Genomic DNA, 62519 nt, shown 5'->3' with positions numbered 1-62519 from the left:
GTGTTTTATAGATATTTAGGCAGCTTTTCATTGATTAGTTTTCAAACCAAAGGCAATTTTTCGTCACATGTTTTCACTTAGCTGTTATTTCATTTGAGGAGAGTTATTTCTCTTTGAGCTGCTTGTCATCTTTGTTACTAACTTGACGTTTGATTATTTCTTAACTTTTTCCGATTGATTGAACAGTAATTTTGTCTGATCATGCTACACATTAAATCTATTTCAGTGTATCTGCTGATCATTATTTCGTTTAGATATTTGATCTATAGAAATGGTTTTCGCAACAAGTAACTTTATAACAGCATCAAATATTTGTCATTTATATACATGGAGTCCAATTCCGAATGTATTCATATTTATTGCTCGATAGATAAAATCAGAGGAACAAATAGTGATATAAATATCTGAAATTTCACAGGCATTAAAACCGGATGATAAAATGAGTCCTGATGAACACCTCGTCATCTTTTCTACCAGTATTTTGTTCGGTACGACGAACACTTGTAAATTTATTTAATATTTAAAAGTTTCTGTATACTCTTAGCACGTATCCAACATATTAAGAAGTAAGATAGCCGCCTGATACTAAATCGTTAGTGGGTTGTGAATGTTTCAAACTTTTCCTAGCAATAGCTATTACTTTTAATTATTCCACTAACATGCTGACTAATAACAGAGACACTATGTTAGTAGATAGTATAGCTTGTCTCACTATTCCTACCAGAGTTAGTTCAATAAAAATATCTAAATTAAGTTAGCATGCCATAATCTTGGATTGCATAATTATCAGCCATGCGTAAGAGAGCGACCTTGTAAAACTTTAAGTGATTTTATCCAGTCTGTAGCAAAGTGGATTAAGGCGAAACATCTTTATATCTCTTGTACAGACGTTTTTAACCTACTTCTATTGTCTTGTACAATAGACCTAAGAACCTTTTGTGAATTGTAAAGTCAAACTTCAACTAGTAATTTTTATCTACATTTGGTAGGTTAATCGGATGTTTCTTTCGAAATCCAAACACTTGAGACGGTTTATTTTATTCTGGGTTGTAATCGCGGGTCTCATTGTGTTCCCAGTATTAACTGGTAAGTGCCACACTTTTGCCTTTAAGTTTTCTTCACTTGATCTTAATTTAAATGAAACAATCCTCATTCTAGTCCCATTAGTGCAACAGATTTGCGGAGTACTTTTTTCTGGTCTACGTTTTGTGGAAAAATATCGAACTTCTTGTGTTCAGTCTTAAAATTACAGGAGTACATATGGTTTGTGACTTCGGATCGCACGTTACAAAGGATATATCATACTACAGTGGTTACATTCACTTTTGATTTTGCTTTCTGTCTGTTCATGTTTGCAATGTAATTTGTCTCATAAATTATTTTTCCGCTGCAAAGCATGTGTCATATATTTCACCTTGTGACAGCCTGAAGAGATGCACTGCTACAGGATAGGCTATTTGTTATTTCAATCATTCAGTGAATTACATGACACAAAACATAAAAGTTCATAATATTTGTAATACAAACTAAGAGTTGACACGGTATCAAACTCAGAATATTCACATAGTTTTCAGGTATTTTTATTTCATTCTCTTTGTTAATCACATTAGTCTAGTTTTGAAAAGACAGTCGAAACGCCCTAACCAAAGTATGATGGTTGTTCATTTCATGCCTTTCATTTATTCTTAAGTTTATAAAAGTTTGCTTTGTGAAATACTTCCTATATATAAAAACTGATGTATAATTTAAGAGTTCAACGTTACTGACTTTCATTTTTGAAGTATCACTAAATCATGTTTCCTAAAATCATTCTATTATAGTTTCCCTTATTACGATCCAGCAATTCCTATTGCTTAGTATTCTTGGACACCAATTCACTCGACATATCCCCAAATCAGAACACGGTTGAACAGGAAAGAAATTACATTCCAAAATAACAAGGGTAGATGGAAGTAAGAAGCACAATAAGAGATACGTTAGTACGTCTATAGTTTTTACATCAGAAGATTCCAGAGTCTTCTCCAAGTATCGACTAGCGCTGATTGGATAGGAATTAGCCAATCAGCGTGCACCGATGAGATCGTGCATGGAACATGCTTAAAACCAATCTATATCCCGCTAACACCTCCCCTTTGAGCAGGTTCGTAGGATCTGGTGCTAGGGTTCGATTGCAACCGAGTGACTGACCTGTGCTTTCGATTTATCCATCGTCTGGGCAATAAAGAAGCTGCATTACTCTTTGCTTGCACAGAAACTGACCCGTCTGTTCCGGGTGTTTAGATTTCAAAGGTGTCTAGCAGAACGTCAAGAGGTATTCGATGTCGAGTCTCGTTGCTGGCTATCGAAGTTGCCTTCAATTGGTTAGCATGAGGTACCCAAACTTCTGAGCCAACTGACACCTCATAAACCACATTCCCTTTCTTTCGCACGATCCAACCAGCTATCCATGTAGGATGTTTTCCGCGATAGTCCATAGCAAGTACTTTTTGACTCACCGTGAGCAAGCATCTTTGTGCCTTATGATGTCGATTGAACTGCTTCTCCATCGATACGTTTCGTTGAGGCTCAAGAGCTGGCGTCGGACGGATGACGTCGAAATGTGTTCGTATTTTTCTGCCAAGTAGAGCTTCTGTTGGAGAGACCCCATTAATCGTCTGACGGTTCGGTGTAGAGCGATAAATAAGCAGGAACCTCTCCAAGATCTCTTCGGTGGTACCCTCCCCTTTAGATTTTTCCAGAGCACTTTTAAATGTACCAACAAAGCATTCCACTTGACCATTGGATTGTGGATGAAATGGAAGTGTTCGGACATGATGAATTCCGTCCTGCCGACAAAATTCTGGAGAGATAGTGGACATAAAATGTGCTCGCTAACTATCGATTCTGGGCTCCCGAAACGACTGAATAGTTGACGTAGCTTTTTGACTGTGCAACTTGCAGTTGGATGTTCCATGAGAAAAATTTCTGGCCACTTGAGGTACGCATCAACTACCAGAAGGTAAGTTTGTCCATGTGGCGGACCAGCACAGTCCAAGTGTATACGCTGCCACAGTGACTGTAGTATTGGCCATGATTGCAGCTCTGCTTTTCGCGGTGCTTTTGTTGCTAATGTACATTTAGTACACGAACGAGATAGCTGCTCCAGTTGGGTGTCTAAATGCGGTCAGTATACATAACTTCGTGCTAGTGCTTTCATGTGATTTATTCCAGGATGTCCTGTGTGCAACTGTTCGAGCACGGCTGGTTGCAGCTTCTTAGGGATTATGACACGTTCGGAAAACAGCAGGCAGTCGTCGATGATTGAGAGAGTCTACGCTGGTAAAACTGTTGAAACTCTGCGGAGCTGATCTTCGAGGGCCACTCTTCTAGGTGAAACTTTCTAACTTCTTGTAGGACTGGATCTCGAAGAGTTTCTTCCCTGACTTTATCTGATGACACTGGAGTGTTCCGAATGGCCTCTGCTACTACACTCCGTATTTCTGGATCTACTGTTGTGGAGGCAATGATTTTGTCCTCTGGTCCAGGGTGTTGAACTCCAATTAATCGGGAGAGAGCGTCAGCTTGACCGATAGTATTTGTCGACTGATACTTGATATTGAAATCATAGCTCAGGAGCATTGTTGCCCAGTGCTGTAGTCTATTAGCCGTATAGACAGGGATTCCTTTCTTAGAGCCGAAAATCTCAATCAAAGGTTTGTAATCTGTCAGTAGAGTAAACGTACGATCATAGAGCATTTTATGAAATCTTTTGATAGCGAAAATGATTGCAAGAGCTTCGTTTTCAATTTGACTGTGGTTTCGCTCGGTTGGGGTGGGTGATCTAGCAACATGGGCAATTAACTTTTCTGATTTGTCCGGAAACACGTGAGATATTACTGATCCAACTCTATGACTAGAGACATCAGATGCAACAACAATTCCCAATCTGGGATCGAAGTGTGTCAAAAGAAGCTTTGAGCTGAGCATTGATTTGCCTTTGTTAAAAGATGCTTGGCATTCTGCTGATCACTGCCAAGGTTTATCTTTTGATAGTAATTCATTCAGGGGACCTCTCACTCGATGCATTTCCGGCAGGAATGTGCTGTAATAACCGATTAACCCCAAGAAGGATCCTAATGGATGGGACATCAGTTGGTGCAGGCATCTTCTGAATGGCTCCGATGTTGGCAGGGTCCGGTCGGCGACCGTTCTTATCTAAGATGAAACCAAGGTATTTGATTGAATTCATGAAGAAGATACACTTTTCTTCACGTAGTTGGAAACCATGCTCCAATATTCGGTTAAGGACTTGATGCAGTCGATCAGAAAGTTCACTGTCAGTTGAACTCATAACTATTATATCATCTAGATAAGCTGCTGTACTAGGTATACCTGTTAGCATCGTATCCATTATTTGTTGAAAGATGGCAGGTTCGTTCTTGATGCCAAACAGTAGACGGGTGTATTAAAATAACCCTCGATGAGTATTAATGGTTAGAAGCTCTCTACTATTTCCATCTACTTCCACTTGCAGATAGGCATCGGAGAAGTCTATTTTCGCGAAACATATTCCACCATTAAGCTTGGCAAATAGGTCTTCAGGAACTGGTAACGGATACTGATATACATCCAATGCAGCATTTAAATCGGTTGAGAAATCGGCATATATGAGTACAGTTCCATTAGCCTTCTTAATCACTACGATCGGTGTGGCCCATGCAGAGTAGTTAACTAGTTGAATTACACCAGCTTGTTGCAAGCGATTAGGTTCCTGATCGACTAGTTCAAGAGCAGCATATGGTACAGGACGTCTCGGACGAAAAATGGGTTTGGCATCTGGTTTCACTTGTAAGTGAGCTCTCATCTCGGTACAGTCGCCAAGGCTATTCTGAAAAACGGAGTCAAACTTTCTCTTCAGTTTTTCTAGTAACCTTTCACCTGTCTTCTTTGCAGGTACTGGAGTGTCCAATGATAAACAGGACACATTGCAGACACTGTTAATAGGTATATCCATTATTCCGAGTTTTTCTAACATATCTAGACCAAGAAGATCAAGGTTTGGTCGTTCAGTCAGATATCATGTTCCTTTACAGTTAGTTTGATTGAAGGAACTACTAGTTTTAGTACACCTCCTGATGCATTTTTAGCCGTTTTCTTCGATGGCTTCATTGGCAGTTTCCCAAGCAAGTTATACGTTTCTCTGGATACTAGGGTGATATCTGATGCCGTGTCAATTTGAAGACGAGCTAATACGCCGTTTATCTGGATAGTGACATACTTTCTCTGAATGTCATAGCCTGTTTGAAAGGCAGCTACCAGAGAAAAAGATTTAGACTCGGCTGATTTCATCACATGTCGAGGACGTTTATACTTTTTCTTGGGCTGGGTTGTACGATTCGGTGGACAATGGCCTTCTTTATATCCACGTTTGTTGCACACTTGACATTTATGCTTCTTAAATGAATATAATTGTACATAGTACCAATCACCGCATAACCAACAGGCAGTTGTTGGTTTGTTACGAGTTTTAATCGGCTTCTGAACTTTTAACCTAGTAATAGCATCGACACTACTGCAGGTTAAATTAAGATTTACCTGTTCAATTAACTCATTGTCGTGTCTGATGTCTTGTAGTTGTTTATACTCATCTGTCAATGTCCTGAGTGTGACGTTTGGGTCTTGATCCAGGCGAGTTAAAAGTCTAGTCCTAATCTCAGCATCTTGTGGTGACTGAAGAGCTTTGATGAATATTAAGCATTTAAATTGGTCTTCTGTCAATGAGCGTAACTTGAACCGTTCACACTCTCTGTTGACGACGTCTGCAAGAGCATCATATTCATCGGCTTCGCGTTTCACTAAATTTAGATACTGATATCGAATACTAAACAATGAAGATTCACCGAATATCTCTGACATTTGCGTTACTGTCCCATCGAAACTGAGCTCTCGAGGTAACTTTGGCAATATATGGTCAGCATAACATGCATGTTCATTGCTTCCCAATTTACATATCAACAATCAAGTCTTCCATGCGCCATCTTGTTTACAGAATTCTATTCTAAATGTATCTTCAGAGCGCTATAACCACGTGAGAAAGGTATTTCCACTTTCGGGGTCATAGATGAATTCTGGGATGCTGCTAGCAGCTGCATCACAAGTACTTGAAATAGCATGTGAACTTGAGTAGTAGATGTTAAAATGTTGCATCAGAGTCTCTAACACCCGCATTTGTGCATCAAGCTGTGCTTGCTGTTGTTGTAGTATTCGGTTGAGCGGGTTATCTGATATCGGCATTCTGAATGTGTTTTCTTTTTTCCCCGTTGCCATTGTTATAGTTTCTCTTATTACGATCCAGCAATTCCTATTGCTTAGTATTCTTGGATACCAATTCACTCGACATATTCCCAAATCAGAACACGGTTGAACAGGAAAGAAATTACATTCCAAAATAACAAGGGTAGATGGAAGTAAGAAGCACAATAAGAGATACGTTAGTACGTCTATAGTTTTTACATCAGAAGATTCCAGAGTCTTCTCCAAGTATCGACTAGCGCTGATTGGATAGGAATTAGCCAATCAGCGTGCACCGACGAGATCGTGCATGGAACATGCTTAAAACCAATCTATATCCCGCTGACACATTCCCAGAAATCATTCAACGTAAACGAATAATAGTGAAAGTTTCTCAACTTCTACAAAGTGTATAACCAAAGAATGGGTATTAAACTGATAAAATAAGAGACTCATAATAATTGCATGGCCTCGCGTTCTAATTTCAGTGATAAAATATGTGTCCCTAATAACTTAGTATATTTACCAAGACTAAACTGTTGAGTAATGAATACGTTAACAACGATTATATGAGATATTTAGTGGAACTAGTCTTGAGAATATGTATAATTCAAGGATTCGTATGCGCAGACAAACCATACATCGTACCATAAAATAGAAAATAACATTTGTACAACAATTGGCCAAATGTGGCTGTGGATAGGGGGAAAGTAATCAATAGACTGATGATAACTCAAGAATCGTATAATAATAATCATGTAAAACTTGGAATCTGTTTGTAAAAGCTATCTTGGATTCGTTGAGTTCGTCAGTATCTCGAGGGAAGGCTACATTGAAATTTTGTAAAGCTGTCTCGCCGGTTGTCCATTGCTTGTTTAGCTTCAGTCTCATCTTGACAACCACCAGGTGGTGATGTGAAGCTATGTCAGCTCCTCTCCTGGCTCTCACTTCTTCCATTGATCTTCTTAATATTTTGGTGATGGAAATATGATCGATTTGGTTCTCCGTTGTGTGGTCCGGTGAGATCCATGTAGCCTTGTGTATATGTTTGTGTGGGAATATTGTGCCGCCTATAACCAATTTGCTGAACGCACGTAGATTTGCAAATCTGTCTTCATTCTCATCACTTTCTCCCAGTCAGTCCATGTCGTCCCATGCTATCTTCATACTCGGTGTTGTCCATTCCGACTTTGGCGTTTCGGTCTCTCATCAGGATGGTCAGGTCCCTTCTTGAGCACTTCGCTATGATCAATTGCAGCCTCTCGTAAAACTGATCTTTATCGTCGCCGTTGCTCTCATTGGTGGGTGCATAACATTGGATGACATTCATTGTGATTCCCTCGTTCTTTGTTGTGAAAGGTACTTTGATGATCCTGGGTCCATGAGATTATCATCCTATAAATGCTCTACGTGCTTCTTTGGTCAGCATCAGAGCAACTCTGTGTGTGTGATAAGCATTTTCTTTTTTGTGACTAGAGTACAGCAGCATCTCTCCCGTATCTAACCTTTGCTGTCCAGCTTGGGTCCAATGGGTTTACGAATTTCTAGTACCTCCAAGTTATATCTCCTCATTTCTGTATCCATTAGACTGGTCTTCTCGGTCTCCCACATTGTCTGGACGTTCCATGTGCCTATATTAATTATTGCTCCGGTTGTTAGAAGGGACATCAGCCTCGTGACTTCCGAAGAATCTCGGCTTTCATCAAGAGGCGTCATAATTCTTCTAGATGAAGGTCATTCAACTATCAGGACAGAGTTTAAACGGTTTAATATGTTTAATCTGGTTAGCGTTACTTTAGCAAGGTTTTTTTCTATAGTATGGAGTTGCTGACCGCATGCCTAACCCTCCTTTTTTAACCGGGCTTGGGACAAGCAGTAACCCGAGGAGGGCTACAGACTCTATACTTAAGCAGCTATGAGGATAATCTCTCTGTCTGATGGACAGTTCATAAAATAGTTTTTTTAATATATGAAAATCACTGACAGAAAACCATCACAAATAAAAATCAGATGCGAACCTGATTATGTGATTGGAATGTCGACAGTAGGCTTTTCCACCTGTTATGGCTGCTGTGACTACTAAAAGCAATACAATAAGTTTGGTCAGGTCGACGAACGAAGCATTAAAGCACAATACTAATCATATATACCTTAGGGATTGTTATATCCCCTGGTGAATTATGAATGGTAACTTTTAGGACTATTTATAGTCCAATGTGATATGTATATTTCCGATTGTATAGTTGTTAAATAACTGACCTAATTGTATTCATGTTCCCCTTATGATTAGCTTTATTTTGACCTTTGAACTATTATTATACGATTCTTGAGTTATCATCAGTCTGTTGATTACTTTCCCCCTATCCACAGCCACATTTGGCCAATTGTTGTACAAATGTTATTTTCTATTTTATGGTACGATGTATGGTTTGTCTGCGCATACGAATCCTTGAATTATACATATTCTCAAGACTAGTTCCACTAAATATCTCATATAATCGTTGTTAACGTATTCATTACTCAACAGTTTAGTCTTGGTAAATATACTAAGTTATTAGGGACACATATTTTATCACTGAAATTAGAACGCGAGGCCATGCAATTATTATGAGTCTCTTATTTTATCAGTTTAATACCCATTCTTTGGTTATACACTTTGTAGAAGTTGAGAAACTTTCACTATTATTCGTTTACGTTGAATGATTTCTGGGAATGTGTCAGCGGGATATAGATTGGTTTTAAGCATGTTCCATGCACGATCTCATCGGTGCACGCTGATTGGCTAATTCCTATCCAATCAGCGCTAGTCGATACTTGGAGAAGACTCTGGAATCTTTCGATGTAAAAACTATAGACGTACTAACGTATCTCTTATTGTGCTTCTTACTTCCATCTACCCTTGTTATTTTGGAATGTAATTTCTTTCCTGTTCAACCGTGTTCTGATTTGGGGATATGTCGAGTGAATTGGTGTTTGCCAAATAGCAAACTATTGAGCTAATAATATGAGTGGTTTTATTTCCCAGTTGACAATACAGTTATTCCGTTGAAATATTCAGGCTCTGAAAAGGATTCTTTGACCGCTTTAGATAAGCCCAAACTTTAAACTAGCATGAAGTGCGACAAGACATGTTTACCATCGCGATAGAAAAAAACCTTTAGTAGATTTGATGACTGCAGTATCAAGACCGATTGATTACAATACCAAGGTCCAAGTAGTAAAATTTCTATTGTCACCGTTCTACCCAAGACTATACGATGTTTATAGTGCGACTCGGTAGTAGTCTTCCCAATCAGAAATAGTGAACCATTTTATTTCTTCAATGTCCAGTGTTCAGTTCTTGATAGAAAGTATTTATACAGTTTTTTTGTCGATCTCTTTGATTTTTTGTATACGATAGCTAATTGGCCACAATGTGTTTATTATTTTATTTACATTTCAGCCGTAACTTTTGGCCTTTTAATTCCCGTTGTTCTGGGTTATGTGTATTTATACCTTCCAATTAGTTTGTTTCGATCATTGATAAGAGATGAAAGTGAGATTCTTTCAAAACCGACCGAACTAGAGAAACTACAATCAATAAGCCTTAATTTTGAAAACGAGTTTAAAGAAAAGAGTGAAGATAACAGATCAAACGATGGAAGTCTTAGTGAACCTAAAATTATCGTGATAGACGAAACAGTACCGATGGAAAGTGATCAAACGTTATGAGTGTTTTGTGAGGACAGCTTATCTCTCTTAGTCTTTCATTTCTTACCTTTTATTCAAGCAGAATGATTTTCTCGTGTCTACTTAAATAAAAAAAATACAAAATAATGCGACTTTTTATAAGTCAAAGCCAAGGCTATGATTTGTTAATTCCAAATGAGTTCCTTCTTATTTTATCTGATTGTTATATTCAAATCTGCTGTTTGTATGCTCCAATAATTTATTTTTTGGTAAAAAGAATATATACGCTGTTTTGAGTACCTTTATGTTGTGTTTACTCAAATTCATAATATTAAGGTGTTATAAAGCATATAGTCTGAACGTTCAGTAATTGCTAGATACATTTATCAATTAGTTATAGTAACTTTTATGCTTCTTCAGGGAATGAATCCGTGTTATGTTGTAGAATATATTTATGGTTTAATAACGGCTACAACCAACTTTCTCTGATCATCGGATAATCTACATTTCGTAGGTAACAGCACATTTTACAATTTATGTATTGCTAATTCATAGAAAATATGTTCAAATACCTATGAATTACTTAGTTCCGTCTTGAAATTACCAGCTACATATAACTTATCGTACAAACACAAACCAGGAAGTTCACAACAGTTGATGGTTTCATAGATCTCAGGTCTTAATTCGGTCACCAGCATGTTTGCAACATACGTAATACATGTCCCAACGACTTCAATTGATGGTTAGAAATCTTACCAACCAATTTATGATAATTGTCTTATACCTTGTGTTTAACCTCACAACTTTGTTCATTGGATGTTTGCAACGCATACGAACAATGCTTGGAAGACAACTATGATCAAACATACTGATAGCCCATGAATATCCACTACTGTTAAAGCCAGGTTTCACAGCTGTAAAGAAAAACGAAGGACTTCTATGCAGGAAAGTTTTCTTTTCGGTTAGCAGATGGACGTCTCACTTATGTAACTGGTGACAAGTTTACAAGAACCAAGCAAACTTTTGAATCCGTGGGGAGTTTTTTTTTAGATACCAATCGACTAAGGCTGATAAAGCTACAGATGAGTGAAATTGCTGACGTGCCCAACGACTTCACTCCCTACTAACAGTTTAGGCGTTGACACAAACCAGCCATGAACAAGCATCTCAAATTTATTGAAAAGGAGATGCACTCAAAACATATATTGTTAAGGCTTCCAAAAGGATCTGGATCTTGGTCAGTCAGTGGTCTTGGGTGTTGTTAGAGGTATGAGGGTGGTTATCACTTTTCGGTCGCCCACACCGTGAAAGGGCCCTTCTAGAAGTACCTGAAAATGAAATCGAGTTAGAGGTGGTCTTAGTGACCTGAGAGCATGACCGTAGTGTCCAGGCGACAACTGCCTCAGACCAGTCATACACGACGCTTTTGTGTTAGGTCTGTACTTGTTGAGACCTTACCACTGGAGACGGAGATCCGTGGGATAAGGCGAGATGTGTATTCTAGAGTCGACCTTTTCTAACCCCACCATTGGTTTGTGGGAAGGCAGAATCGCTGTAATGCTGGTTGTCTGGAGGAAACAATTTGCTGCTATCATACCTCTGTTCAGTCAGCAGTACGACCTCGGGTTCGCTGCTTTTAGTCTTGCCGTTCTTCAACCGACCTGCCTGGCATGGTAGGACCCTGAGGAACGATTTTTCCAGCCACTATAGCCTGATTGGATCATCACGACAGGCAAGCCCGACCTTCACGTCAGGGTAGCAGCAACGGTCAGGAAATGACCGAAAGTAGGTAATTGGAGAGTAGTCAAAGGCCATTTAAATTGTTTCCTGACATGTTCCGCCCACTATCCTAATTGTCTAGACTAAGAGAGGATCGTGATCCCACTCTCTTTGGGAAGTCTTGTTGAAACCTAGCTTCCTGAAAACTATTCCTTTGATAATTCGGAACAGCTGTCTACTCTTACCCATCTCCGACGCTTTTTCCATCTCTTTTTTGATTAATCACTACCACTTACAATCGCTGGGCAGACTTGTGATTTTACGTTTAAGTTATATTTGTTTTACATAGCGTTCGGAGCCTGATGCGATGAGTTTCCGACGGTTTAAAAATGTCAGCGAACATGAAAATACACTGGTATCTCATATTTTTTTGACTTAAGTCAATGACAGAAATCACTGTTGTTTTCATAGTAAGTGGCTGTAAATAATCCAACTGAATACATAAATACACTAAATATTCCATGTTGACTTCGTTAGTCCCAATGAACAGGAAGAACAGAAGGCTGGTGCTCCGCCGCATATGCACACTCCTCGTATATGCTACTCACTTTTGTGGTATTATTCCTAGTCTTTATGAGATTCGTTAGTGTTTACAAGAAAATTATCTCTGAGCAATTAAAGTGTTTGTAGAAGTTCACAAGTATGAGCACTACTTTTATGAAGTTAGTTAAAGGATATATTAAAGCCAGAAACTAAATCTGAGACGGGCATTAACTAAATCAATAGAGACAGATAGCCTTAATGAACAACCATAATATAAACTGAGTGACCTTACAAAATATAGTATGACCTTAGACATGATAATTAGGATTAATATTCCCAATATCTAGAGGAAAGTGCAAAATGCTAGCAATACAACCAAAATCAAGGTACTAATATCACATCCTCAAACTTTGAAACCATGAAAGTTACTACTCTAGGCCATTACTTTTGGTCCTGGTCTCGAATTTTTGTAGTTTTTTTGTCACTCAGTACCGTTGTTGTCTCTTTAAGTTTAATCTTCATAAATATTTTTATTTCAAAGCAAAATATCTACTCCTTTTGCATGGGAGAGCTTTTAACGAAAAAGATATCTACATAAATCTGCATACCAAATGAAATCAGACATTCACGACGCATATAGTGGCAAACTACTTTTAGCCGAAGCTGTTTCGTTATGACATGTACATAGCCGGCCTTTGGTGACCACAACCTGGTAAACAGGAAATACAAAGAAACATTCTCTCAACCCATAATTACAATGTTTACAATCTAGTTGCTTTACATAAATGTAATTTCATATAGTTGTTGACAGACCACATGCTCATGCTTTTTTAACTTCCATACCTAGAAGCGATGGGTTATGGTGTCATCAGATAAAATTCCACACACGAAAACTACAGCAATACGGGAGAAAATTTGGAAGGTTACAATCAACTTCAGAGGTAATATGCTTTACGTGTAAACGCTCCTGATGAAGCTGCATAAACCAATACAGTAGACAGAGAATTAAAGTCCATATAGAACCAGGTATCTCTGGTATTTTAGAGAGCAAAAGTCAGAGCTCGTTACAAATTGCCACTTAACTTTGAACTTGTACACAGATATGACAGAGCAAGACTATAATTTATGGGCGAACCAATAAGATTCAAGACAATAGGTCTTGGGTTTCGGCACGGAATTCTTCATCCATATGGCTAAATAGCATTTTGACATTAAAGATGATGTCAGTTTGTGTTGAATACCCTAAATCTAATCCCTAACCACCAACTGCAAATCACAATCCTTATCCTTCACACTAGTTAAAAACCCTTGTTTAGCCAGTAGCTGTACATTCTTAAGGCAACTTTAGCGTCGCTCAACGGTCGTCCATAAATTATAATCTCGCCTATAAATTTATATGGGTCTGAACGTACCAATGCCACATTGAAAGAAACTAATTGTCAGCAATTTGCGTCGACAATCAAAGAGGTTGAGGAAATTTTAGTTACTACTAGTGAAAACACGAAGTTATATGGGATGATCATTATATTTATTTGTGCCTATTACGAAAAACTGGTACGTCGATAAGCATGTACTTCATGCCTTCGGAACAGACGCTTGCGATTTGGCTTGCTGTTTTGCTCGCAATGCTTCAGCATCTCTAGAACATACAATCTAACCAAATAGCGTTCCTACCTCAAACGTCTTTCTTCCAAAGTTAATCCCTTATTCCCATCCTTTTGACTACTAGCTTTAGACTTCCTCTGTTCACTCTGTTTTTTCAAATTTTTCTCTCTAGCTAAATCTCTTTGGTTTCCACCTACATAAAACCGAAAAGTTAGTAACAAGAGTCGACCTACGCGTCATATAAACGACGATTACTACCTAGTTGTAGAAAATTCAAACTCGCGACGACCTTGAGCGACTCGGAAAAACTAGATTTTTAGGTGGTGGTAACAATTTGGTTATCCTTTGGAGTATGTACACGGATTTATGAAGAATATTTCTGGCTCACGACCACAGAAATATCACTGAGGCTCAGCATGGCTACCAATAAAGCTGTGCGCATCCTCAGATGAAAGTGAAAAGTCACTGGACCTTGAGCTGTTTACTTTAAAGATGCCACAAGTACTCGGAGTTTGACAACGCCTTAACCAGCAAAATTTTCATAATCAAAATATGCCAACCCAGTCAAATCAGATTTCAGTAAATCCTCGAACCTAAACTATAACTTGCATTTATTCTACTCCCTTCAAAGAAACAGAACTTGCCCAGATCGTTTTGCAGTCATTTCTTTTATGTGCAATTTTATTATTTTTATTAGACGATTCCCACCCATCTCATATTTCTAAAGCAGTTTCATCAACCTTGAGCGGCGAGTAGTAAGGCCGTTAAGCACTAGCATCGGTAGTGATACCAATTTCTTGTGCCAAACACCTCCTTGACTCGTGTCTGTCACCCTGAATTGGTATGTGAAACGCAGAGCATCGTGTGAAGTATAATATCCATCGAAAAATAAGTTTAAATGGGCCTAACATCACAGAAGGAGGAATGGTGGAGTTACTAACCAGCAGGCATTGATGGTGAGAGCAATGACTTCAATCCATCCACGTTTGTGAGACAGAACATTTCGTTTGCATCAAGTTCCTTATGATTGGGAATGAGTCAATCGACCAGTGATATTAAGGTTGTTCTCCTACGCGAACCATACAGACTGATTTTTCCAATTTTATGCAGGATTATATATTCTACGTAGACAACTTATAAAATGCTACCTCGGACTTTTACACTAGGAATGTGTGGCTGGCATCAGATAAAAAATAAACTAAAAAGATCATACGATATAGTTATTAGTTTTCTTAACAATTTACTGTCTTGATGCACCTTCTGTTCAAATGAATAGCCTGCCTTATTCTAACCTTGACTTTCATTTATTCAATTGAACCTAATCCACCTTGTTAAATATCACGACTCAATGTTTTTATTACTGCATTCTATCATCATATCTCATTCTAACAACAAGAACTAGTATGAATACGACCAGAATTCTGACACGATTATGCTGAGTTGGGATCTGGTGTGTAACGTCGATGCAATGGTATTTTGGAAAATGTTTTGAAGACTGTACTGAGTATAATACTAAAGTACAGACCTAATCATTATTGCTCCAATACATCTGCAAGAATGTGCTGTTATTTACATTTGTTGATTTCATCTATTTAACGACCCTTATTAAAAAGCATACTGAAAGCAAAATAATGTGATTTGTAGACCATGCCTTTAAAAATGGCGTGCACCTGACCTGGCAGAAATATATTATTGTATTTTTAGTTTGACGTTTTACTATTTCTACACCAAGTTTACCATCACCACTGAAAACTGCTAGATAACAAAGTACATTGCTACTTGGTTACTCCCCAAAACATTATTTAATGTTAAGTATACGAAAAACGGTTGGTTATGAAGCGAATTTGAAGAGAAGTCGTGATGGCACGAACAACTAGAAATGAACAATAATGCGACTTTGAAATTGAGATATTTGTGATTATTAGGAATATCAAGTAATAGGATCATGACAAATTATTGCATGACCAGATGGTATGCTATAAAACTTACTTGATGCCGTCGTAGCGGTAAATAAATCCCCAAAATCAATAGCCCTGTAAGTCTTCAACACTTGATGCTGACCACACTGGTTTCAATAGACTAACCTAACTAACGGCGCTCGGCTACGCATTCGCACCAGATCACGAGTGGGTACCTCGTGTCATGCATCCTCTTCAACTATCAGTCAGCTTAGACCAAACGTTCCTTTGACATATCGATAGCCTTCCATGTAGAGGCCACGAAAGGATCTATAAACTTTGACAGCAGGTTCTTGGAAACAGTAATGGAGCATGCATTATTAGAGCATGTATCCAAACCTACACGTTTTGGTGTAAACCAAGGTTCTTCTCTGTTGGACCTGGTAATCACTCATAAGACTGAGGATATTGCCAACCTAAATATTCTTCCCCCGTAAGTGAATAGCGATCACGCTGTTTTATCATTCACGTTTAGAGCTAGCGACATGATATACGATCATGAAGTTAAGAAACTTCTTAGGCGTAGGAAAAAACACTGGAACATGTTCATCTCTACTTGCTTAGAGCAGTACAGATCCAGCTATTGTAAGATTAGAGATGCTTGTAAAGCGTCAATTAGTAGGACTAGACGGTCATATGAAAAACAATTGGTTAGGGATTGTAAATATAGTCCAAAACGGTTATTTTCGTATATAAAAAGGCAAACTCAGAGAAGTGATGGATTCCCATCACTTTTGATCCAAGAAAATCCGTTAATTTTGGCAAGAAATGATACCGAAAAAGCCGAGGCTTTATCGGAATATTTCAGTAAAGTTTTTTCTATTCATAATGAGGAACGATCACCCATTCATTTTGATTGTGGCGTCTTGTTGATGGACCCTGTAGTTATTGAAAAAGTTACTGTCTTAAGACTACTTTAGCACCTCAAACCTGATAAGTCCAATGGTCCTGATGATATTCATCCTAGGATTATGTAAGCCCTATCAGATAAAATCGCTCAACCTTTAGCGGTACTGTTTGGTATGTCCCTGCGGCAGTCCAAATTGCCCAGAGACTGGAAAGACGCGATAATCAGTCCGGTGTATAAGGCTGGGAGTAGAGATTTAGTTAGTGACTACCGACCCGTCAGCTTCACTAGTGCAGTTGTAAAACTGACGGAAAAAATTTTAGGATGGCTGTTATAAACTACGTAGAAAGACATGATATTTTGTCCAAAGAACAACATGGTTTTTGGAAAGGCCTATCATGTTTGACAAATCTTCTCATTGCAAGAGAAGATTGGGCTGAGGCAAGAGATCGCAATATTCCTGTAGATGTCATTTTCATGGATCTAAGTAAAGCCTTTGATAAGGTTTCCCATTCTGGTCTTAAATTAAAACTGAAAAGTTTTGGAATTCATTATGCAGTCATAGACTGTATAAGTGACTTTCTTCATGACAGGAGACAAAGTGTAAGAGTAAATGGAGCTCTCTCATCGCGGGAACCAGTAAAAAGTGGATTCCCCCAAAGTACAACGACTGTCTCTCATTACCTAGACCAATAACTGGTGGCGTCATCCAGGGAAGTGTATTAGGCCTACTTTTGTTTCTCATGTATATAAACGATATATGTAACATCATAAAATCTGGGAAACCATACTTATATGCTGATGATCTCAAAATAGTATACAGCTATAAGCCTGAGGTTCTAAGTGAAAGTGTACACCTGATTCAAGATGATCTCAATAACCTAACTATCTGGAGCGAAAAGTGGCAATTGCCATTTAACCTCCACAAATGCGGGATCATGCACTTTGGAAAGCACCCCTATGAACCCCAACTTTACTTAAATAAAAGTAAAGTCCAGACACTTAATTCAGTACACGATCTAGGAATAAATTACACAGGAAGCCTAAACTTTAAAGCACACACCTCCTCTATTATTTCTAAAGCCAGACGTCTAATTGGCTTTATAACGAAAAATTTCCTCACGACAGATGCTAAGCTTACCCTTTACAAAATATGTGTACGACCTTCCCTAGAATACTGATCTTTTATCTTCTCTAATATGAATACCACTGACAAAATAAGAGTAGATGTTCAAAGACGTTTTACACGCCAACTGCTAGGAAGTGACACCACTCTTGATTACACAAGTAGATGTAAGCACCTCTCTTTAGAACCTTTATGGCACCGTAGGTTAAGGAACAATCTGATATTTCTCCACAAAGTAATAAATGGACTGTCATTCCTAACCTCCTGCCCAACTATGATCAATGACCCAGACTATAGACTAAGAAACAATGCATATACACTATTTACCGAAAAACACCAAAAACAAATGCGTTGTAGGTTTTTTACAGTTCGGTATAGTTTATTGTGGAACAGGTTGCCAATACCTATCCGTAACTGTGACACCTTTACCAAATTTAAAAGGCTAATAACCCTGTTACTAAACTCTAAAGAACTTCACCAACTATTCCTTGAACTCCCGCCTACCAATGAGGCACTTTATTATGGACCGCCCAATATCTAGACGGAACAAGAATATAACGAACTCCATTGTCGTTAGTATGAATATAGCAAAACTAAAGAAAACATGCTTTATCCTTCCCCAATATTTATTGATTATTAACCATGGCCTTCCGCTCCTAACCCTCACTTTCAGTTTCCGAATCTCTCTAATAGATAAATCCAAATTATTCTTCCTAAGTGTCATGTCCTTTTATTTTTCTTATTACAAGTAGACAGATAACTCACTAATCTTATGGATGCTGACCAACTAAGGCCGATCAAAAGAAGCTCATATGTCCTAAATTCTTGTGAGTTGTTCAATGTTTTATTTTTCTTACCCTGAAAATTTTACAATATTCTCTTTCATATCCTCTGATTTGCTATTAGCCCCTACCATCTCTTAACCACATATAATCTGACTTGTCTCTTCTAACCTTTACCATTAGTTATCTTCATAGTAGTACGATATATTAAATGGATATCTAACCCATAATACAAATGCTATTACCATCTGATTTGCTTGTAACATGGAACTTGTAGAGACAGTATTTTCCAAATAAGGTCCTTGATAAAAGCAATATTCATACCGACCACAAATGTAAGAGAGCCTAACATCATAAACGGAGGGAGGGTGGCGTTACTGACCAGCAAACATGATTGTGGGGAGATAACTTCAATCCACCCGTGTCTGTAAGGCAGAACATGTTAAATTACGGCTCCTTATGTCAAGTGGAATGTCACGAAATAACGGTATTGGTGCGAACTTATCTATGCATAATACCTCTATACGTCGTGTTTAGAACGCTGAAATTGGTTCCACTTCCTACCGAGTAATCCTATTACAAGCAGGCTAGACAACTGGCTAAAAACGAAGCCTACTCCATATCCTATAAAATCTGTAAACAAAAAAAAAGAGAGTTCAAACAGCTTCGAAAAAAAAGGGAGACATCCATTTGTATCGAAAAACTGTTTTCAGCACTTTATTTCATAATTACACAATTCCATACTTCTTTCTGAACTACCTTCATTTATACAGTACATTATCCACTCATACCTTGCCCACACTTATTTTTCTTTAACACATTAGTATGTTCTTACCTAATAAATACTTCAGTAACAGACAAATAGACTAAATGGTTATACCTTAACTATTCCTCCATGAAAACTGTGTGCTCTGCTTTTCGTCCTTCCTTTTTCTTACACCTTTTTCAGCCTCCTGCAGATACTCCACCGAAAACAGAAATGGCACGGGTGACTTCGTCCTACACCGTTATTAATGCTTCCGATATTCTGGAGGGATATAAGTTCGAAACTTCTAAAAGCCCCCAACTTCGCATGTATCTATTCTCGACCATCAGTTGTATGTTGCAACGCTACCTCCATAAAGTGCGCCAAGTGTGATATTGATATTGACATGTTCCTTATGAAATCCATTTACATTCATATCTTATGAAATATCAACCCAGCTGAGTAATTTTCAACAGTGAAAATTGTAACTTCTTTAACAATTTGATCTTGCCTGTAAACCGGCATGCCTCATGTAACAATGTTATTTGAGAATAAATTATTATTATTATTTACCTAAAAATCTAGTTTTTCCGAGTCGCTCAAGGTCGTCGCGAGTTTGAATTTTCTACAACTAGGTAGTAATCGTCGTTTATATGACGCGTAGGTCGACTCTTGTTACTAACTTTTCGGTTTTATGTAGGTGGAAACCAAAGAGATTCAGCTAGAGAGAAAAATTTGAAAAAACAGAGTGAACAGAGGAAGTCTAAAGCTAGTAGTCAAAAGGATGGGAATAAGGGATTAACTTTGGAAGAAAGACGTTTGAGGTAGGAACGCTATTTGGTTAGATTGTATGTTCATACTGAACTCCAAACTTGTTATTATTTGAACATTAGAACTGTGAGTGGAAACCATAAACTAACTGAATCTAGTAAACATATTCACGAAGATTGTGAAAAACATCACATGTTGAAAGCCTTTACGGTCGATGAACACAAGGTGAGTGAAGAAGAATGTGGTACATTCAAAGACAAATTGAAAGAATTGTTTACCTTTACTCCTTGATCAACTCTACATCAGCTAACTCGTTTTGATCGATAGATGGATAAAATGTTGATAGCTCAAGACTTTGGGAAGCACCGTTAAGGTTCTTTCACCACAGCTGTCAAGGATAACTTAAATTTGATTACAGCAAGACCAAGAGTACCTATAGGGATCGCGCTACACATAAAATACAGCAGGAAAATGATGCACAAATCTCCTAAGATTGCAGTTTTATTACTTAAAAAGGACTAAATGGGACGATTGAATTTCTTCAATACATTTGCACGAAAATTCAGACACACTAGCTAAGTGAGAAGTAGACAAAGACAGAATTTTATGTAATTACTTTAGTGAGGTCTTGAAGAGTTATGGTCTAATTCGGTATCACTAAATTTATTTTTGCTACAGTATCCATATACCTAACTCGAAAATTGTAGGTATGTCATGATGTGACTACTTAACCTATGACATCTTACATGGAAGTCACATAAGGTTACAAGGGCGACCAAGCATGCATGACTGAGTCATGCCATACCGGTCAATTGTCTCCTCGTTTTCTGCTATCTACCTTCTATTGATGTTACATGTTGAAAATAAGTCTCTTCATTAGTTATACACCCAGCTTCAAAGATCGTGTTGTTAGAGACCAATACCACTATGATGAGTGTCATCCAGTGATCGACATTCATCAATGACAGTAGTAAAAATGCAAAAGATAATCTTTGTGGGATACTGGAGTTTAGCATAGTGATCTGTCCAGGTAAAGATCCAATCATCTTGACGGGAGGCCTAAGCGCCATGGTCGTTGTAGACAGTACTGTGTACGAATGGATGAAGGTCCTACATGGAATGGGAGAAAGGGACTATAAATGTGGGAGACTGACAAGTCTATGTGCTCTCTACATATTTAAAGGTCGTACTATTTTACCTTAGAAATTTATACACAAAGGTAAATGGGTTTCTTAAGACTATGCTACAGAGAAAAATACCGGTCACATCTCCATCAATAAAAAGTTCAGAAGGTCCGTAGAAGACATAGCCATAAAGGGAGGACCAAATGTAACTTTGACTAACAACTTCGTGGGATTACTGAACCGAACGAAGGGTTCATCTGGCTTCTGTGAGGATTGAGCCTTGTGTGATACTTTTAAGCATTACAAAGTACCTGAGAAGATCCACAGTGACATTAATTATGGACCACACAATCGTTTGAACCGGACATCCAATGACTAGAAAGATTCATAATGGTTTTTGAACACTTGGAGAAGGTCAAAAGATGGATGTGGGAACACTTAATGGGGAGAGCATGGCTCGGCCTTGGAGGTGTGGTCACTCTCTTTACCTCTTTCGTATTTATATAAACTATATTATTCTTTCGGTAATTGTAATTAACTGCCAGAGGCTTTTGTAAAGCAATGTGACCCTATGGCCACGACTGTGTAGGTTAAGGCAGACAGTGATATTTCAAAATCTAAGAGACTTCCTTATCTCATGGAAAACGTAGCTGTAGTGTTTTGATTCCATGTGATTTGGTTGTTTTATCTAATACAAAGCGACAGGTTCAGAATAATACAACGAGCATAGTAGGAGCTTCAGAAATAGCCCTCAACATTCATGGGGAAAAAAGCAACGTTCCGGGGTACAACACAAAGAGCACCAAAGAAATTACACTCGATGAGGAAACTATAGAAGAGGTAGAAGCCATTAAATAAATGGGTTGCATTACTGATAAACACGGAGAACCTGATACAGATGTGAGGACAAAAATTGACAAGAAAGGATAACATTTCTACATTTGAGGAGTACCTTGAAGCCGAAAATTGTTACCCGAGACTTAAGTCACAATTTCGAGCACCACCATAAAAGCAGCTCCATTGTATGGAGTTGAACTTGAACGGCTTTCAAAACCACCACCGAAATGTACATAGGTCTATGCACGGCTGCCTATATAATATATTTCGAGTCCCTTTACCATAAACCATCTGTGAAAGTCAACTGTGACAGAGAGCAAACCAGTCTGCACCTGAGGAGGAAATTAGGACGGGATAATGGAGGTCGATACAGTATATTTTGCGCAAACCGTTAGTCTACATCGAAAAACACGCCGTAACTTAAAACCCTGAGGGCGAAAGATCTCACGGAGCTGGGAGTTAGACGATGACATCAAAACCATGGATTGTACTTAGTAACAACTGGAAAGTAAGGTCCTAGATAAAATTGCTTGAAGATCCCTGATCAGAAGCCTTCGTCTCAAGAAGAAAGGTAGACTTAAGAGGTACTTAAACTATAGTCTGAAATATCATATGCACTTAACCAGTCTATGCCTAGTGAAAACCATGGCAGTTGTAGGACTAAATTTTCCAAACTTCAAATGATAAGGGATTGAAACTATTAGACCTGTTTTCAATGCCTTATCGTGAAATTTTGGAAGGCTTCAAGTCAGCTTTTTTTATTTTGAATGGACGATTCCAGTGGTATTATGTGTCATTTTTATGCTCTCTCTAAGATTGACCATCTGCTGTGTCACTTCAAAACGGTTTGGAAACCAAAGTCCATCAAACTTAGGTCTCAATCCCGCTTTTCAGATAGAGTTGTCTCAGACTGAAATTACCTACCAAAACAAGTGGTATAAGCTGCATTAGCCTGCAATTTAGAGGAGGAAAAGGGCTATCACTGTAAGACATATCGGAAGGATAAATCTGCTAACTACATTTATTATTGGAGAGTGGTACTCTAGGTATTCCTTTCCACTGGCACTTTGCACCAAGTAAAGCATGCTGACTCTCGTAGTTTTTTTTCAGAACATAAGGTATCCTGATCGTAAGACAATTCGAAGCCACGTTCAGTGTTTACCTAAGACCCCATATAGGTAAAACTCCTGCATTATCCACTCACTATGAAAAGACCAGTGATTTTTTGGAACGCCCTTGTGGAAGTGCAACGAAAACGTCAATCAAACCAAAAGGCAGTTTCTACCCACCTTGCCCACAAGCTGTATATTTATATTCAGTGAAGTATAAGAGGGTTATTGCGAAACGAACGTTATTGATCATTCCGTCTATGACCCCTTCACCGCGATGGACCATGACGACCTTCAGTAATAAGCTACATTTAAGAAGAACAACCCTCAGGATAGATGGAACACTGTCATTCCTAGAGTCTGTGAGAAGTCGAATTTCTCAAGAAACAATCCTCGGTCCTCTTTCCTTTTTACTCTATGTAAATGACTTAGTAAGTGTGGCAGTCATCCGTTCTACTCTCTGCAGATGACACAAACATTCAAGAACCCACGCAGTATGTCAGAGAGAATAATTTTACAGGATGACCTGAATCCACTGGTTGAATGGATGTGTAGGTGGTTACTAGAAGTCAACACTAAAGAGAGTGTAGTGATGCAAATAAATAACTGAAATGATTCATATCACCATACAATTTGTGGAGTTGTGTTACATAAAGTAATGGACCCTAGTGATCTAAGAGTCGTAACAAGTAACGAACTCGAAACTGCTGGTAACTGTAAGACTGCCTCTGACAAAGGCTTCAGGGTCTCACGAGATATTTGTACGTCATTTCATTATATGGAAGAAGAAATGTTTAGGGTAATACACCTAACTTCAGTGAGGCCGCAGTTGAAATATAGTATCCGCGAGGCGAGCCGTTGCTTCAAATGTCAAGCGGGTATGCAGGAACGAGTTTAAGAGCGGGGGGACCAAAACGGTGAAAGGTCTCGCTGGTCTACCCTATGGAGACAGTTAGACGTCTCAACCTATTCCCATTATCTTACTCCATTTTACAACTTATTTACTTATGTCTGTTACCCCTAGTGGAGGGGCATAGGCCGCACACCAGCATTCTCCATACAACTCTGTCCCGGGCAATCCTTTTCAGTTCTTTTCAATTAACATTCATCCTTTTCATATCTGCTTCTATTTCCCGGCATAGTGTGTTCGTTCGCCCTCCTCTTTTCCGCTTTCCTTCCGGATCCCAAGTTAGGGCTTGCCTCGGGATGCAGTTTAGCGACTTCCTCGATGTATGTCCTATCCACTTCAAACGTCTTTTCCTAATTTCCTCTTCAGCTCCAAGCTGGTTTGTCCTCTCCGATAACACGCTGTCGCTGATAGTATCCGGCCAGTGAATGCTGAGTATTTTGCACACTCAACTGTTTATAAATACTTGTACCTTCCTGACGATAGATGTAGTAGTTCTTCACGTTTCAGCTCCATACAGTAGGACTGTCTTGACGTTCGTATCGAAGATTCTGACTTTGAAATTAGTTGAGAATTGTTTTGAGTTCCATATGTTCTTCAACTGTAGAAATGAGGTTCTTGGTTTGCCAATCCTCGCCTTTACATCTGCATCCGAACCTCCTTGTTTATCAACTATGCTTCCCAGGTACATGAATGTTTCCACATCTTCCAGAGTTTCGCCATCAAGTATGACTGGGTTGGTGTTCTCCGTGTTGTATTTGAGAATCTTGATTTTTCCTTTGTATATGTTGAGGCCAATTGATGCAGAGGCTGCTGCTACATTAGTTGTCTTCGTCCGTATTTGTTCGTGGGTATGGGATAGGAGGAGGGCTAGATCATCTTCGAAGTCCAAATCGTCTAATTGATTCTGAGATGTCCATTGTATTCCAGTGTGTTCCGCTCAGATGTCGAGGTCCTCATAACCCAGTCAATCACCAGAAGAAAGAAGAAGAGGGAGAGTAGACAGCCTTGTCTGACTCCGGTCCGTACTGGAAATGCATCTGTTAGCTGTCCTCCATGCATGACTTTGCACTGTAGTCCATCGTATGAGTTCTGGATAATGTTGACAATCTTTTCAGGAACTCCATAGTGTCGAAGAAGTTTCCATAATGTTCTCTTGTGCACACTGTCAAACGCCTTCTCATAGTCAATGAAGTTGACGTATAGTGATGAGTTCCACTCAACTGATTGTTCCACGATGACCCGTAGTGTCGCAACTCGGTCTGTGCACGACCGATCCCTACGGAATCCAGCCTGTTGATCTCGACGTCAAGCGTCTACTGCGTCTTTCATCCGGTACAGCAATACTATTGAAAACTTTTCCTGGTACTGATAACAAACTGATGCCTCTGTAATTCTCACATTTGCTCAGATCTCCTTTCTTTGGTATCTTGATGAGATATCCTTCTTTCCGGTCCATTGGCACTTGTTCCTCTTCCCAAATCTTCTTGAATAGAAGGTGAAGCATATTTGCAGTTATTTCAATGTCTGACTTCAGTGCTTCTGCTGGTATATTGTCAGGTCCTGCCGCCTTCCCACTTTTGATTCGTCTGATGGCCATCTTGACTTCTTCGATCGTTGGTGGAGTGACATCTATTGGAAGGTCAGTGTGTGCTGCTTCGATGTCCAGTGGGTTCAGTGGGGTTGGTCTATTCAGCAGTTCCTCGAAGTATTCTGCCCATCTTTTCCTCTGTTCTTGAGTCTCAGTGATTGTCTTTCCTTCTTTGTCCTTGACTGGTCTCTCTTGTTTACTATATCTCCCTGCCAATTTCTTCGTTGTATCATATAGTTGTCTCATATTCCCTTCTCTTGCAGCTTTTTCCGCCGTCGTTGCTAGTTGTCCCATGTATTCCTGCTTGTCGACCTTAATGCTTTCCTTCACTTCCTTGTTTGCTTCTGCGTAGTCTGCTTGCGCCCTGACTTTCTCTGTTCGTGTTCGACTGTTGTTAATTGCTAGTTTCTTGTTCTTCCTTTCTTGAATTTTGTCCAGGGTTCCTATAGAGATCCATTCCTTATGATGATGCTTCTCAGAACCAAGAACCTCCTGACACGTTGAAGTTAGTCTTTCTTTTATCCCTTTCCAGTTGTCCTCCAAAGTAGTTTCTTCTTCTTTCAGTAGATCCTGTAGAGCTTGGAACCTGTTGTTGAGAGTTATCTCGAATTCGTTAAGTTTGTCAGTATCTCGAAGGAAGACTGTGTTGAACCTTTGTGGTGCTGTTTGTCCAGTTGTCCAGTGTTTCTTTAGCTTCAGTCTCATCCCAGCCACAACCAGGTAGTGATATGAAGCTATATCAGCTCCTCTCCTGGTTCTCATGTCTTCCCTTGACCTTCGAATTTTTGTTGATACAAATATAATCTATTATTATTATTATTGTTCACAAACACCTTGTGGGTACATAAGTGCTGTGAGCAACAATTTCGGTTTTCTTCAAAAATGCAATAATACACAATTTTCAATAATGTTAGCATTACATATGCCATGTTTGAGGAAGGTAGGAAAAGGAAAATAAAATATTAATAATAGAATAGTAATAATAATAGTAATAATAAATCAGGTTCTGCGTAATTGGCAAGAATTTTGAATTGATTTTGAAGGAGGAAAGGAAGAGACTATGGAAATAGAAGTAAAGGAGTCGCGGAATACGTTAATATCTTAACGCAGAACAAGATAAACAACTATGTATGTATAGCAAAAACGAGTAATAAAAATAAAATAAAACAGAATAAATTAATAAGTAAATAACTTATTATTGCGGTAAGATATGACGTTAAAATAAGTGTTTGTGTGTGCAGTCATAGTTTGGGGAGATGCTATGAAAGTTTCAATTAAGTGCAAAAGATAATCAATGTGTGTGAGGTGTATATACATAGTGAAGATAAAACGAGTCTGAAAAGTTGAATTCAGCGTAACACAAATTATTGTCTTAATCCAAAACTTCGTAATCTTAAGAATAATATTTATTTAAAAGGAAAAAAATGTGGTGTGGTCTGGGGAGGTTTATGTACCTTTGTGTATACGTTTGTGGGGGAATATCGTGCCGCTCATAACAAATTTGTTGAATGCATATAGTTTTTTAAATCTCCCCCCATTTTCATTTCTATCTCCTAGTCTATGTCGTCCAATTATATCTTCATATCCTGTGTTGTCCGCTCCGTTTTTAGCATTTAGATCTCCCATCAGAATGGTGAGGTCTCTTCTTGAGCAATTAGCTATGATTCATTGCAATCACTAGTAAAGCTGATCTTTATCGTCGTCGTTGCTATCGTTGGTGGGTGCATAACAATGAATAACATCCATTGTGATCGCCTCCTTCTTTGTTTTGAACGATGCTTTGACTATCCTGGATCCATGAGACTCCCATCCTATGAGTGCATTTCATGCTTCTCCGGAGCAACTACCTGAGTGTGTGGAGCATTTTTCCCCTCGTGACCGGAGTACAGCAGCATCTCTCCCGTACCTAGCCTTTGTTGTCCAGCTTGTGTCCAACGGCTTTCGCTGACTCCGAGTACTGCCAATTTGTATCTCCTCATTTCCGTCGCTATTTAACTGACCTTTTCGGTCTCTCACATTGTTCGGACGTTCCATGTACCTATAAAAACTGTTGCTCCGGTTGTTAGCCGAAAAATCTCGTCTTCCATCATGAGGCGTCATAATTCTTCCTCTAACTCCCAGGATAGAGTTTAAATGGTTTCAGTTATTTTTTCTGGTTAGCGTTTTTTAGCGATTTAGTTTTTCTACGGGATGGGGTCTCTAACCCCATGCCCACACCCCTTCCTTTAGCCGGGCTTGGGACCGGCAGTAACTCTAAGAGAGCTATTGGCGGAGTCCCCAGGCTACAAGATGATCAGATACTGGTTAACCGTATACTGGACAACGAATTCGGTAATAACAAGTCTTATTTTCTTCTTTTAATCTCGGACTGATCATATGAGAGGATATTCTAAGGAGGTTCAAAAGCCGAGATAAAATCGTTTACGTCTGGAGTTCCGTTTCTCTCACTGAGTAGTTAATTACTGGGAATCTTTGCTAGACTACATAATATCAGCACCTGATGATGTATTCAAAGTGAGATCGGACCTTCACGGCATTACGAATTGCAAGGATTAGTAGAGATCGATTGACCTTCGAACTTCATTACTGAAGACTGAAATGTTGAACGTGTTGTTTAGAGGCGCGTGAACGTTTCATGGTCGAAAGCTGACAGTAGTCCCTCTAAGGACTTGGTTAGTATATTGGCTTTCCTTCAACGCTGGGAGTGTTGGTGGGTAAGCATTGTTAAGGCTTAGGAAGTTTTGGTTAACTGACTCAAATACAAGCGATGGATAGTTGTTATTTTTCGATGTCTTGGTAATTAGATCTAACTACCACCATGATAATATGCATACCCTAAATGTACCACAGATTTGTCTCGCGTGTATTATATTAAGGACTTACATTGGTTTTTATATGTCACACTCCGGTATGTATTCTCTCATTGTAAAAAAGCGTTGAAATGCCAAGGAGTGACATGTTTTTGTAATAGGTTGGTTGGAATGATCGTAATTTTGTGGGATTAGACGCTGACGATGGTCGGCCAATCAGTATGTAAAACGTAAAGTTAAATACAGGAAATACGCGGAGCTACTTAACAATTAGTCCTACTTCAGATGTCCACTTGTTTTGACCCAAGATCAAAGATTATAGTTAGTAGAAAATATTTCTTTTCTCTTGATTTTTCAATTAGCCTACTAAGTCCTGTGAGCTATTTTGTCTATTTCAAAGGAAAAGTAGATTAAGTTGGAGGTTTTCTGGCGTCCTGAGTACTACTATGGAGTCTGGTGAGACCATAATTTATGGACGACCTTCGAGCGATCCTAAAAACACCTTGAGAATGTCCACGTACATACTACAGCCAAATCAGGGTTATAAACCAGTGTGAGGAATTAAGATTACTTACAGTTGATGGTTAGGGTTAGCAATTAGATTTGAGGTTTTCATCACGAACTAACATCGGCTGTTATGCCAAAACTCTATTTAGCCAAATGGATGAATCAATTTCGCTCTAAAATTCAAGACCTGTTGTCGTAAATCTGATTTGTTCGTTCATAAATTATAGTCTCGCCTGAAGTATGATAGTTTATGACAACGTGGCTTAATTTCCGAACTTATCCCTAATAATATCATCTCGGAAATTACACATACAGCAGTTCTCTAAATATGTTTTGGGAGGTTCCAGTTTACTTTAAAACAGTTTTAGCCTATACACGTTTCGTAGTTTAGATCTTACCAGTGCCGTATATGTTAGTATTTTCCTGTGAATGTGCCCTTAGAGGCTCATAGCGTCATACTGCTTTGATATTATTTTAGCTATAGCTTACACTAAGTTCTTATTCATTGTGAGTATAGACTAAATGATGAGGTAATCGCCAATTTCGAAGTAACATGTACTGCTTCCTGTCATGTATTGATTGCCTAAACTATTTAAGGGCATTTTTTGCTGTCTACCAACCTAAACTTTAATCACTGAGACATTATAAGTAGAACTTTCAGCTTTTGGTAGGCTTTCGTCCAGTCCTAAGTTATCTTGTGTCCTGGGGGAGTGTAAAGAGCCGTATATAAAATTATCTGGAAGAGAAAAAGTAATTCGGCGACTCAGTAAACGCATAGAATGCACTTACATGTAATAACGAAGGCAATGGACAATAATCAGAAATAACGTAAGGGTGAGATTAAGACAATCTGATAATCGGAGCTAAGAGTTGATAGCGTACAGCTCCAAACACTTTATACATAGTCTTATCAAATTAGTCAGACAGTCGCTATAAACAGGATCATCTAATGGTACGTTCGGAATTAATTGAAGCAAAAGACATGCTCTATCAAGCGTTCTTGTGCCCTGTTATTATTTTTCTTAAAGTAGGCGTTTTGGTCAGCTCGGGACCTTGGATAAAATATGAAACATATTTATAATTTGAATTCAAATAGCTGAGTTCACCATAATTTTGGGTCCTGTGTTTAAAGTGGTCCTATTTATTTGTACAAGATTAGTTTTATTCGGGGAGTAACCTATAGTCATGATTTTGTGAAATTAATATATTAATCACCTAATATGCAACCAGCTGTTGTCTTGTGATATTTGTTATGTTACAGATTACATATGAAAGATAAACTGTTCAACGGCTTCAATCAAATAAACTTTCAAATAAACTCATTCCGATACTTTAGTAGTCGATTGTCCCGTCATCTTATGATGCATGCTGAATAAATATCCTGAAATTTTTTACATATACAAAAGCTGGTTGTTTTTCGTTGCCTTATTAGAAGTAATAACACTAAACAACTTAACAAATCCGTTATTTTATAGTCAGTAAAAGATGTGCATGTAATCAAACAGAGTTACATAAAAAATATAGAGGAACCATAAATGGATAAATAAAAATAACTATATGTTACATTCCATTTACACCGGTGAAAGTTTGTAATTAAACACTTATGTTAAGCGTTTTTAAGATTTTATGTTTAAACTATGTTCTAAGCGTAAAGGGTTGTAATTCTATTTTACTCCTATTGATTTTAGTACTGTAGAAATGACGGATGTAGTAGAAGCTCGAAGATGTTTTGGGTGTCGTGTTACATTCGAGACAGATGACGAATTTTGGCATCATATATTAAATGTGGATTGTAGTAGTTCGATAAGCTCACCGAGTTTGAGTAAAGATGTATCTTTACCTTGTTCAAGCCAAAATGATAATAGACTGTTAAAAAGTACGGCAACAGATGATTTGTGTTTTTGTGGTCTGTGTGACAAATGGTTTGCATCAAAGCCACAGTTCCTCGAACATTTTTCATCCGTAGAACATGAGCAGAAATCCAAATTAACTGCCAAAGTTCCTTCTAATGACGATGTCGGTACAGTTAGCGAGAATATTCAGTCACGCTTGTTTTGCGATATTTGCCAAATAAATTTGTCGTCTGTTCAAGCCAAAGAGGCTCATCTTGCTGGTAAGAAGCATAATAAGATGTGTGGTCGTCAGTTGAGCTCCGTAAACACACAAAGGGAATCGCATGTCACTCTAGAAAAGGGGCCCACAGGTAATCAAGAAGTTTTAGAAAGATTGGTGGGAGATTACGGTCAGTCATCATCTATGAGTTCCGACAATTCTCACTCATCTGATAAAAATACCAGTAATGTCGTTCCTCAGTTTCGTACTGATGATGGCAACGATATTATACATTTACTGCGTCGACTCTGTTTGACGCAAATACTATCACTTTTATTGAGTGTAAACGGGGATTCATCGGCACACGTAGAAAGCAGTTGTAACAATGCACAGTCAAAATATTCTTTAAAAGAGAAAGATCTACTTGAATTGACGAGAACAGTATGTAAAGAAGAATTACGCGCTATACTTCCACAGTCTTTACAACATGTTATTTCTTCTCAGACAAAAAACGCAAATGACTAAAGTTGCTGTAGGTTATTCTTACTGGTGTCAATTTCAGTACAATCGTTTATCTCATTCATAATTTTTATAAAGAGACAACTACTTACTTTCTAGGAAATATATTTTCTCTACCAGTTTTAGAAGCTACTGTTTTTCTAACAAATACACAAATTATTTTTATTTGTACTTAATGTATTTCAGATTTAAGTTGATCGCATTCTACATTAATTTCTTGCTACTAATTATTTATTTCCATTTTTACCTTCCGTATTCTTGATTCAAGTATTCTGTTTGCGATCAGTTGACTCTACGGCGTTTTTGTGGAAGTGATAATGAGAAGACATGGTTTGGGGATAAAGACTACCTGTTGATATATGAGTTACATTTTAGGCAGTTGTTAACGATATAAATATTTAGTTTGAAAACCCTTAAGTGCTTGGAGATCAGATTTTCTCTGTAACTGTAAATTAGAAACTCAGAATAAGTTAAATGCATTTCAACTTCGCTTGGCGGGACCGCCTTCATATGCTATGATAATATGTATACGGGGTTATAAATGCAAAGGATAAGAATGGTTATTTCTCGTCTTCATCCTATGGTATTTAAACATTGGAATTAAAAGTAAAGTTCCATGAACTTTAAAACACTCAGTGTGATAGATGAAGATTGTCTGTGTATTCAGAGTCGTAATTCAAAAGGAGTTAGGACATGTTAATGCACTATAAGTAGACACTGTTTGGTATGTTTGTGTAAATTTTTATAAAACGTTTGGAATGAGAAAATTGGTGTATCCGAGTCAATGGATACCAACAATTTAAAAATACATCATAAAATGGTTAAAAGTTGATTGCATACGAACTTTATCTCAGAAGCCTAGTAATAAGTAGAAAATATGCCAATTTATTAAATTAAAATATAATTAGTCACTTTAGTCTTGTGCAACTATGACATTTTGTGATCACGAATCTAGTCATCCTTACTCAAGGTCAGGCAGTTTGTGGAGTTGTCACAAAAGAATTATTAATATTTGCACTCTGGATCTCTGTTCATGGTATTTATTTTGCATAACTAGTTTGATTGATCCCCATTGTACTGTTAATCACATTTCATAGTACATTAATGTTTTCATGTGGCTTTATTTTTTAACTAGCTTGAAAGGGAATTTCAATAATTTGACAGGTTTGATAAGATTTCGCTAACTTACATGACCTGTATTACAGTCAGAATAATTGAGTATATTAAAGGACTAATTGAATGCCTAGTTGCCTGCTAAAAAATTCTGTGTCGAAAATAAAGTTTGGTTGAGTAAAAGTACGTATCTAGACTAAAGATTTCGATCGAAACATTTTTCTCCATCTGTTGCGCTAAATTAAACCAAGGAAATATCTTGAACTTGCTAATCAGACTAATACGATATAGTACATGATAAATCAGTGACTAAACATCAATTTACCCAATGTGGATTTTTATAGCGTAGACCTATATAATAGGACATGGTACTAGGTACTTTGAGATTGTAGGAAAACGCATTGTGAACCTGAAGAAGGGTTACAACAGTTGACGACCATGATCACCACAGGACTTGACATGAGTGTATGCCGGTTCCATTTGAGCGAGCTCCAGCGAGAAATCTTTCATTTCCTGGTGCTGTACAGAGCAACAGTTAATGACTTAGCTCTCTCTCATGAACAGTCTGTTCCTAAGTTATTCCCAACTGTTTCGCTATCGGACAGTATTGAACATTGAAATAAGCAATAGATGGTCATGCATAGTATATTCTCAGATTGGCGTATTATGTTGAGAATCACAACCTTATTAATAGATTTGCTATCTTTGCCTGGTACCCTACACGGGACTTCAACTTTATTTCCTCAGTACTTCCACCATAAGCGAACGGTGCTGTAAAGACATAGCTAAATACTTACAGCCTACTCATGTATTGTACTCTCGCACGTCATATTTTGTCATCGTAAAGCAATACGGCGGTGTTGCTTGGCATTTTTGCTCCTTGATTAGCCGATGGACACTACGTCGGTGTAGATGGTGCGATTTAGTGGGAACCAAGTGGGTGGGCTGTATCTGTGCCAAAGTTTTATCAGTCACAGACCGATCAGGGCTAGTGAGACTTCTAGTACAGATATACAGACCAATACAAATGACGCGCTGATATGTGAAACGCAGATATATCGCGAACTGCTATTTATCCAAATTAGGAATGTTCCAAATGGTATGAACGCGTCTCAACTATCATAAATATGATACAATTAATACAAATACACTAATAATAATGGTTCAATGACCCTCAATTACAACAAAAGCGGAATAACGGCCAAGGGAAATTGAACAAATTTTTTAAATTTTGGATAATACAAAGAAATAAAACTAATCCCGTTGAGTCTAGAACTTCGACAAGACACAATCAAGAACTCTAATTTGAAGTACGTAGTATGATGTGTCTGTTGTAGCTTCCTCTTTTGGTCTTCTATGACATGTTGGTATTTGCGGATCTTGTAATGTGCGTCCGTTATCATTAGATGAACCATTTTTCTTCCACTTTGCTCAGCTATTTTCCATCCTAATGGGCAGTTGATTGGAGGTCTGTATCTTACACTTGTTGGTAGAACATGCATGTTCTACCAACAAGTATGGTGTATTATTATTATAGGTTTAAAACACGACATAAAATATTTAACTATAAAGTTAATGTATTGATCGTTTACCACAAAGACAACTTGGGTGAGTGTTCCTTATGGTCGGAAGACAGGGCTAAGTGACTATGATTAAGTTTCATGATTGTGGAAGTCATTCGTAGAAAAACTAACCAGTCAAGACAGTAAGAAGCAAACATTCATAATAAAGTTAATGACTCATGGAGGGATATGTCAATTGCAAGTGAGAAGGGTGAGTCACTGTTTTGGAAGACTGTAATAATCAGAAGTATTTGAATTATAGTATAAACTAGTAATCCCAGCAATAACGCAATTTAATCAAGAAGTATTAGATAAGCACGAACGATTGTACTGTATTTGGAACTCAAAATCAAAACAGTCATCAATACAAGGGAATCGTTGGTTCACTCAAACACCACAGCTCAAAATGGTGTGTCTGTAATCGATTGTACGTCTTCTTAAGTTCATCCTACATTTTTTCGGAAGTCAGTCACAACGTAGAACTTCGTACGTACGTACATCAGTTCCAGTTGCCATACCAAATTAGCACAGAGATGAAGTTGTCGATTCAAATCCTATATTGGTAGAAGTAGTAAGAGTATAAACATTATGTGAAAGCTTAGGGTTTGAAGATGTTATTGAAGGAGTATAATCCAGTGAAATAAATTTGGAAAGAGAAAAAGAATAGGGACATGAAGAATTCAAAAGGTTAGAATTTGGTAGAACACAAGGAGTAGATGCACCTTCGGAAGTGTATTGAATATAGACTCTGTATTAGCTAGAATGCACTCGTTAGTATTAGAATTATAGCCGAAATTGGAACAGACTCACCTGTGTTCAGGGATTGTATTTGATCAACGTGTCGGTTGTGTATACTCAAGTCATTGATATCTAGAATTCGCACCATAGATTTTCCAGCATTCTTCACCACGACCCCCGTGGCTGGTCGAAGATCATCCCCACGATATTATGTAACTTCTGCAGACTCCAAACACCTCATATTCGAACGGAGAATTCCTTTTAATAGCTTTGATAAATTTTTTTTCGTCACAGAATGTTTAGCATTTCTATATTTCAGTAAAAATGTATCTACTCCCCTCTCCAGTTCACTAAATGTTGAAGCAGCAATAGAATAAATAGCAATTTTCAATGTCCTGACAAAGTTTTCTGCCTGACCATTAGAACAAGGGTGTCTGGGGGCAGTAAACAGATATCTGCACCCTATACTATTCGACAAATTAGTGACTGAATCCGCAGCAAAATGAGAGCCACTATCAGTCACTAACACCATGGGAACCCCTTCTCGACTTAACACCTTCCTCAATGCTTGGATTGTGGAAAAAACTTCAGGCCACTTAGAAAAAGAATCAATAACTACAAGTGCATAGTATTTGCTAAGAAATGGACCACAATAGTCTGCATGGATTTTCTGCCAGGCCTCAGACGATATTGGCCATGGAGTCCACTTCGAAGGCTGACTTTTTAGCTTATGACATTTCTCACAATCGTTCGCTGTACGACATATATCTGCATTTATCTCTGGCCACTCACCAATATGTGAGTCTTGCCGGGAACTTCATTTTCCCAACACCTAGATATCCACTATTAAGATCAAGGACAGGTTTGCATAATGAATGAGGAACAACAAACCGATCTTGTAATGATTGTCGAGAAATGTAGTCAACGTGTTGAGTTTGTTTAGCACTCCTGTGCTGAACTGTATAGTCATAGGCACTCTAAGCAATACTCCATCGTTGAACCATAGCTGCTGAGGAACGTGCTAAGGATTTTTCAGGATGATAAATGAACTTTAAAGCTTCATGATCAGTAACAATGGTAAACTCCTTTCCAAATAAATATTTATGAAGCCTTTTAACAACCCAAAATACAGCTAGTTCTCGTTGAGTTTGCGAATAACCTTGTTTAGTAACAGTAAGTTTGTGTAAAACATAAATAACTAGCGCCAAAACTGCATCAATACCCACAGTAATAGATACAGAATGTACACTGGGTGAGTAAGTTCGAAGAATAGCATCACTTTGAAGAAACTTTAGCAGACTTCGTAAGCATGACTCTTGTTTCTCACCCCATTTGAACGAATCGGATGTCAAAATATTAAATAAACCGTTGACACGACAAGAAAAATTAGGAATAAGACGAGGATAGTACTGAAGAGCACCCACTAGTGAACGTAATTCGGTGAGATTTTTGGGAGTCGGTGTATTTGTCAGTGGAGCTAGTCGTTTCATATCTGGTCTAAAACCATTACCATCAACTATGTATTCAAGGCATTCAAATTAGATACACAAAATGAACACTTATTTGGATTCACTGTAATATTTTTCTCAATTAAACGACGCAATAAAGCAATAAGTCTCTGGTCATGAACTACTTTATCAGCTCCATTAACGATGAACTCATCTTGGTAAACTTCAATATCACTGACTACCTTATTCATAACTTCCTGAAATATGGCTGGAGAACAACTAAGACCAAATGGAATGAAGTTGTATCTAAACAAACCAAAAGAAATGTTAATTGTTGTGAAAATAGATGAAGATTGATCTAAAGGAATTTGAAGATTTAGAATATCTACAGCCTCCATCGTCGTGCATATTTGCCTCAACAAACGGGAGTTCAGTGTTAATCTATAATCACCACATATTCTAGGGGTCTTGCCATCCGACTTCAATGGCGTAACAATATGAGTAACACATGCTGAGGACTGAATCGGTTTAATTATACCTTTCGCACACAAATTGTTCAGTGACTTATGTACTGCTTCTCGAAGACCATAAAGAATTATTCGTCTTTTAAGAAAGACCGGATCACCCTGTACTTAAAGTTTTATTGGCTGAATTTTCATACCTCCACTACACTTGGCACACACAGCTATCAAATCTTTAAGTAAATCATCAGAATTCTCTGTAGAAATCAGTGAAGAAAATTCCACCTTCAGCCTTTTCAGAATTTTTTAAACCCAGTATTGACATTCCTGTTTCACTAACTAAAAATTCACAAGGTATATATGAAGAATTATCATCTCTTATTAGCAATTCACAACATCCTCGTATGGGCAGTCTGTATCAAGTAATCCCCAGTACTGAGACCTCAGTAGATCTTACCATAACATTAGGATCTAAAGATTCAAGTTCTTGAATGAAATAATGGACTCTATACTACCTGTGTCCATAATGAAGTCGTGAAATGAACCAAGGGATGTATATAATCGCTTTTGAATATGAACATTCCCTTTCGAAGTGCTGGATTAAGATAAATGATCATTAGGAACAGCCGAATTATTTGGATTTAGGTTACAAGACTTAGTAATACTTGAAGTAAAGTGAACAGCAGTTTTGGGTAGGACTAAACTATACTGCCGACCTTTGAACGAATCTTAAACGACCTTGAGAAATATTAGCCAATCAGAAGACAGTTAGTGTACAGTAAAAATTTATTATACAAAACCAAAGAATTAAAGTGGAACCTCTTCTTTTACATGAGTCAAAAACTTCTCAAAGTCAGATATAGGTTAAGAAGTTCTAAAATCATAGTACATACGGTACATGAACACATCCATATGGCTCCGAACTTAGCGCCGTGACCTTGAAAACCCACGAAAGCTTCTGATTGGTTCGGCAGTATGGTTTAGTCCTACCGAATCACCTTTCATATTCCCACGAGAATAGAAATCATGATTAAACAAACGCAAATTCGATCGACCCTGAGATTGTATTTCATCAGGACGACTGAGCAAAGTAATACAAATTTTCATCAATTGAATATCTAGTTCATTCACTGCTTCGTAGTTAATACATACAGTTCTAGTATCTTGAAAGGAACAGTTCGGCATTCTTAACAGCTCTTTTTCCAGACTTGGTATGCTAAATCCTGCAATTAATCGATCTCATCTATACGTGAAGTTGACCACTAAAATTGCATTTGGCAGCTTGTCTTTTCAATTCAAGGATGAATTTCCTAACCTTTTGGTTATTTTGACAAATCATCTTATGAAATTTTACTCTCTCATGATATTCAAAACTGGTGCACTTTACATGATTTAATAGTAGTTCCTTAAGAGTTGTACAAGGGAGTAAGATAGGCTTTTCAGGATATTCAGTAATAAGGATAGGAGATCTATTGGCCTATTTTATTCCTTGCAGTTTGTTATACCGTGGAGGTCCAATCTCGTCTTGAATATATCAACAGAAAGTGCTGATATAACGTGTTCTGGTAAAGAATTCCAGTAATTCACTACTCGCTGCGAGAATCGAAACTCCAGACGTAGACGATTTGATCTCGGCGTTTGGACTTTCTTCGAATGTCCTCTCAAATGATCAGCCCTAGATGGGAGGAAAAGGTAGGACATGTTAGTACCAAGGTCATCGTTCAGAATACGATATGCCAATATTAGATCACCTCATATTCGCCGGTAAGATAACGGGATTAAGCTGAGGTGTCTCAGTCTGTCTTCATAAGATAGGCCGGATAGACCTTTTACCATTTTTGTCCCGCGGCGTTGGACTTGTTCCAACATATCCACCTCATATTTGAAACAAGGGCTCGCTGCTTGAGTCCCATATTCCAAATGTGGTCGTACGAATGTTGCTTATAATAATCTAAACATTTCCTCATCCAGATACCGGAAAGATCTACGAATAGACCATAATACCCTCTAGCCTTTCTTTGCAGCAGCCTTACAGTGGCTGGTTGTTTTGAGATCATTGCTTAGTATGACTTCTAAATCTTCATAGTTTCCTACTTTGGGTAACACAAATCCACATATTGTGTAGTAATACGAATCATCGTAGTTATTTATTTGCATCACTACACTTTTGTTAGGATTAACTTTTAGTGACCACCCGTTCATCCATGTCACTAATGAGTTGAGATCTTCCTGTAACACTATTCTGTCTGACATGCTATATGTGGGTCTCCAAATCTTTATGTCATCGGCGAAGAGTAGGACGGATGACTTAGCTACAGTTGGTAATTCATTTAGATAAAGTAAAAAGAGATGACCGAGGATTGTGCCTTGGGGGAATCCTTTTTTTCCTGATTCCCACGATGAGTGAGCTCTTTAGGTTCATCGCGTGTCTGCCCGATTGTGTAATAGATGTAGACTGTACAATCTGATTCCTGGAATCGCATACAATCATCGTGTCAGTTGTGTAGTGAAACCACTGATATCTAGAATTTGCATCATAAACTTTCCAACACTATCCTCCCCCACGAAATAATGCATTATCTTCTCATACCTCACGCTTCGAGTATTATATATGAGTATTTGGGGATACACGCAGACACGTAATTTGAGGTATCCTATCATGTGAACTTGACTAGCATGAAAATTATGATTCATATTCTTTTTGTTATTCGTATTAAAATACACAGATAAATATGCAATAATATGTGTAGTTAGCACATATGATTCATCTGGACTTGATTTACGTGCGAAGCAATCAAATGGAAAACATGCATCTGCCTCATACTGATTAGGATAACCTTGAAATTGATTTGGACTTTCTGTCCGTACAAACTTCATATCTATGCAAACTGGTTCTCCGACTGCTTCGAGAAAACTTGTTATCCCATCTGACTATGGTGTTTATATGAACTAATGATTTCGTGGTATTGGTGACTGTTTTGATTTTGAATTCCAAATACAGTACAATCGTTCATGCTCCTCTAATACCTCTTGATTAAATTGGGTTATTGCTAGGATTATTAGTTCATACTATAATTCAAATACTCTTAAACATCATACTGACTAATCATACCACTGACTAGGGATTCTACCCGACTCATATTGGTTTGAAGAATATCCAATATCTGATACAATAAGATCACAAATATGACTAGAGTTCGATTTTATCAGGAATGTATTTTGTCACATTCATTAATGATATATCTAGAGATAAATTCATTGTGACGACGAATAATATTCGATATGACATCAGGAGTTTTTTTCTGAAATATTTTCCCCAAATTTCATACGAACTTTACTAGAGAATAGTAGGTCATTAGAAAAATCAGCATCTACCAAAACTGAATCCGGTTTTTGATCATGAGTTGACTTATTTAACATGTTATTCTCAGAGTTGTAAGAAATTTCCTCAGAAATATGTGAATCATCATGACAAACCACATCTGGTACAGTAACACGAGAAATCTGATGAGAAGTTGGTTGATTAGAAATATTTGTCTGACTGCGATTCTGGGTTTAGTTCAGCTCTGGAATGCTATCTGACGTTATACCGCTTCTAGAAGTCTTGGATAAAGATAAATGATCATTAGAAACATCCAACTTAGTAAAATCATAAATTATAGTATTACTTTCGGCTAAATGAATCATAGTATTACAAGCTGACTTAGTGTGTCCAGTTTTACCACATTTAAAGCATTTAGAATTACGAAATGCAAGGGAATTTCATGGGTGAAACTTGCCACAGAATAAGCATGCACCAAACTTGCGCTCATCTTCTTGAACTGTTTCACAACTCATCACTGAATTGTTATTTGATAAACCTTGATTGCATATTGGACTGCGACGACGTAGTAAAGCAGTGGAATTCCTGATATCCTGGCACTTCATTTCATCAAATTTTTCGTCTTAGCGCATTCAAAATTTGTATACTTTACATGGTCTAGCAGTTGATTGAGTGTTGCATAACAGAGTTAAATCAGTTTGTCTGGAAATGCTAAAGTCTTTACAAGGCTGTATGCTTCTTTTCCGATTAGTGTAAGGAAATGGGTCACAAGAGTAACATCCTTAACGTCTTTCTTGGTCATAGCCCAGACTTCAAACCTTTCCATGTAATCCCCAAAAGCATCAGAATTTGAACGTATGTCCAACCGTTCCATCACAGGCTCCATTGCGACGCTAATGTTATGTTTGAGAGCATTTGCATTATAGTATGAACTAGTAATTCCAGCAATAACGCAATTTAATCAAGAAGTATTAGATGAGCACAAACTAATGTATTGTATTTGGAATTCAAAATCAAGCTTTCATCAATACAAAAGAATCATTGGTTCATTAAAAGACCACAGTATTATCTTGGATATTGACGTTCCACGAGATGGAACTTCACTGTTCATTACTGGCGTCAAGTAATATTCTCAGCTGATGCCAATATTACCTGTCGTACAAGGACAGCACGTTGTTTGTCTAACTTTTTGAGTTGATCATACGATGTTACACTGCTAGGTCAGTTTGTATTACGTTCAATTATATATAGAATTCCCCAGTGATTTTTGGTGAAAATGTTTTTGTCAACTATGTATACCACGTGTCAATTAGGTTAGACTGCAGCACCTAGGTAAGCAGGAGAACCTAGCATAATATGAGGGTAGCAGACGTTCATGAAACCAAATACTGGACTTCTGTCATCGATTCCTGGCATATACATTATTTTTATACTCGATGTTTAAGGACAAATATGCCAAGTAAGAACTATAATACAAATGTTCCTGAATATACATACTCAAGTAGTTGAATTAACTAGCATATTCAATATAATGGGACTGAGCAGGCACACGTAGACCTAAGTGATAATAGTATTAGGATAACATCAGAATCAGACCTTTCTGTAATCGGAGTTGATTTATATTGACACTGACAATAGAATTTCCAACAATTGTACCATAGTAAAATGGATCTAGGATTGTATAAGACTGGTTTAATAAATAATATAATATATTTCTGCAAGGGCAGGTATTGGAATGAAGTCAAACTGTCCAGAGTGTCAAGTAGTCAGCGTATTTTTAGTATCTATACATTACTATAATAGTAGGATATGATTAAGACATTGATAGATATGTGGTTGACCAAACAGTAACATTCGAAGGATTTACGTAAAACGCATTCGAATTAGTCGCACAACTGAGCACAAGTTATTCAGAAGAGCCGAATCAATGCATTCGAGTCACGTGCTAAATCAGATGTCTTATTCCAAAACGAGTATACAATTATTTCAATTTTAAGTGTCTGTATTAAAAAAGTAAATACTGAGATTAATTATTCTTTCCGTGTCATAATTAGCGTTACTAGGATGTGCCTATTTGTACCAGTCTGCCACGCATTAGACTGCGATTGCATTCGTAGACTAACATAAGTAAACACTTCATTGTATTATGTATTAAGGAGGGAGGGTGGCGTTACTGACCAGCAAACATGATTGTGGGGAGATAACTTCAATCCACCCGTGTCTGTAAGGCAGAACATGTTAAATTACGGCTCCTTATGTCAAGTGGAATGTCACGAAATAACGGTATTGGTGCGAACTTATCTATGCATAATACCTCTATACGTCGTGTTTAGAACGCTGAAATTGGTTCCACTTCCTACCGAGTAATCCTATTACAAGCAGGCTAGACAACTGGCTAAAAACGAAGCCTACTCCATATCCTATAAAATCTAAAAACAAAAAAAGAGTTCAAATAGCTTCGAAAAAGGGAGACATCCATTTGTATCGAAAAACTGTTTTCACCACTCTATTTTATAATTGCACATAATTCCATACTTCTTTCTGAACTACCTTCATTTATATAGTACATTATCCACTCATACCTTGCCCACACATATTTTTCTTTGACACATTAGTATTCTCTTGCCTAATAAGTACTTCATTAACAGACAAATAGACTAAATGGTTATACCTTAACTATTCCTATATGAATATTGTGTGGTCTGCTTTTCGTCCTTCCTTTTTTTACACCTTTTTCAGCCCCCTGGAGATACCCCACTGAAAACATATATGGCACGGGCGACTTCGTCCTACACCGTTATTAAAGCCTCATATTCCAGAGGGATATAAGTTCGAAGCTTCTAAAAGCCCCCAACTTCGCATGTATCTATTCTCGACCATCAGCTGTATGTTGCAACGTTACCCTCATAAAGTGCGTCAAGTGTGATATTGACATGTTTCTTACGAAATCCATTTACATTCATAACTTATAAAATATCAACCCAGCTGAGTAATTTTCAACAGTGAAAATTGTAACTTCTTTAACAATTTGATCTTGCCTGTAAACCGGCATACCTCATGTAACAATCTGTTATTTGAGAATAAATTATTATTATTATTTCGAGAACACGAATACTGTAACCAAAATACATATTGAGCAGGCTTCAGTAAGTATTTGATCGCTCATTGTTCTATTCAGAGATCATAGTGGAAAGCTGAGATGACGGCCCGCGGGTGAACTTGAGGAAGCTCTAAGAAGCTCAGAAAGGGCCAAAGAAATCTCATCCAATCACCTTTTGGAAAAACATTCCAGAATATCGATGTGTAGCTTCCCTATTTGACAGATGCTAAAATCCACTGTAAGCGGATTAGATGACTGTAATGGCGATTTCGCTTTTACCAAAAACTATAATTACCTCGGAGTTTTGTTCCATATTTGAAACTGTTTGGAACAGACTTTCTCCTCACTTGTCTTCTGTCTTCTCATTTACAACTGCGTAACTTTTGAAAGTGATTTTTTCGTTAACCCGTCCCCATTCTCATTAAAAACATGCTTCCACAATATCCACATTATTTCAAATGAATATTCGATTGTATACATTTTTCTTATTGTAGTAAGTAAATCCCCAAAGTAAATAGCTCTGTAAGTATTCGACATTGGATGCTGGCCATATTAGTTTTAATGGACTCACCTGGCTGAAGGCGCTCTGTCATGCATCCGCACTACACCACGAGTGGAAACGCCATGCTCAACATCTCAGTCTAGATCAGTCACTCCTCGATATGTTGATAATCTATCAAATATATCTTCGAACCTCCTCGCTTCTAACTTTTGATTTCACTGGGTAGACAAGATTCATAGTAGGAGGTGTTGCTGGGTAGAGCGTTGTCAAACTCCAAATACCTGTGGCATCATCAACCATTAGGTAGGCGGAGCTACGCAGTCCTCCAAGCAACTAGTTAGCTTAGATCATATAATTCCCGATACACCAGTCTTTTTCCTAATACATCTCCAAAATCCTTCCCCCCTGACATTTTTACTGAGTATGGGATCCCTAATCATAAAGGTTTTGCAGACAACAACGTTACCAAGCAATGAATATCCATGATACCCTTGGTTTCTTCCATTCCATCCACAACCACTTACTTATTTGTTTCAATTTCAGTTTGGAAAGGACAGGAGGCCTGATGGCCTGTGTTGGTCCTGGCAATGATGTTCTCCGAGTTGATCCAACTTTCTTTTGAAAGAGTCGACGGATGGAGCCTCAACCACTTGCTGAGGTAATGAATTTCACTCGTTGATGATTCGATAGGAAAGTCGATAGTCAGCTGACAAGTAATTCGTTCTGGGCTTCCGTAATTTTGGAAGACAAGAAAAATGACGGCATATCAGGTGCAAATTTATCACTAAGCAATTTGAAAACTGTAATCAAGTCGCCTCTGATTCTTCGATATGACAGCGGGAAAAGGTTTAGCTTGGTTAATCTAGTATCATACGGGAGCTTCGCTATTCCGGGAATCAGCCTAGTTGCTGTTCTCTGAATCTTTACTGTCTTTTTTAAGCAGGGGCTAGCCGCTTGTATGCAGTACTCAAGTTTAGGGCGCACAAATACTGTATACAAAGAGAAAAACTTTTTAGCATCGATATGACTAAAAGCCCTACGTATGGACCATAAAGTTCTAAAACCTTTAGCGGCTATTACACGGCAGTGTGCAGTAGTCTTTAAGTCTTGACTAACGATGACTCCTAAGTCATTGTGTGTCTGGACAATAGGTAGCTCGGTGTTACTCATCGTGTATGTATCTGTACCCTGATGGCCAATATGCATCACAATACATTTGGAGGTGTTTATCGGCAATTGCCAGGTTTGGGACCATTCAGATAATTTCTCCAGGTCATTTTGGGGTTCTAAGCTATCACCCTTACTCTCTACCTCTCTCCATATCTTGACATCATCAGCATAGAGCAAGACTGGTGACGATGGTAGACGAGGGAGGTCATTTACGTACAAGCGGAATAACACTGGCCCCAAAACTGTACCCTGGGGGACTCCACTAAGCACAATTTCCCGGCTGAACAACGTGGAGTTCACCCGTACTCTTTGTTGACGCCCGAATAGGAAGTCTTTTATCCACATCAATACATTGCCTTCAATCCCGACATTTCTTACTTTATATAAAAGCCAGTTGTGCGGAACGTTGTTGAAAGCTTTTCTGAAGTCGATATAGGCTACGTCTACAGGTAACTTTTGGTCCTTAAGAGCGCACCAGCTTTCACAAGCGACTAATAAGTTAGTGAGGCAAGAATAACCTGTTCTAAAACCATGCTGCTTCTCCTAAAGGATCCGGTTTTCATCGTAGTACCTAAACAGCTCCTTCCGAATAATCTTTTCTAAGATTTTAACAACCACACTAGTTAGGCTAATGGGTCGGTAATTCTCAGGCTTATGTTTTGTACCTTTTTTTAAGACAGGACCTACTATGGCGTTCTTCCAGTCTTTCGGTAAACGACCCTGGGTTACGGATAGATTAAAACATATACTTAAAGGGTTCAAAAAAAGTTGGCTAATTCCTTTAGTAACCCAGGGTGCAGTTCATCGGGTCCAGTGGACTTGCCTACGTCAAGCTTAATTAGCAGACCAAAGACATCAGGTTCTTTAAAGGTCACGCTGTCCAATGTTTGTGTGGGGGGATTTTCATGGACTGGTGGGAAGAGTGTTTCTATGGTATATACATTGCTAAAGTATTTTGAGAATACTTGAGCATTGCCAAAGTCGTCCTCCACTAATGATGAGGCTGTACTGTCTCTCCATAGTGAAGGAACATTTCTTTCTATCCTTTGGTTTATAGAGGAATACATGCGTTTAGGGCATTCTATGGATTCCTCAACAATTTTCTCTTCGTACAGCTTTCTAGACTTGCCGAGGATCGAGGCATAGATATTACGGGCTTTTTGATAATGATATTTTGCCTCATTAGACCTCAGTAACCTAAATCTATCCCACCTTTTCCTTCTTTTACAGAAAGGGATGCGAACTTCCATACTGAACCATGGCGGGGAATTTCTCGGCCCCCTAGGTGTAGTCCAAGGGATGTGGGGGTTGGTAACTTTTAAGTATACATTTCGAAATAGTCCCAAGCCGTTTCGATTGAGGACTCTGGATCTATTATCCAGTCTTCTGACGATGATGAGTGCATGATGTCTTGTATGTTTGCTTTCTAGACGGTAAATCTAGATTGAGCTGACGCGTGCTCCTAATTGACAGATACATGGAAGTCAACGGTTAAAACTGCATGGTCACTTTTACCCAGGGGTGGCCCGTAATCCAGGTTCGCAACGACCGAGAAACCTGGTCGGAAACTACAGACCTATAAATATCACCCCAGTTATTTCGCGCATAATGGAAAAAATGATACAAAGTCAACTATCAGATCACCTACTTAAGGAAGAACTAATAGACCCATCACAACATGATTTCATTAGAACAAGATCATGTAGTACGTGTCTGATAGACTTCTTTAACGAGGTTACTCGCATACGTGACCAGAAAAAGCTAGTGATTATACTTTATTTCGATATAAAGAAAGCCTTTGATAAGGTACCCCATAATCTTCTAATCAACAGACTCCAGTCAGTTGGAATTATAAACCCCCTATTGCAATGGATAAGTCTTTCCTCACAAACAGATACTAAATAACCAAGATTAACTCTACAACATCTACACCTCGACCAATAACCAGTGGTGTTGTGCAGGGTAGTGTCTTGGGTCCATTGCTCTTTATAATTTATATCAACAATATATGCAAGTGCTTTACCACAGGTAAGACCTACCTCTACGTTGGTGACTTAAAAGTCATCTATAAAACTGACATTGGTGATGTACGTAGTACTATGCAAACGATCCAACATGAACTCAACAAAGTAGACGACTGGTGCAAACGCTGGGGGCTAGAGCTCAACACAGAGAAATACGGTTGGCTATGTATTGGAAACACGTCACTTAAACTAAAACTAGCACTTAACAAAAACCCACTGCTCAGACTGACATCAGTAACTGACCTTGGGGTACATTACTCTGACAGTCTTAACTTCTCTGAACATATCTCAACTAAAGCATCTCAAATGCGGAGATTGCTTGGCTTCATCCTTCGTAATTTCTTTCAAAACGAAACTAAAATCATCCTGTATAAAGCCTGAGTAAGACCCATCGTCGAATACTGCTCGTTCTTATTTTCCAACCTACGCCTATCTGATATACTTAAGGTGGAAGGAATACAGCTAGACTTCATTCGCAAAATACTTAAGAACGACCAACTCACTGACTACAAATCCAGATGCCATATCTTAGGACTAGAACCCCTCTGGAAAAGAAGGCTTAGGTCTAACTTAATTCTTTATTTCAAACTCCCTAAAAATATTACTTATTCCACATGTAATATAGCTCTCTACCAAGACGCACATGGATACAACCTTCGAGACAAAGTATCCACAGTCAAAATTGAAAAACAGATCAAAAACACGTGAAAACTTCTTCCTTATCAAGTACGCATTGATATGGAACAGTCTGCCTTCTGAAGTACACATGGCAGACAAATTACATACGTTTACAAGACTCATTGATCAAGCCCTCACCTGCATAGATCTGGTGCAAACGAACACATCCACGTCCCACACAGACATCATAGGCTCTCTACATATATAGACTGAATCGCCTTATTTCCCTACCTTGTAGTTGTATTAGATACTTTTCCCTCACTAATTCTTTTCAATTGAAGTAGACAGGCAACTCACTGGATCTATCAATACTCGGTCGCTAAACGACGCTTATAAATACCCTAAAACGTTAGAAGAAACGCACAATCGACTGCCTACTGCCAGTGGTCGTACAACCACAGAACCTGTCACCCATCAACCGGTTAGCATAGAACAAAAAAACCTCAGCGCGAATTTAGTGTGAGTTACTTCTTGTCTATTTATCAGCTTTTTACTCATCTGTACACTATGTTGCCTTGCCATTAATATTATTTCACCACTCGTTATCTTACCTTATTTGTAACTAATATAAATCTCCACTTTTCCGCCTACAATGGTAAACAAATATCCTACACTATACCCTTCCTAATACCTATACTCTGATTCGTAACCTACACTTTACTATATAGTCAATAAAAACATTGAATCGAAGCCTTACCCACAGTCCATAATTTGTAACTGTCTGATAAGCTTGTAACATGGTACCTATAGAAATGTTTTCCAACAGGATGTGAAACACAGAGCATTGTGTGAGGTATGATATGTATCCAAAAAATAAGCGTAAATGAGCCTAACATCACAAAAGGAGGGAGAGTGGAGTTACTGACCAGCAAGCACTGATGGTGAGGGCGATGATTTCAATCCACCCGTGTTTGTGGGGCAGAACATTTTGTTTGTATCAGGCTCTTTATGGATGAGAACAAGTCAATCAATCTGTGATATTGGGATTGTTCTCCTACACTCACCATTCAGACTCATGTTTCTAATTTTTGTGCTGGATTAACTATTCTACTAAGACAACCTTTAACATGCTAGCTCGGACTTTTACATGAAAAATGTGTGGCAGGCATCGGATGATGAAAAAAACAGACTGTAAAAGATATGATTGCTATTTTACTCAACACTCTACTCTCTATATGCACTCTCTGTTCTTCCTCATTCCAACCTTGACTTCCCTCCTTCATTGGAACCTACTCCATCTTGATAAATATCACAACTCATTGTTCTTTATTACTGCATTCTCTCCTCTGGAGCCCCTAATCACAGTTCACTTTTGCAACATGAGCTAGTATCAATTTAATCCAATAATTTATCCCACCTCCATCTGTTCCACTAACAAATGTTAAGCATTGGTTATCGTTCATATCCAGATGCCTTGCTGCTCCTCGGTTTCTTTTTTTCTCTTCAGAATCTTGCTCTCAGGGTGAAGCTATGTAACTTCTGACATCTGGAACAAGCTCGACGAACGCGCTTCCCCAAGGTCATAGTTCGAACCAGGCGCTCCACAAGCCTACTTTATAACAACTATAAACTTAAAAAGCTGCATTACATAAATACTTAGCACGACCGAAACCCTAATACACTTTTTGTCGAGATTGGATCTGGTATGTAGCGTGGACGCCATGCCCCTTTGGAAACTATTCTTATGAAAACACATTATATCTGAACATATGAACTGCTATCAACTTTTGTAGATTATAATTACTAAATAACCTTGCTTGGGATGCATACTGTGGACCAGTATATGTTGTAAATTGTAGATCACGCCTGTAAAAATGGCGTGTACCTGCTATTGCAGAAGTATATTATTATTATTATCATAGTGAGTCAATATAAGATCTGGTAAGGATGATTCAGAGCTCGGGTCGTACCTAGTCGCTTCTTTTACATGTTGCACTAGGACACATGTGATGACTGCATCAACTAGTTCCTGCTCGAAGGAATTATCTGATGATTCAGTTCGCAGATTTCCCCAGTCTACCATGGGTGCATTAAAGTCCCCTAGGACTAGACATCGACCACTTTGTGACCAAGTATTGAGACTGCTTGGCAGGACCTCATTTGCCTCACAGCTTGGATTGCAATGGACCAAACCAATCAGCAGCTCTTGTCCCTTGCATTTCAAGCGGCAACTAATCAGTTCACACGTCCCACCCTCATGGGATACACTGTCGATAAAGGTGAATGGGATAGCATTCCTAATGAATGGGGCTACTCCCCCTACTTTACGCTTTTGTATCTTGTCTGCCCTTACCAATGTGAAACCTTCGAGGTCAAGTTCCCTACTATCTATAGACTGAGTCAGCCAAGTTTCTGTGACTGTGATTATTTCTGACTTAATAAAGTCAATCTGTACACCTAGTTCCAATCGCTTATTGAGCAAGCTTCGGGCATTGGTGTAGCAGATCCGAAGACTATTTAGATGGCCTCATGCGTCAGTCAGAGTGGCTTCGGTATCGTTCTCTGTCGAAGCCTCACAAACCGAAAATTTACAACTTTTAGGTCTTTTTCACCAGCGTCTAATCTAAGCTGTGGTTCTTTTTCGGCTTCCCGTCTTTTTACACGGTCCGCCAGCGGTAATTCCTGAAAGAGAAAAACTCCTGAACCCTTTAATTTATGTCCATTTTGTAAATTTTTTTCATTTGGGGATTCGAATACTACTTCAAGCATACTGGATTGATCAGGTTTCAAATTCGCCAGGCTACCTAGTTTGTACACCTTTAAGAAGTTGAGTCCGGATATATTGTGAGGCATAACTTGATTGAGTAGCTGTTTTATTAACACAATGTCATGCTCAAAACGAGCTTTCGCTTTTTTAATTCTATGAAAAATAACTGATCTGTCGCTTTGATCAGTCTTCGATTTCTCGACTACATTGATGGGGGCAGGATCCCCTTTTACGTCGTTATGTCGTTTTTTGCTTACAACTTGTACCCAATCGTTGACGTTAGTTGGAGTAGTGATCACAGCCGCATCAGGCATACTATGAGATTCCGGAGGGTTGTCGACTACTTGGGAGTTCGGGTCATGTTTCGAGTTGGGAACCGACCGAGCTTTGTGATTGCGGCTTCTGGAAGTTTCCTGCTGGAAACTATTTTGAGAACGGAAGACAGAAGAAACTTCTTTTCTTCAGTTTTTGGTTGGACCGGACCTCTTTGGAGGCTGTCCTTCCTCCTTTGGACGATGTGAGTCAGCACTTTTCGGACTCACCTGTGCTTGCCTCACATCAATCTGAGTGTCGACAGATCGAGTTCTGTCCGACGTGTCCCAAACGCGCTTGCCGAGATACTTTTTCGCAGCATTGACCATTGAGATTGCCTCGGTTAACAAGCTGTTTGCATCCATACAGCACTGTTGACAGAGCCACACGCAACCATTCTTACTGAACCTTTTAAAAGCCGCAGGTGTTACATTTGTGCAGAATTCGTGGTACCAGCCTTTGCACTCGTCGCAATGCATGCCGCTCTCAACGAGATATTGACAGCCTGGATGCTGGCAATCGCTTTTATTGCACTTTCCAGTCATTTGAGGTCTATTTTAAGAAAAGAACTAGACCCAATAATACCCGGAGAAAAAGTGATATTTGATCAAAAAAGTGGAAAACTGCAAATAGTTAGGACCGAAGTACTAACAGACACAATAGAAAAAGCAAATTACTCTAAAGTACCGACGATAAACTACTTTAGAAACCGAAATGATACTCTAATCGAATACTTTAACGGAAAGAAATTCAATCAAAGTATAAACGGTAGTCTTGATACGTTATTAACGATCAAAACAATAGAATTTACTCCGCGGAGAAAAATACCACTTTTAAACCACCAGACCCCTATAGCGGCTGCTATTTTCATGTGTTTTGTGGTTTTCTAGCTCTACCAGCGTAAATTGCGAAATGTTACTGTATGGTTCATTGTTTTGTTTATATAGTCCAACTGCCAAAGGCGCTTGGCGTGTTTTAGTACGGTACTGATGTCTTTTCAAAACCTCCAGACGTATGGTAGGTCTTACGACGTACCTATTACTTTCTGTGTTAAGACCCTTTTGCAGAAGAAGGAGAATCCAATGTTGAAGGTAGGATTGTTCATATTCGAATACAACAACGAAATGGCCGCAAAACACTTACTACTGTCCAAGGGATACCAGAGAAGTTTGACAAGCGAAAAATCTTGAAGTACTGCAAGAAACATTTCGCGTGTAACGGTACAGTAGTTGAACATGAAGAGTATGGGGAGGTGTTACAATTCCAAGGTGATCAGAGGGATAATCTGAAGTCTTTTTTGTGTGAGATGAACATAGTCACTCCTGAGGAAGTCAAGCTGCATGGATTTTAATTGCATGTTGACATTTCAATTTTGTGGTCATTTCAAAGAGTCACTACTTCTTCAGATACTGTCTACTCTTGCGTGAAAACATCATCTGTACATTTTCCCGCATTCGTCTTTTCAGTTGCTCATATGTCAAGCTCTCATTTCGTTTGCTCATGAGTAACTCCTGCTATCTCTGAATATTTAAAGATGATAAAGCTTAATCATCTTATCAAAATACATTCGCCAAAATGGCATATACTTCCGTTTTGAATTTGTAGTCTTGACCCCCCCCATCATACATATCACGGTTGTTCACATTTCTTATTTTTAGATTTAGTTAACAACAACCAATTTTCTATCCAGACTGTCAGCCAATGTGCTAGTTATAAATGTCCTTTCATCGGTGACTGGTAATCCCCGCGAACAGACGGGTCTGTTCCCCCTAGCTTCCGTTTCCAAACCGGAGGACATTTATGTTGAGCAACAATCCTCTGTCTTTGCCTATGAAACAGTTCATAATAGTAGGCTGCAAGCACTTAATCATGTCTTTAGAGCACTTTATATATCGTGGAACAATCAGTTGAACAATATAGGTCTGACAATGTACTAGAAGTTGTGAATCTTCATCAGCGGTGTGTATCATCAATCCCTAATCACCTATCCCGACACTAAGGTAGGAGTAACTTGGAAGAAAGTTAACGATAACAGACCATGATGTGCATCAGTACATCCAGTTATCGAATGTTGACCTAGAACACGTTGGTAGATAAAGACTACCTGGTTGGAGTTCATGGGATCAGCAGTTGAAAGCAGGTGACATGGTTGGGGATTGGTCACAAATGTACCCACTTGAGGTCATAACTCTTATTATCCTTTCATGCACAATTTTTCATTACATCTCTCACCGTCCTCTCAGTTTTTAATTTTTCCCTTAATTATTGCTACTACAATTATGTCAACTTATTTGTTATCCCAGGGACTATTCTCCTTCCAGTGTAGCTCAATGAATTGACGTCAATAGTTTTATGAGAATGCATACAACGCATCTTCTGGAATCCCTGAGTTACTTTAAAATTATGGCTGTCTAGCTTTAGCACATAACCATCGAAGTCCTGTAAAGTTCACACTGTTATTGTTAACTAAACCTAGGTCCTCAGTATCATATGACGGGACCCATCTCTAAGTTGTTTGAGGTTTACTTAAACGTAGGTTCTACTATGGTCTGAAGTGAGTTCATAAAAATGCGAAATGGGTTATTATGATTAGCATCCAAATCCCCACGTAGAATACGTTATAAATTCAAGTATACAGTGCACTCATTTGTACGGATTATCTCATGCTTTGACCAGCCACCTCAGCGTAGGGGGTATATAGAGAAATATTCGCTTTCGGCTACATTGTCTGATAATCATAAAGGGACTTTCAAGGGTCAACATCAGAGTTTCAACGATAATTTTGCAACATAACAGTGTTGTGCTTTCGTACAACTTTGACATTTTAGTAGAGGTTGGTTCAAGCAGAGAAGTTATCTCTACGATTTTACTTAGATGAGAATATAATGACTATTGTCCTCACTAAAACTAACTTATTTCTTGGTCAGCAGTAACTTCTAATATAAGAGTGGACATTGTTTATCTTGTTGGATGTCAACTTTAATTCAGTGATAGATGTATCAACTGTGATTCTGACAGAATTTCTAGTTCCAAACCATCCAACTGAGAGTATTAATAGTTCCTTACACCACAGTTACATGAATCACAGTTCCACCGAAAATAGGAATGAAATCATCACTGCAATCTGTATGTTTCTCTACCAAGTCTCAACCACAATTAAACAACCATCCACACAATCGTAACAGTAGACCACATTATTGTTAGTTATTATTACTATAGAGGGTTAGAAAGGAATTCCTCCTGGGGAATATTGTTGGACCCCAGCTGCTCTTGCGTTCGAATACGTGTATGCATCCGCGTTAGTGGCTCTAGAGGAGGACTAAAACTCACTAACCAATGGATTTATTGATTCTTGACGTATGATATGTTAGTAGGTACTGGTTTGGCGCTTGCTATACCGTTTTAATTTTTGGTTGATAGCCTTGGGTGACATGGCTCAAAATCTGTCTCAGTGACGTGAATGCATTCATTAATCTTTCGAACTGTACCTCCTACATTCGATTCATCAATACCATTGCCTCTTGTTCTGGCTGCATTGCTTTTCATGTTTGTAGACTGCTCTTACTGTACCGGTGTAGAGTATGCAGACTTGGGTCGAAGCATATTTTTGCCAGTAGTACATTGTTTATGACTGGCAGCTGATCATCCAAATCCATTATACAAAAATACTAGTTAGAAAAGCTTAACAACAATATGGTTTCTAATTCATAGATAGTCTGGTGTTAGTACATGAGCAACCCTGAGGAGAAAGTTTAGATCAGTTAATGAGTTATGGCAATTCTACAAACTGACGTGATCTGAGACATTCTTTCAAACGCATTAAGGAATGAAAGAAGCTTGTCTGTAAACTACCGAGGAGTGTATACAGTTATCTTCAACGGCAGTAGGTGATGATTGCAAAATGTATGAATAGTGTGTCAGTGTTAGCTAGAATGATTATTTTTCACATTTATCAAACATGTAGCTCGAATAGTGGACAGTTAGTGAAGGCATTATGAATAAAAATGAGTTAGCCTTCTACTCTACAACTAGGTGACTGGGACGGTTGGTAATTTCTCGTTATCCACCCGAATTGACCAGGGGCATTAAGTCCTCGATTCTTAACTTCAGTGGGAAAGAACTTAACTAGGTTGACCATAGTGAATCACTCATGTAAAAATAATTGCTACAATTTTGAAGTTTGGACCTTTCCGATTATTGGTAGTTTTAATGTAAAGGGTAAGATGTGAACTCTCATGTAATAACCTGACAGGAATGAGTTCGATTTATGTGGTTACATACAAAACAACTTGGTTCTAAGCTTTGATTCTTTAATTAAATGAGTAGTGTAAAATCAAGAAAAACAATTAATGTATCCTCATTATTTGACCAATAAAATATAAAGTGGTCACTATGATCAATTAACTCTCATGAATGATATAAATATTCTTAATAGATGTCTTAACTAGAAATTCAGCCTAAAGCTCTTAGCGAATAGTGTCCTGTAATAACTTAATATCATTAAACAAGGCTCATCAATTCACTAAGATACATATTCGGTCTTAAAATAATTGGGATCAATTATGTGGAAATACATATAAATATTTTTATAATAAACTGAAAGCATATCTGATGAATGATAACCAAACGATGTTATCAAATATGACGAAGTGTTTGTTAAAAAAATAAAAAAACCTACTGCAAGTTAATAACTACAAAATAAGTGAAAGCAATAAAATACTGTAATGCTATTTTAAGTATTTCTTAATAGACTGTTTATCAGCCTTTTAAGGATTGCAATTGGTAGCAAAAGCATTAGTCTCTACGTTACTAGATCCAATTTCAGCAGTTTATGTTATAAATCTGAATCACACTGGCAGATTATAAGTAGAAGAATCCCTGTTTCAGCTAATCTATATTTCTGCAATCATACTTTATCCGTCTTAAGAGATGTAAGAGTTTGATGGTTATCGTTTTATTTGATCAAATTACCTTTATCACACAGTGATTTGTTTTCAGTAAAGTTTGGAATATGGCAAAATTTAAACATCACGTTGTGCTATAATTCAACGTTATTATCCTACTTGGGAAGTCCTCGATATATCATTTACTTTGAAAAACCACTAGGAAATATTAAGTTAAATCGGTGACATGATAATGGCATATCAGACTTCTATGTATTTCATTTTACTAAACGACAAGATGTAATTTCGTAGCTAATAAGAGATCAAAAATTACATTGGTCACTTGACTGGAGGATTTACTTAATGTAGTTGACGATTCGAAATTGAGGAAACTGGTATCATTTCGTTCACTCTATTAACAGAAATTTTTACATGTTACTTAAGGCTGATTCTATGATAAACCCTCAGATATTCTGACCCTACATAAATTGACTATGAGAAGTATTTATGAATATTTTTATTTGTAAACTAGATTATTCACATTTCTCGTATATCTACATTCATAAAATATCTTAGTTATAAAATAAATGCTTATATGAAAGATTTAAAGTATAGTAAATGCTTTAAATTTCCTTTATTCCACTGTTGATTGTTCTGATTTTACCAAAGCTTATCAATCAAAGGAATTAATTTTTTGAACTAATTTTAATCAAGTATTTTCGAGCATAAAATGTAATGAAGTTAAGCAAAATAATATATATGCTCAATATTATTATCTCTTTGTACATAAGTAATTAATATTAATAACCGAACATAATTGTGGTATTTGTACGAACTAATGATTCTTTTGCGCACTCGATGGCCGTCTGATGTCGAATTCCAAATACAATACGTTCATTTGTACTCAGTAAATTGCACTATTTCGAGAATTCCTAGTTAGTACAATAATTCGAATGCTTCCAATTATTATAATATTTCTCATAATAATTCCCAGTCATTAATTACAAATGGTGTATCTGTAACGTGTAAAGAAAAACAAAAGCTGTCGATTTAAATATCGAGTAGTTAAGAAATAGCTAAGGAAAAAAAGCACCATTTAACTGAATACAGTCTCTCAAATTTGTCTATCATACTCCATGTGATAGTTTACGTCATTTGTTCCTTCAGTCAGTAATTCCAAATAAAGTATTGTCTTTTTTTTCTGAATTATAATCTCTTCTGTTGAGATTTTTCAACCAAACCCCCCTCCTCAGATAAAAGATAGTTTAATTTGTTCTAAAACTCAAATTTTGTTACTTTTCTAAAAAATAGTCAAAGCAACTGAACATTTTTTTCTTTTGCTTCTTTAAGTTATTTATTTATTACATCTTACTGTTCAATAGTTCATTAACTAATATCTGTCACTATGATGCGAAATTTCATTCATAAATTCCAACACATAGAAAAAATAGAAGTATAACATTCTTGTAGTCATTCTTTTACAAATTAGCAATGTATTTTTTTAGTGGTTATCCATCAAATAGTTGCTTTTATAGTGTTTTCATGTAATTGAAATGGTAAGCTTCCTTTTGACCCATGAGCTGTTCGTATGTCTTTTACATTTTTATATGAATTCCAAGTCACTTAATTGTAAATGTCTTACCCAACGTTGTGTTAAATAATGTCTCGGATATGTACTCAGATCTATAAATCATAGTCTTATATCTTAGGAATATAATCGCATAGGTTAATGGTCGCAATTACAACAGTGCTTATGGCCATTCTTCTAGCTTTCTGAACGAAGCTTACCCAACGTTACCGATTACGTGACGATTACAGTAACGAAGTTAGTGGCATAGAGAAAAATACAATAAGCACTATCAAATAAACAATTTCCCTTTAAAATTTATCTGGACATTAATTAGAGTTAGTTGAGAGTACTGGTTCTCAAAACATTTAGCAAATATTACTCCAAATTAGCTGATATTAAAAACTAACAGTATTTTGGTTCAAGATCTCAGCTAATCATCCTGTCGTTTTATGCATTTAAAATGACCTAGTAGAAATATTACAACTTGACCGATCGAAGTTGATCATCCCTAAGGACTAGAAAAACGTGATGAGCATACAGTGAAAAAACAAGTTGTTATATATTCCCTATCTTTTCATTCATTGTTCAATTCACAAAAGTTTATAGGTCCGATAAGTACTCATAAAATTTTCATTAAATTTCAAATAATTAACTCATAGAATTAAATTGTACAGTGCCGACTTTAAAAGATCGGTCGTACGAATGACAGTGAATATTAAAGTTAACTATACACATGTATTAAAGTTGAAACACGAGTACTGTTTAGTCTATACAACTTCATCTAATGGTCTTGAAAATAAAAAAAATTGTGTCAATAAGTGTTATGACCGAATATTTTCAAACTTGGAGATTAGCAGATTCCATAATCACACTTAAAAATCTACTTATTTAATACTTAATTAGTACTGATGATATTATGACTTTAAAAATTAGAAAATATAGAATTAAACATTTCGAAACAGAGAGAAATAAAACAAAAATGCTAAATTATCCATATAAATTTTAGAATGATATTCAGCTATTGTTATATCTAGAGCTTTGATTCTTGCTATGCCGCGTACTACTAGACTACTTGAACGATCGGACCCGCAACGTCGCATGAGAGTAGACAGAAGACTAGTAAGCCGGAATTTTATTCCCCAAATAGTGTCAAGTGTAGTACAAAAATCTCATGTATTTATAGTTTTTAGCTGAAAGTAAACCATCATTTCGGACAGCCAATAGGCACATAGTGGGTCCTTCTTATTCATCCAATAGTGAAGCTACACGTCGACATTCTAGAATGTTCCCCTAGTGGTGATTAAATGGAATGTATTCGGCTCTTTCTGGGCTTCTTGAGGCTTCCTTGAGTTTGCAAACGAGCCATCCTTACAGCTATATTTAAATGGTAATTCTGAGATAACAACAAACTTTATATTTTAGGAGTAATGTTACTTAAAAGTTAACACATTTTCAACAAGTTCTTTTAGTTAGTGGAATATGGAATGGAATGAATAAACGACAGCGTTATCTACAATCTTTAAAATATTTAATGTTCACATAATGCTCAACGTAGACTAGGTGACTGAAATGTTAGATATTTTTGGTTCTGTATAAAACAAATTTTCTTATAAAATTATATAGAGGTATATTTCTACTTTATTTAATGTTTTGTTGTTAAAATTATCTTTTAAGAAGCCCTAAAATTAAGTTTTTGTTAGTCGGTAGTCATCAGCAAGATTAATCAGTATTATTAAAAGAAGCAATCCTCCCTACATAGATTTAAAAGTACAACTTCGATTGTCCTTCTCAAAGGTAATGCCAATAATTCGGGATGTGTTTCTCTCCTTCTCAATCTAACTGATCCCACAAGTACATGTAACATAAGGTGACCAAAATTCTCTAATTTTGTCGAATTTCGCTAAAATTATTAAAAAATATGTCTTAAAGAACGATATTAGTCTTATCTTACGGAATATAGCTGTCAGTAAATATTTCAGCAGTTCAGCAAGTATTTTAACTGGTTCCCTTTTGAAGTACAGTATAACGAATGATACATTTTTTCACTAATCTATTATGGGATATTTTCTGCGTATAATTTACAGTCTCCAAAGACAACTTCATCTCTACAAAAATTAACTAGTAAACGATATTTTTTCTACAATTTCTTGTCATCATTTTGTATGTTGTACTTAAAATCGATCTGCAGATAACTATGAAAGCTTTGAAGACTAAGAAATATCACACTCCACATTCTTTTGCGACAAATGATTCTCTAACAGGTTTTATTATTCACTTGTTACATTTCTAAATAAAACCAGTGGTAAGACGCAATGACTACGGGTTACATTAATGACTAAGGATCAGAATAAGTTGCGTTGGGGAATTTAGAGTAACAAATTATTATTCCGAAAAAAAGATACCTAACCGATCTAAATAATAGTGCCTATGGATTTTAAACAAAAGATAACTGATTCTCTCCTGATTAGTATCAGTATGGTCCCTAATGAACAGCACCAACACAATTATCAGTTTTACAGAAGTAATAAATTTATTATATTATGATTGGTTTTAGATTAATCAAAAACAAAAACTCCTTAACCTAAGACAGAAAAGCATTCTAAACTTATTTCAGTTGTTTTGACACTGATGGATAGTTTTGCACCGAAGTTATCTCATGTCAGACGGTTAATGACAAAAATTATCAAGATGAGATTCTACGTATTAATGTATTGCATAGTATGTAATGAATAATAACACCACAATTTAGATTATATCTGATTCTTTTATTACAACACATTGTAGTTAAAACATTTTTGTCGTTCCAAGCTGTTATCATGTAGAAAAGTTTGACTTTTAGACATTACTAATAAAATTGTCGTTAAAATATTTCAGTCAATAACAATATTACGAACATGGTACTTAAACGATTAAGTAGTAGCTTATATAGGATAACTAAAATATAATCAAATCACTAAACCCAATACACTTCATTAACCATTATCAGAGAAAAGCAAATATTTTAATAAGTCTTAGCCTGAACATAGATACTAAGTCGGGATAACAGCACAGACAAAGTATCAATATGTCTTCGACCAACACACTAAAATATAGCTTCTTTCAACACAACTAACACTTTCATACATAATCATGATTGATAACAGTGGTAATTTATCAACTGGATAAGTGTAGTTGCTCAGTTATCACTAACACCTTATCATTAGAGATTATTTTAATTGTCGTAATGTCCCAAACCAATACTCACTCTATATTTATCTCTGTTAGTCTGTGTCTGAATGTCAACTTCCTGAAGTTCATGCATGAAAACGTTAATCCACAAATATAAGTTAACTCAAAAGGCGACCATTTAACATAAGAAAAATTTCGAATTGTGAAATAAGTACTGAATTGGCAATCAAAATATCCGATTCGCTTTTCCCATGGTTGATTCGTCCATTTAAACTGTAACGGGACTCCAGGTTTATATCTTGCATCTGAAAATTGTGAATGGCTGTCTCAGTGTCAGAAGGCAATTGAGTAGTCAGCAAATTAAGCAGTAGTTCAGGTGCTTTGACGTGCTTAAAACGTTGTTCAAACCCACGGTTAAACACTGAAATCCATATTTCAGAATATGTTCATTTGAGACTATGGTGTGACATGAGGTGATGAATGTAATTAAGTTTTGGGGAATATATTGTTTTTTCCCGAATACCATTTTCAAATATTTTAACGATAAAATTCTACACGGAGTTTGATGGTGGCTAACAGTGGAATCCAGAACCCATGTTTCATCTTATTTGCAAGTTGTTAGACTCGTCAACAACAACAAAAATCAGTGACTGAATTAAAGAATATTTGCAGGATGTGAACACCAACACTGGGACACAGGTATATCCAATTGATGAGTACCAAACAGAACGAAACAAGTTCACTGAAGCCCGCTGTTGGCCAGAGTTCATATATTTTGAAACGATGCGAAATATTTATCCCTCAGAATTATGATGTTGGATTTATTTTGGTCTCTGAGCTGGTTGATTCGGCTATGATGCTCTCATCGTCCTTTATAACACTATCATCAAAGAGAAATTAGCCGTTATCTGATTGTTTTCTTTTAAAGATTTTAACCGTTAAACCATCCTGTTCAGAGGCCATAACACCAACAACCTTTCTGTTTTAAAAAACTTAAGTTATTTTCAAACTATTTTGCTTGATTATCTTGGTAAATGATTACAAATCTTTTCAGATAATTTATAGTTAAAGTAATAAAGTGGTATATATTGTAGTTTGATGATTACGGTTAAAAAAGGAAATGCATAGGGATATAAACATATTATGTCATCTATACTAAAATCAAACTGGTTCAAGAAATATACTGCCATATTATGTAATCATTTTAAAAAGAGTTTATCATGAAAATAAATCACTTCTGTGGCTTACATAATTAAAAACAAAGTAGGATAAAAACTTTCACCTCACCTATTAGAAGTTACATATTTTTAATATATACAAAGGTTTGGTCAACTTAACAAGAGATTGCATAACTAACCTATGGTTATGCAACTCCTTCATCAAACAGGTTTTTAGTTTATGACTGAAATCTATCGAATAAAATACATTTAACTTCACTTCGCCAAATAAGTTGACTTATTTTTAGGAACGGGAGTTATGTCATTCGATTGATTGGAATGTACATAAATTATAAACATGTTTACTATCATGGACTAACCTACTAAGTAACTATTGCTGACTCATAGTCTAGAGGTTAAGCGTTCGCGCGTAAAACTGAATGCCGTGGGTTCGAGTGTCGAGGGTGGGATCATCAGTACGCACTTCTGAGGAGTCTCAAACTAAGATGAAACGGGCTTCCAATGCTTCCAGGTTTTCAATGGTGGTCTAAAATTGATCGGCTCATGACTTAAATGAAATTCAACAATCTCATTAACACCATTTTGAAAACTAATTTATAATATTCCACTACCTTTCATCCATTTTTTTCTTCTTAAATCTAAGACAAAATGTCAAATTTCTATGGTGAGCATGATACTAATCAGAATTATAATGATTTTAGTCAATATTCCTTATCTTGAAATTAAGTAAATGTTCTACAAATCACTATCTCAACCATTAAATGACTTGTTTCATTATGAGATGTTATTTATATTCATGATGTTCTTATGTGACATTATTAAAAATAAAGTATTAATCCATAGTTTTATTCTTGACAAACAGTTAACTATTCTATATTGTAGATTCATCTGTTTACAATTTATAAAAATGTAATTGATACAAGTTATTTGGATGAAATAGTTTTAATTGTCAAGTGAAAATAAGAAAACGGTAATACCAACTCAATATTTCACTTACTTACGCCTGTTCCCCATCGTCGAAGAGCATAGACTGCCTTCATTATTTTACACTGTTTTAAAGTCATTGAAATTTATTAGTTAATTAAATGAACA

The 62519-nt window shown here is 37.3% G+C and overlaps 3 protein-coding genes across 3 annotated transcripts; all 3 read left to right on the top strand.

The window, feature by feature from the left end:
* Positions 1-19917: 19917 nt before the first annotated feature.
* Positions 19918-20326, top strand: Smp_019420 (hypothetical protein; the record flags this gene model as incomplete). The annotated part of the gene is made up of 3 exons (XM_018791963.1): positions 19918-19924; positions 19965-20088; positions 20158-20326. 3 exons carry the CDS (start codon positions 19918-19920, stop codon positions 20324-20326), a joined length of 300 nt encoding a protein of 99 aa, XP_018644871.1.
* Positions 20327-30618: 10292 nt separating this feature from the next.
* Positions 30619-31742, top strand: Smp_019430 (hypothetical protein; the record flags this gene model as incomplete). Its single annotated transcript, XM_018791962.1, has 1 exon — positions 30619-31742. The coding sequence occupies one exon, from the start codon at positions 30619-30621 to the stop codon at positions 31495-31497; it is 879 nt and encodes a 292-aa protein (XP_018644870.1). The 3' UTR covers positions 31498-31742.
* A 19857-nt stretch (positions 31743-51599) lies between these two features.
* Smp_019440 (translation factor sui1, putative) lies at positions 51600-52224 on the top strand. Its single transcript, XM_018791961.1, has 2 exons — positions 51600-51645; positions 51684-52224. Exons 1-2 carry the CDS (start codon positions 51618-51620, stop codon positions 51977-51979), a joined length of 324 nt encoding a protein of 107 aa, XP_018644869.1. The 5' UTR covers positions 51600-51617; the 3' UTR covers positions 51980-52224.
* The last annotated feature ends 10295 nt before the right edge of the window (positions 52225-62519 follow it).

This window comes from Schistosoma mansoni, assembly GCF_000237925.1.
Source record: "Schistosoma mansoni, WGS project CABG00000000 data, chromosome 1 unplaced supercontig 0010, strain Puerto Rico, whole genome shotgun sequence".
Classification (NCBI taxonomy): Eukaryota; Metazoa; Platyhelminthes; class Trematoda; order Strigeidida; family Schistosomatidae; genus Schistosoma; species Schistosoma mansoni.
Note: the sequence above shows the minus strand (reverse complement) of the source record. Positions and strands in the feature narration are given on the sequence as shown.

Excerpts from the sequence above, each read along its gene's own strand:
- Smp_019440 (XM_018791961.1), top strand. The coding sequence starts at position 51,618 with ATGTCTTTTCAAAACCTCCAGACGTATG. Across the intron at positions 51,646-51,683 it reads TCAAAACCTCCAGACGTATG|ACCCTTTTGCAGAAGAAGGA; the intron begins GTAGGTCTTACG and ends TTCTGTGTTAAG.